Genomic DNA, 72,089 nt, shown 5'->3' on the forward strand with positions numbered 1-72,089 from the left:
TACTTTTTTTGTGCCAGTTATGTAGTTCTCCAACAGCATCTACCGGAAAACGCTCATGTCCACCGACTTCTGGCGTCCTTTCTGCACCAAAATCTCTTAGTTGTATCTTCAAATCTTTCCCACAAATTTCCGGAGGTGGACTGTCAAACACCCTCTTGTTCTTCGTAAACAAATTCCTACTCCTACGATATGGATGATCAGGTGGTAGGAATCTCCTGTGACAGTCAAACCAACACGTTTTCCTTCCGTGCTTTAGTTGGAAAGCATCAGTGTTATCTTGACAATATGGACATGATAGCCTTCCATGCGTTGTCCATCCAGACAACATACCATATGCTGGAAAATCACTTATTGTCCACATTAGTACTGCCCGCATTTGAAAGTTTTCTTTACACGAAACATCGTATGTTTCAGCACCTTGAGCCCATAGTTGTTGCAACTCATATATTAGTGGCTGAAGAAACACATCAAGTGATCTCTTAGGATGCTCTGGTCCGGGAACGAGAATCGAGAGAAACAAAAACTCTCGTCGCAAGCACAAGTTTGGGGGGAGGTTGTATGGTGTAAGAATGACGGGCCATAGAGAATACTGTCTTCCACTCTTGCCAAACGGACTGAAACCATCAGTACATAATCCAAGGTAGACATTTCTTCTCTCATACGCAAAGTCGGGATACTTTGATTGGAAATGCTTCCACGCTTTTGCATCTGAAGGATGTCTGATCTCACCATCTGTTGAGTGCTCCGCATGCCATCTCATTGGTTGCGCTGTGCGTTCAGACAGATACAACCTCTGCAACCTTTCCGTCAAAGGTAAATACCACATCCTTTTATATGGCACTGGAACTCTTCCAATTGTATCTTTATAACGAGGCTTTCCACAAAATTTGCATGTAACCCGCTGTTCATCCACCCTCCAATAAATCATGCAGTTGTCGCTGCATACATCTATTACCTGATACGATAAACCAAGACCAGCTACGAGTTTCTGAACCTCGTAGTATGAACCAGGAGCTACATTATCCTCGGGTAGAATACCTTTTACAAAATCAGCAATCGCATCCACACAGTCTTCAGCCAAATTATAATCTGTTTTAATGCCCATCAATCTTGTAGCAGATGATAAAGCTGAATGACCATCTCTGCAACCTTCGTACAATGGTTGCTTTCCAGCATCCAACATATCATAAAATCTCCTAGCTTCTGCATTGGGTAAATCTTCCCCTCTAAAATGATCATTTACCATCTGCTCAGTACCTACACCATAATCTACATCCGTTCTAATTGGTTCTTCTAATCTAACCGCTGGCTGAGGTTCACTAGTACTACCATGTTCATAATCAGTTTCCCCATGATGATACCAAATTTTGTAACTTCGTGTAAACCCACTCAAATATAGATGAGTCCAAACATCCCACTCTTTAATAACCTTTCTATTTTTACAATTAGAGCAAGGACATCTTAACATACCTGTTTTTGCTTCCGGTTGTCGGTGAACTAACCCCATGAATTCAGTTATACCTCGTTGGTATTCTTCCGTAAGCAATCTCGTGTTCGGATCCAAATGAGGTCGATCGATCCAAGAACGAAAATAATTTGAAGAAGACATATTTTTTATGAATCAAATTCGTGTGTAAATAGAGTAAGAGGGAGGATGAAGATATGAAGTGAATGAAGAGGAAGAGGAGTGCTTGTATTTATAGTTTAAATCCTGCCGACATACCGAGGAAATTCCGACGGAATTCCGACGGACAAAACTAGTTCGTCGGAATTTCCTCGGAATTTTGTAAAATCCCCCAACGGCTCTCCAACGGCTATAATATTTCCTCGGAATTCATCGGTTTTTTCCGAGGAACAGAGTTTTCCTCGGAATTTCCTCGGAATATTCCGACGGACTGTAGTTTCCTCGGAATCCCGTCGGTATATTCCGAGGAAATTCCGAGGAAACCCAATTTTGTGTTTCCTCGGAATTTCCTCGGAAATTCCTCGATATATTCCAAGGATTTCATTTTCCGTCGGAATGTCCGTCAGAATATCGCTGTTTTCTTGTAGTGGTAGGAGGAGGCTATGAAGAAAATGATCTCCCACTTGATGTACCAAAGGGACACTTTCCTATCTATGTAGGACAAAACAGGAGCAGATACATAGTTCCTATCTCCTTTTTGACCAACCTTGACTTCCAGTGTCTCCTCAGAAGAGCTGAGGAAGAGTTTGGTTTTGATCACGACATGGGTCTCACCATTCCTTGTGATGAACTCTTCTTTCAAGATCTGACGTCCATGATCCGATGAAATCTATATAGTCGTAACAAGAACCCAAAGAATAAGTAAGCTGAAGGAGATGGATATGGTTAAAGATGAAGTTACTTTTTCTACTTTTTGTAGCTTCTCTTTTCTTTTCTTTTTTAAACATCCTCTCTCTTTTCTTTAGTTTAATGACTCATGTCTTTCCTATATTTTCTCTGTTTTTGTCCTATTTTGATGCTCATCTTGGGTCTATCTAATGGGTCAAGATTTGACTCGTCTAACCAGAAAACCCCACGAGATGGACATTTTTGGTTTTGGATCTGTGAAGAAAGCTTGTAATATTTTCCTCACGAATGTTTTGTTTGTTATTAAATCTGTGATAGAGGTTAATTATTATCTTCTTTTTAATGACAAGGTTAATTATTATCTTCTGCATAATACATCCACTGAAAGCTAATCTATTTTTTTTATAGCAAATAGATCTTTAATGTCTGAGAGCATTTCTATTAAAAGTATCCAAGGAAAGGTTGCTATTATTAAAATAAAAAATAATAAAAAGAAGTGAGAAGAAGTTAGTGAGATTTTTTTTTAAAAATCATAAAAACCTTATGAAACAATTGTTAATTATATTATGATTTAACATATTTAAAAAAAACTAAAATTTAGTTTTTGTTAAAATATCAATTCCTTTTAGGAAATAGTTTGAGTTGATTCATATAAAATTAAAAATTCATTGCCATTCAGACATGAATTTTAAAAACTCATTTAAAATCTATTGTTTTGAACTTGACATTTCATAAATTACTATGAAATCTACTGTTATTAAAAATATTTTTAAGCTGTGAACTTTAAAAAATTTCAAATGATTTTAGAATATTTAGATAGGGTTTCTTCGTTAAAAAAATAAAAAATATAAATCTCATAGTTTTAGAAGAGATTCTACGGGTGTATGGGTGTACTAGAGTTTAAAGTGATTTGATTTTTAATGAATTTTAAAATAATATTACATGATTTGAGAGTTTAATGTGATTTCCATATACATGCTTTGGGACATTTCACATACGAATACCGAAATGCTTTACTGTGACAGCCAAAAAATCTAATTCCTAATGCCATTTGAATTTACCACCACCAGATTGATTATAAAGCGGACAATTTTCTTAAATAGTCAATTTTAAGTTTTTGTCACCAAAATAACCTTAAAAATGACTAAAATAGTTATTTTTAAAAATTTAAAATCATGCCTTCAAAATCTCACAAATTAACTCTAAACCTTTAGTCTAAATTAGTTAACCTTAGGGTATAAATATATATTTACCTTTTAATAAAATTTGTTTTGGTCATTTTTTTTAGGTGCTATTTTGTGAAAATAAATTAAAAAACTATTCCAGGGAATTTCTGTTATAAATTTACCACCCTTTTTAAAATTTTGCCAACTCACGGGCATGATAATAACTTTTAGCCAACTATGCATTTTTCAATTGGCACGGCATGTTTTCTAGTCCAAAACTCTTTCAAAATCCCATATGCCAGAACTCTTTTAGCACTAAACGCTGCTTAGCCATGTTCAGATTTATTTCATACTCATCACTCTTCAGCTTCCAAATCTCTTTATTATGATTCAGTAACCTTATAGCTTCAGCTTTAAACTATCGCGTCTTTATGCATTCATCCGTAGCACGCACCATTATCCAATTTGACAATGTGAATCCTACTTTGTGTTTGCATCTTGAACGGTAGTGTCTCAAATCAGAGCTAAATCACATAGCAAATCATAACCCGGCAAGACGATTGAAATGAGAAAAAACAACCATCATTGTTTTCAAGTCTCCTACCAACCAAAAGGTTTTAAAGCCATTATCTAATATACCCATCTAGCTATTAAGAACAACCACATTCACAACTCACGAACCAGGTCCCCCAACACTTAAGCACGTTCTCCTCTGATCCTGCGGGCGAGTTGAATGTCTTTAGGCATAATGGTGACACGTTTGGCATGAATGGCGCAGAGGTTAGTGTCCTCAAAGAGACCCACAAGATACGCTTCTGCAGCCTCCTGGAGTGCAAGAACAGCATGGCTCTGGAAACGCAGATCAGTCTACAACCACAGATAAATAAACACAAGGGTTAGATAATTATGAAAACACAAAGAGTGACATTGATACGAGCGTGAACAAGTTGAAATCCATCACAAAGTCTTGTCTTTTCAAGTACCTTGAAATCCTGGGCGATCTCACGAACAAGCCTCTGGAAAGGGAGCTTCCTGATGAGCAACTCGGTACTCTTCTGGTACTTACGGATCTCATTGTCCATCAAGAACAAGAACCAGAGTTTTGTCAAATCAATGATATATATATATATATGGGGTAAAGAAAAAGAGATGAGATACCGAAGAGCAACAGTTCCAGGACGGTAACGATGGGGCTTCTTGACTCCACCAGTGGTTGGAGCACACTTACGTGCAGCCTGAAATTGAAAATATGCGCTTATAACCAAAATCTAACGATACGTTAATCAGATCAAAACGTACCTTGGTAGCAAGCTGTTTCCTAGGGGCCTTTCCACGAGTAGACTTACGAGCAGTTTGCTTAGTACGAGCCATCTGAAGATCATATTATATAAGAAAACAAGATTTAGACCCTTGTGCTTTCAATTGCTCGTGAAACTAACGAGATTACATATAAATCCAAAGAAAATTCATCCAGCCGATGAGAACTATAAACCAGTTTCAGAATCAGCAGAATGATCCTAACCATAGACATAGAAACAATCTGATTCTTCCCATCTAACCTGAAACCCTAAATCCAGAAGACGAATCGGCCACAAGAACAACGAAGTCGAAAACTCATACCTTTTTCTCTGTCTTCCTCTCTCGCTTCTCTGAATACACAATCTATAGTATTATCCAAGAACCGAATTTGCTTATTTGTCATCGTCATGTTCTCTATGATTTTATGATTTTTGGCTTAGTCCTTAAACATTTTTAATTTTAATTTGACTAATTAAAATTTTAATATCTAACTAAATTTTGATCCGTGATTTGAAAACATGGGATATTTAATGATGAAATTTTTTATTAAACGTTATAAATGTTTGTAGATTTGTAAGAATTTTTTTCTATTTAAAATCAGCGCTTTTAAACCAGATCTAGACTCAAATGTAAACATGTAAATCCATATCTAATCCAATTTTGGTTTTAATAAATACTAAATCTCAATCCGCGCAACTGCGCGGATTTTTGTTCATTTATTTTTATATAAACATTTTATTTTTCAATTCTAAATTGGTATATATTATAATATATAAGTGTCTATCAATTTTTAAAACATAATAAGTTTACGGTATATTTTTTTTCATTGAATAGATTGTTTCAAACTTTCACATGTATTTGTATCTTCTTCTATATATATATATTTTTGGATTATTATTTTATTATTAAAATCGTAACTATATATATAAAGATTAGTAAAATATTATTTTATTGTCATATTTAAAATATTGTAACATTTCACAAATTTAGAAAGTTTTTAAAAAATTAAACTTTTCGCTTCATAGATTTATATTATCGAGTAAATAATTAAACATTTAGTTTTTGTTTCATTTTTAAAATAAACTATATAGTTTAAAATTTGTTTTCATTGGTTTAAGGCAGTAAAGATTAATCATTGTTAGATAATATGATTTTTGTTATTTAAAAAATGTTCTTTATAATTTTAAAAGTTAACATCGACAAATGATTAAATAATTAACATATAGAGGTATAGTATTTCAACACTAAATTATATCTATTTAATTTATTTTATATATAAATCTAATGGATCATCTATTGTTTAAATTCAATTATTGGTAACCCAATAAAAATTTCTGGTAGACCCAAAATTTAAATGATAAGATTAGAGATTAAATGTAACATGACTTTCTAATAATAGGTCCACTAGGTCCATTTAAAAAGAAATCACATATGAATTAATGTTGTGACTTCTATTTTAATATGTAAGATTCATTTTTTTTATAACCCTATAAAACTTGAAAATGATTGGCTTGAAGCCAACCAGTTGAACAGTGACCGAAGTGTAATCCAATTTGAATTAATTTTTTTACGGTATTTGATTTAAAATGTTATTTTAAAATTTTTAAAATTAGTTTCAATGTTTGCATAAATAATTAAATACTTATTAATTTTAATCTTATTGTATTTTTATTGTGTCGTAACTCCAACTTGTTATAAAATTGTTTAAATGATCTATTTATATTTTAAAAATATAAAGAAAATTGATTTACATTTTTTCTATATTTTTAGACATGATTTTTGTATTTAATATGATATATGTATTTATATATTAAAATGAAATAAATTATTCAATGGCTCACCCACGATCAGCACAATAACCCAATGACCAAAAATAGTGTTTAATGTATAGTTCGGGTTTTGAAAAAAAAATTGATTTAAACATATTTTACTTTTATATTTTCTTATAATATCATTTATTAAATTTTAGCAAAAATATATATGATTTATTTATTAATTCTTTGTATTGATCATATCCCAAAAGTTAATATATTTATTTGTTGCTTCTAATGAACATGGTATAACCGAGGATTAGGTATAAACAGACACTTATTTTCTTAAGTTTAACTAATCTAGATTTACTGCTTAGATTTGAGCGATGAAGTTTTGGAGCGAGACGGAATTTAAAATTTTAATAATAAATGAATATATATTTAAAATTCAAAATAAAAATTTTAAAATATTTTAAAAGGAATTTTCAAATTTCAGAATAAAATTTATCTATTTATTTTAAATAGTATAAGGTTGTAGTCAATTTTAGACACAAGTTGGATCCAATTTTTTTATTTATCATAATAATATTGATTTTGACACCCATTTCCCATTATGGAATTAATTTTTTGTCAAAAAAATTTAATTAAAAATTAAAATGTATACATACTTTATATATTTAGTTTTTTTTCAGTGTGCGTGCATTCTCTTGGCGACATATAAATACAAATGTATATAAATATTGACTTATTTATTATTATAATTGTTATAATAATAACATGTATTTTCTGAAAGTGAGATTAATTGTTGAATTTCAAATAACTTATATATTTTAAATTTTAAAATTAGTGTTTTTTCCGCCAACCCAAAAATAAGAAGACTTAAATTGTTGATTTTTTTTTTTAATTTAACGAAATCTTTTGTTTGTCTAAAAAATATGTAACCGTTTTGTATTGTAATTCAGTTCATACTATAGGGCCAATAAATTAAAGCTGGCCGATTGCGTATTTTGAGAGCAAATGTTTTGAAATATATTTTGTTTACTTATTGTTTGACGTTTGTTAACATATTGTGTAAATAGTAATAATGCTAAAAGTCTCGCCACACTAAAGAGATTCTAAATAATGTTGATTCGGCAATATGTTTGATCTGAGATGCAGTATTCTGTTTTAAATCTATAATAATAAAGTTGGCTTTAAAAACGAAGAAATCAGTTGCTTCGGTTTGCGCTGTTATTTACGTGTTGGGCTTTTACATTGTATTTCAATTTTGTTGCATTTTAGTTTCGTTTGGGCTTATACATAAATCTTAAGCCCATACAAATCAGGTTTCCTCCTCTTCTAGCCTTCTACCTTCTTAGTTTAGCAGCCGTAAATTCTTTAAAAATTTATCACCTTTCAGATCACTGTAACGTCTTTATCTTCCATTAATATGTACTTTACTCCAATCTTTAACGTAATTAACCCACTCTTCCCACTCTGAAGCTTTCAGTCCAACTCTTTGCATTCCAAAGTAACAGTTAAGCAACAACTATAAATATCTTATTCACTCTGCGATGAACAGCACAACTTCATTGACATCGAGAAAGAAAGTTTGTTCAGCTTATCGATTACGACAATGGTGAATTCTTTCACCCTCCTTGCCGATCTGAAAGCTCTGCTCCAACAATGAAGAGGTTCGTTTGCTGAGGTTTTGGGAGATATGCAACATTTATAGAGTTTAATCCTGGATCATTTTCTTGACCGACTATTCAACACGTGAGCTGGACCATCACTGAGTTTCCCTTCTCGGTGTGCGAAATATGCAAGAAAAGTATCAGGTTAGAGTTTAAGCTTGGATCCTTTTGATTAGTTCTCTCTGAATGATTGTTGCATGATCTGCAATGCTCGTGCAAGTATATGTATTCCTCTACACGCTTATCTTTGACCGGTTTTTGTTTTGGCTTTGTCTTTATGCAGGTAATGGAGTTTCAGCAAAGGAAATGTTGCGTTATATTAGAGCTTTCAAGCAATCTCTCAAGGGTTTTACAGTTTTGCACTTCTGCAATACCACAAGCATTTCTTGATGGGACGGACACAATTCCTTCCAGGCTCACTGAGGTGATTTTTTCATCTTGAAGCACATGACCTCGGCAGTAGATGAACAAACTATCCTTTGTTGAAACTGTTTGTCCTTTTTCTTAATATGAATTTGCTGAATTTTCTGCTACTTACAATATATAATCTGTGTGTTCGTTACCTTATTAATAGGAAGGTATAAATGTCCCTGAAGTTGTGGTACCAGGAAGAGATAAAAAAGATGGTAAAACTTGCAATGTTGGATAGAAGCCATCTACTTTTAATGCTTCCAGTGCCGGACGTTCTGCAATGACCAGAGAACAACTTGCTATTGCTTTATTATCTTTTCCGTTTTCGTTTAAATCTATTTCCTTTTTGTTTCAAAAATTAATGTTGTAGTTGTTGTTTCAATTATTAACAATGGCAAAAACTGCCTTATTCCTCTGAGATAGAACTTGACTTATCACTTCGGTTTTCTGTTTGTGTTTGACGACCTTAATGTACCTAATGGAATTGATTATTTGACCGCTCATGTTGAACCAGGTACTAAGTTGGATTTTTTCATGAGTTTTGCTTCCACTTTGTCTCACGAGACGAGACGGATAACTCTCTCATATGACTTTCTCTTTTTGGGAAAACCTTTGAAAACTTGATGTTCACATTGTTTGCTTTCTCTTTTTTTTTTTTTTTTGCTTTCTTTAGAATTCTAGATTATAGTACAACTCTATTATAACAACAATTTTTGTTTCACTTAGACTCATATAAATCATTTCCTGTTAGTTTTCCTTCTCTGTAGTTTGACAACATAAAAGTGTGCACTTGCAAGAACAATTACGGACTTATGACTCTAATTACTCACACTTCTTAAAAACACTCATGGTTGTGACTTTTATTACATACAGTCTATTTGTTTGTAGATAGCCTGCACTTTACGTATCAGCGAGTGTTGCTATAAACCGCAGACCTTTGTAGATTGAGACTCTAAGCTTCTCAAGGATTAGTCTGTTCAGTAAGATATATGAATCTTACATTTATTCAAGTTAACTTGCATTAGTACTTTTTACAGTTTTACCTAAACGCCATCAATTTGCGTTATTAAAACCATAAAGAAAATCAGCAAGATTACCTGGCCGACATTTAAAGAGAAAAATATTATAACAAAATCGTCGTAAATACTTGGTCTAAACTATGGTTTTATGAGTATTAATCAATTTTAATTGACATTGACAAAGTCTAAAGAAATATTAAAATGTGTTCTACTTATTATCAAAATTAAAACAGAACAAATATTAACAATAAGATGAAATACTTATATTTTCACACATTTTAGTGGTTAAACAAGTATATGATTTAAAAAACAATTAAATAAATAATAAAATGAAAATCATCAGTGAAAATAAAATATTTTTAATGAAAAAATAAATTGAATATACATAATTATATATATTATTTTGATTATTTGTAAAGTTTTTTTATTTTCTATTTCAAAATACCAAATAAATGCAATCCCTAAATAAACACTTTCTATTTACTATTCTTTTTTTTTAGAAAATAAAATAGAATCAGACCACGCAAAAATCACAACAAGTACAATTGTCTTACAAACAAATAGAGTTAGCAAAGTTTCAAAAAAAAAAAAACAAATAGAAGTTCAAATAATTATAATTCACCCCAAATGAACTTACGTAAGTAAAAACTAACCAATAAATACTTTTTTTGGTAAATGTTAAATAAATATTTCTAAAGTAAATATCAAAACTAACCAGTAAATACTTCTAAAGTAAACATCAAAACTAACCACCATTTCATCCCCATAAAATCTGAATACTTACTTCTAATTAGGATATCAACAAATATCAACAGTATCAACATATATCAAACATTTGGCTACAAAATTAACATACACCCCGCCACAATGGATTAAGAATTCACTTGCTGGATTTGGGATCCACGAAGTATTTAACCAATACAGCCACAATGAAGCTCCTAACAAATTGCCACATCTTTAAAATGGACAAAATATGCAAGAATTGTTACTATTTTAAGAGGATTAAACAATTTATTATCTTTTTCAAATAAGATAATCACAAAAACAAACACATGCATTTACATTATTCTTTTTCAAGCATCAACTTCACATTAAGTTTAAATTTCAACTAAATTTATTTTGTCACGACTATCATCTATTTATTCAACTTTAACTGAATCAATCAGTCACAACCACTTACGCTCTTCCTATTTGACCTAATCAACTTCAAAACAGAATAACACTATGGTAGCTAATCACTATCAAATGGATGGAAAAGTATATCATTATCTTTCAAAATATTTTCATTTTCATATTTTTTTGAAAATATTTTCATTACTAAAACCATAAAATAAATTGTAAATTTATTACAAAATAAAATATATGAACCCGGCGCTACGCGCCGGAATACCGCTAGTAGTTTTTATAAAATTTATTATATGGTGTTATTACATATACTGCGAGAATATTTGTTGAATAGTTTAACCAGATTTTTCTTTAGAGCATCTCCAACCCATTGCTATTTGAAATTGCTCCAACCCATTTCTATTTCTTCCTCTATAATAGAGATCTCTATTTTTTACTCTACGTTTAGAGATTGCTATTTTAGAAGAATACGAGCATATCTCACATCTATTATAGAGTTCTTCTATTTTAGAGGTGAAAATAGCAAAATACATTGGAGATGGTCTTAGTTTTAAATCGGAAAGCTTTCGCCTATATTCTACCAAATACTTAAATAGATACCAAGTAGAATACTGAATATTTATACGACAAATTTTCTATATATCCTCTATCATATATGTCGTGGAGTAATTGAGAAGTTTTCTTGGATATCAATACAATATCATAGAAGTGCTATTGGTTAAAATGTTATTATATGTTTGCTAATATGTCGTGGGGCAAAAGAGAGAGTCAATAAATGACCATATCAACCTCTTAAAATAACAGTTAGTGAAGATGTTAATAGGCTATATGTTAATAGTATCAATATGTCGTGGAGTGTAGATAATAATGTCATAGACGTTGTAAAAGTAATAGAAAATACTATTTTTATTTTCTTATATAGAAGATTACACCGTCATAGATAAATGGAAAGATTACAAATCATAATCTCTTGGTTATGAGACATCCACAATCTGGTTCATAACACTCCCCCTTGGATGCCATAACCATATAGAGCTTGTAATGTGCTTTAATGTTGTCTCATTAAAACCTTACCAGGAAAACCCAATTGGGACAAAACCAAGGTCAAAGAAAAAAAGTACAACACACATTACTTCCCCTGATTTGGACATTACTGAAGGTCCCTTGGACCTCTCCAATTTTCTGCAATCTGTGGGTGATGAAGATCTTGGGCATAATATATTTTGTCCTCGAACATGATAGTTGGTTCTTCTTTACCATCGGCCATGCCACAATCTGATCGAACATATTGAGTCATCGACCTCAAATACACACACACGAAATCTTGGATGATGTTGATGTGATATGCGTGTACCACCATTTGTAAAACATAACCTGTCTGAAAACAAATCAACAAAACCAAATAACTCCTCTTTGGGCTGGTTAGTATAAAATAAACCAAAATCAAAGGCTTCTTCATCGTCCTTCTTATGGACCAATCATATCAGTGTCTAAAACAAGACTTATGCATCGTCCATCTCAGGACTAAATGGACTTCTTTATCGTCCACCTTTGGACTGAATGGATCAGTGTCCAAAACAAGTGATCGCACGCCCATGTACTAGATAATGGGTGAGACTGGTCCATATTAAATCTCTTGAGTACCATTTTTTGTATATACTATTTGATGCACAAGGATTTCATTGTTAATGTACTCAAGCTGTAATCCCAAACAAAACTTTGTTTTCCAAGATCTTTCATCTCAAACTCTTTCTTGAGATATTCAACTGTTTGAAAAATTGTATCCAGAGGTTCCTAGGATATTCAGATCATATACTTTGATGATTATCAATATTGTTCTCGAGAACTTGTTGTACTTTCAGCTCAATACCCTCTAATACTTTCATTATCCAGTGGACCATATAAATATGCAGTCACTACATCAACTTGCTGCAAGTCTAATTTTCTCTCTTACATAGCCAGACTTATGAGAAATCTAAAAGTAGTTGCATCCACCACATGGGAGTATGTCTCCTCATAATCTATTACTGGTCTTTGTGAGAATCCTTGTGCAACATCAACTTTATATTTCACGATTTCTATTCCTCACAAGACCCATTTATATCCACTGGTTTTAACATCATATAGCGTCTTAATCATATAACCATATACGCCTTTCTTTCTTAAACTATTTAACCCCACGTTTCCATTCAATCCAATATGTTCTACGAGTGCGCACTCTTATATTGACGTGGGTTCATGATCCTCGCTTATATTCATAAATTCAAGTGCTACCTTGTATGAAAATAAATCATCTTATGTCGACATTCCTTATTGGTTTCATTATGTTCCAGACATGATATAATCGATTGAGATTCATTATTATCAGGACCTTTAATACTTTCCAGCTTGGCGTCCCAAGCTACATTGTTTGGTACCTGTACCTTAGAGCCGGCCGGCCTTATCTCCATGTCTGGGATGGTTTTCTTAGTAACCTCGGATTTGGATTTTGATTATCATTCTATGCACCTTTCTTTTGTTTCCGAGGATTCTTATCTTTTGGAACCTATTGGTCTACCACGTTTCATACGTTGTCTAGACTCTGTAGCAACTTGACTGTGTCTCTTCTTGGACATCAAATTCGTTGGTGCTTTACAAGCTGGTTTATATATGACTTAGTCATTCTTTTTCGGTTCAGCAAATGTGTCTGGAATTTGATTAGCTAGCTTTGTAAATGTATAATCTTTGGACGTCTATTTCACATTCTTTTGTCCGAGGATCTTGCCAAGACATTGATGGTTGATTCCATTCTATTTCTTTTACCATTCTTTTACCAGCTTTATTATTTTTTTCTCCTCCTGGTCCTAAAATAATCTTTGTACCTGGCCTCAAATATAATCACCCATAGTTGGCTCAAGGTACTTTATTATTGTGGGAGAATCATATCCAACATATATCCTCATCCTCCTTTTGAGGTTCCATCTTAGTTCTCTGTGGTGGAGCAATTAGTACATAGACAACACATCCAAATGTCTTATGATGGGGTATGTCTGGCTCTTGACCCGTTAATAATTGTGATAGGAGATATCTATGCTCACTAAATGGCCTGATGCGTATTAACTTAGGTGCATGTAAATTTCGTGTGGCCCAAGCTGTGAATGAGAGTTTTGACCTCATAAGTTATGATCTATCAGTCAGCTATTTGCGTTTTAAAAGATTTCGGCCAAGCCGTTCTTGGTATGGACATGTATCACAGAATTGTCCACACTTACCCCCATGGACATACCATAATCATTTAAACGCTTGGGACATGTATTCACCAGTATTATCTAGACATATAGTCTTTATTATGAAAAAGGGGCTCGTAGCCGTTTTACTGGTGATGGCCTAATGAGTTTCCCTTGTGTACATGCTACACACGTGAGATTCTTTGGGATAACTCTTCTTATCTTTTAATGTGTGCCTTTTGAATATCAATTTTCGCATCATGTTTGGACCAGGATGGCCAATCCGGTCGTGCCATAAACTATATATTTTCGCAGGCTTTTACCCTCTATCATACTGATCTATGCATAGTCTAGGTCAGTAGAGAATGCAGGTATAGTCTTTAGGACTTATTATGCCCTTGGGCGATTTTATACATATATATGAAGGAACTCTTTGTTTACTTCGCCCATTGTTTCAATATGGAAATCATTCGTTCTTATAACTTTAAAACTCAATATGCTGCTCTTGCTCTTAGAGCTGGGTGAATATAAGGCATCACTGATTTCTAGATGCATACCCTTAGGCAATAATATATTAGCCTAGCCATAGTCTTCTTTCAGACTGGCGATACCTGCTTTAGTACTTATATTGGCGTTTTTCAGTGTACTCATATAGAAAAATCATTCATTCATTTAATCTAAGCAGAAAATGTAATAGAAATAAATTCAAGTAGATAAAAATCAGAGAAAACATACAAGCAAAACAATCACACAAGTTTGATGTCAAAATCAGATTATCAACTTGATTCTTTTAGGCAATCATAAGTCTCATATTCCATAAGATCATCTTGATCATGTTCAAAATTATTTTCACCATCTTTATATACCAAGTGAGTTTCAGGATTCTTCCCTTTCAGACTCTCTTTGATAGAGGTCACAAAAATGTTTGGGAGTCCTTCATATCTTATCCCAATGGTTCCCCATTCCACATCTATGGCACACTGATTTGGTCGAGCTTTGTGGTTTAAAGGATATACCACGGCCACTGCCTTGACCATGGCTCAAATTGGGTTGATACCCACGGCCTCTGCCATAGTGATTCCCACGGCCAAATGTGTTATAGTGGCCATGGCCACGTCCTTTCCACCATCCACGGCTATGACCGTGTGGACTATCATTCTGGACGTGGTTACTTTTTTTTTCTGCGGCCTTATTGGTATCAGGTAATGGGGTTAATCCAGGAGGTCACAATTCACTGTTTCTCATCAGTAAGCCATTATTATTGCCTAGCTAGCAATAGACTCATCCACAGACTTATAGTCCTGGATTTTGGGATTCCTCCAATCAAATAGGGCATTTGGTAATAACACCGTTCTTTGGTGATTATATCTCGATTTTTTAACTTTGTCCAAAGGTCTAGAGAATTCTCTATAGTTAGATACTGATCTTTGAGACTCTTAATAAGATGATGGCTAATAATTAATATTGCCATGTATCAATCTTTCTCATTTGGCATTATCGCCTTTTGTGATTCATTCACCAAGTCTTTTTGACTTTAGGATAATCTTTGTATCCAATGCCCACCGTAAATAATTATCTCAGAGAAATTTATGGCAGCAAAATCCAGGTTGATTTTCGACATCTCAAATCATATATCATTCAATATTTAGCTATAATTTTCATTCGGCCTTACTCTTTAAAACAATCAATTCGGATTTCAATCTTGTGAGGACAATGAGACTATCAATCTTAAAGACATTTAATCAATCAGTCAATTTCTAGCAAGTCTAAGCAATACTATTTCTATGTACTCATAATATTATGGTTTATCAAGACTAGCAAAAACGGATTCAATTAATCATGCAATTAGGATTTAACAATCAATGGATTTTAGCAAGACTAGTAAAAAGATTTATTAATCACTCAATCAGTTTCAAGGCTGATTTTAGCAATACTAGAATATAGATTTCAAGCATGAATTTCAATGAATCAGTTTCAAGGCTGATTTTAGCAATACTAGAATATAAATTTCAAGCATGAATTTCAATGAATCAGTTTCAAGGCTGATTGGTATTTAGCATAAACCATGTATAAATAATTTATCTAGTATCCGAATTTATCAAACCTCAAAAACATGTAATCAGATCAATCAATTTAATAGAACTCATAAGCATAATGAATTTAGGGTTTCAAGTTTCAGATATGCAGATTAAGGTTAGGACTAGAATTAGGGTTTCATGATTTCTAATCAGATCAATCAATTTAATCGAACTTAGCATACAATCTTAAACCTCAAGACATTAGATTTTATCATGAATCTATCAACCTAGCATACGGATTCTCAATTCTCAAAGACATCCAAATCAGATCAATATAACCTATCATACGGATTATTTAGGGTTTCTATTTAAAACATATCAGATTACAAAACTATCAATCCTAGCAGATGATATTAAACCTCAAGAATCATGCAATCAGATCATTCAGATTTTAAACAAGTAAACCACAATCAATCTATCAACCTATCGGATTATATAAGCAAAGCAAGCTAGCAACCTATCGGATTCAATCAATGTTTTAACAGGCTGGTCGGTTTAAACAATTTTAAATTAGATGAACAATTAACCAAGCAGGATGAGAAAATAAATCTATCAATTTAACGGTCAAACAATTCTAGCAACATAGCATTGATTCAATCAGATTTAAAACCTCAATGATCAAAACCGAAAACAGTTTTGATTTCAAAATATTTGATTAGGGTTTTAATATGTGATTTGATAATTATAGTACAATTAATTCTGATACTTATATTATTTAGGGTTTATAGATATAGGGTTAGGGTTTATCGGATTTTAACTTGTAAAAACCGATTTGGGGTTTTAATCATGTAGGAACATGATTCAGGGTTTGGGGTATCGAACTTTTAGAGCTTCGATTTACTCAATTAGGATTTTTGATCTATTACCCTATGGTTTTGATTCATAAAGATTAGGGTTTTAGGGTTTCATTCTTTATCAATCAATCCATGTTCGATTATGGGTTCTTAGGTTTTGAATTACCTTTTAACCTTAGATGATTGTTGAATCGGACCACCAAAGGAGTTGAGCCGCGAGCTGGACACGAACGGGACGCGAACTGGAATGGATTGAGTCGCTTCTATTGGGTCGCAGACGTCCTTTGTTGCTTGATCGGGAACGCCTTGATCGTCGGACGCGAGCTGTCTGATGCTGTCGCGAACGAGGAAGAGGTCGCGTGCTGGAGCTGCTCTCGGGTCGTGAACGTCTGAGCTTGGATCAGGAACGCCTTGGGCTGAAGTTGATTGGGGGCGCGAGCTGGAACAGATGCGGGAACAAGAGACGCGATCGGGGTTTAGGGTTCGTCGGATCGCCGGCTAGGGTTAGGGTTTTAGGATTTTTCGATTTGGGTATTAACTTAGGGATTTAGAGTTTCGTGCTGATAACGTGTTGTAAAAGTAATAAAAAAGACTATCTTTATTCATAACATAGAGGTTCCTTATATAGGAAATTACACCGTCATAGATAAATGAAAAGATTACAAATCATAAAGATTACAAATCATAATCTTTCGGTTATGAACCATTCAGAATCTGGTTCATAACAATAGATTAAATTTACGTCAATTATTCTATATATATGTTTTCTCTGCCAAATCTCCAAGTCTGAAATTAAACAACCTGCAGCTGTTAGTAGCACATATAAAGCTACCTGATTTGATCAAGATATTCAGCGTTTGAAACATGATAAAGTTTATACGAAGGTAATAAATCAGTCCTAGTTCTAGAACATATTATATACATGAGTTGTTGGATTCCGTTTACCAAACATATAACCGGCTATCAAAACAAATATAACAATATGAGGAGTGAGTCTTTTAGATGGCGATATATAAAAGAATATTGAATCATCTCAACCTTGCACGAACAAATACAACATTAGCATTGTAGAAGATGGAAACGCAGAGAAGCTTTTTTTGAAATGGCCAAAACGATTACGTTGGCTCTGCTGTGTCCCATTTTGTATCCCACAATGTATAAGCGATGAATTAGCCACTTGCTAACACAACCCAGAGAAGAAAACAAAAGGACCAAATCATAAAAATAATATTGGAGGAAAGTGAGTAATAATAAATGTAGACTGACGAAAGGAGATACCTTTTGTTGTTGAAAATCTTCAGTACCTAACGGAAGTGTTAGAAAAGGCATCGAGTGTGGACATTGCATAATCACAGCTTTGTTGATAAAGATCATTGACACTGAAGCACTGAAATATGGAACAGGCGCGAGTAAATCGCATATCAACTAACAATACATTTATCAATAAAAGAGAAAATTGTACATAAATAAAGTCCAAGTTAGCAAGAACAATTATATTTATAAGCTGGAAATACATAAGCAGAGAAAGAGAGTTATGGAGAATAAAAGGTGCGAAAGGACCCTCCACAGAAGTGTTTTCCTCAGGGTCAGATAAACAGGCTGAAGCACCAATGTGATGGAAGCCTTTTCAGGTTATCAAGACTCAAATACGATTAAACTGAGCCAAATCCCACAAATACAGACAAAAGGGTTAATGATTGGCTTCCTTAAAAGATCTGAGTCAAATAAGGTATCCATTCAGTACTAGCGATTCATCAACATATCACTTTGGGAAGACAAAGAAACTATTTTATGTAAAGACATTGCGAAAACATAAAAAGCTTAAACTTTGAGCTCTTTAAAGATGGGTGAAGATAACAGCTCAATGAGAATAAAACAGAGTAATTGAAACGAAATCGGAATAAGTACAAAACGAACCCAATACGCAAGAAGAAACCAAGTGACTGGAATCAAGAACAAAACCATAAAATGAAAGAAATTGGGATCTTAGCAAAATTGAGTGCTAGGGTTTCCAAAAAAAAAACTCAATTCGGGCAAAGAAGTATATACCTAGTCGTTGGCTTTCTGAGTGACATCAATCTTCTCCTTCATCTCGATTGATTCACCCCCTCTCCTAGCCCGAGAATCAGCAGCGACCATGACACCTTAGAAGAAAAAAGCGAGTGTGGTTGTTCCTTCCGCAGGCTTCACCATCTGTACAGCTTCTTACTAAACTCATCAAACTGAAACCCAAACAAAAACTAAAATCAACAATCCACACTGCTTAGCGGATGAACACAAAATATTCTCATCAAAGAAATAAAACTCACATATATGTTGTTCGGGGGAGATCAGTGGAGGACAGAATAGAAAAATCATCAAGCATATTGTTGCCAATCGTAGGAATGGAAGTCTCGAAACCCTTTGTATCAAGCTTCGACAATCCACGGTAGTGATATAAAATCAAACAGAATAGATGTTGTTTAGTATTATTAGGGATTTAGGGTATATTCGCTTGCTTGCTGTTTGAATAAAAAGAATTACGAAAATACTGATTTAATTAAAAACATAGCTTAAAAATAACCTACTGGCAGAGAATTGTAACTACTGTTGAAACAGAATGGTACTTCAAAAAAAAAAACCTTCTGTTTTAATAGTATTGATAAATAAATTATATAATTCATTATTTAACTGGTTACAAATTAATATTATAAAAATATCTCAAAAATAAATGGAAAATATTTTTGAAAAAAGAAGGCGATAACTCCATGTATTTATTTTGTGTTTATCTACTTCTTTACTTTTTATTTATTTATTTTTATAATTATATACACATCATAATTAGATTTATCATTATACTAAAATATTATAAATAGTTTTATACAAAATAACAAAAATTGATTCATATTTGTTTGTAAACATAATATGTCATGGCATATTTTTAAAAATTATTAAATTTATTATAGTATTAAAATACTAAAGAGAAGTATATAAACAATAACAATAAATTTGATTTATATTTTTTTGTTAACATGATTTTCGTGACATTTTCATTTTTATTCTTATCATTCAGTTGCAAGAATAAGTTGTATTTGTTATTTAAGTTGAAAATTTAATATTTCTTTGTTTTTATTTTTACTAAATATTTATTGTTATCATCCAGTTGTAATAATAACTTTCAAAAAGAATATTTTCAAAATATGTTTTTTACAACAAGTACCTTATATTTATGAAAATTTAAAATTTACTTTATTTACTTTTAATTTTTCGAGAATTTTAAAGAATTATAACTTTGTTTAAATTAAAATTTCCTCAAATATATATTACATATTAATGTTTTGTTTGTCAACATAGTTGTTCTGCTCGAGTGTTTATATAATTATTATAGGAAGTATTTCACAATATAATTATACATACATCAATATTCTTATTTACTTTGACTAATATAATATGTAAACTTGTGTTTGATTTAACATTCTTGTGCTTTTGATTTATTTTGAGATTTTGTAGATTATGCTAATTCCTAGAATTTGGTTTAATAACATCACTTTATATTAACAATTATATATTTGTTTATTTTATTATTTTATTATTTATAAATTAATATAATAAAAAATTTGTTCAAGATAACAACGTACTTACAAAATACTAGTGTTGTTATCCAAAAATAATGTTCTTAAATCAATAAAAATTAAGAAATTAAGAAATTGAAAGATTCATTAAATAGTATAAATTTAATGTTTTATTTAATTTTTTTGATCTTTAAACTAATAATATATTTTATTAATAAATATTTATTAAATAACGCTATGCCTGCGTGTGCGGGCAAAACTCATAGTTTCAAAAATAAATTGGTTAGATTAGACTAAATGTGATATAAATTGGTTAGATTAGACTAAATGTGATAGAAATTGGTTAGATAGACTAAACTCATCGTTCCTTTAGTTTGCTCAAAAAAAAAGTTTCCTTCAGTATTTTTTTGTCATATGTTGGATTAATATTCAAACTTAAACGTGAATTACACCAAGCCGATAAGGTAAAGATCCCTTCTGGAACCAAGAGCTAGCGTAAAACAATACTACCCGGAGCCAAGTGATAATCTAGAAAGCAACTAACAATACAAGAACTAAGAAGAAACAATATCAATGGAAACTTAAGGAACTAGAACAAATATCAATAAAGTGAATCAAGTCAATAAGGGAAGTCGAAATGAAAGAGAAAGCCTTGATGATCGAATTATTGGGATGGTAGAAAAGTTCCAAGACATGACCCGACAAGGACCCTGAGCAAACGCCACTCAAGAACAAGCTTAAATTGATGAAAGCTACGAGAAAGCGGATCTCCACCTGAACAGCCGACACGGTTAACAATCAAACTACTCAATGACCAACACAATTGAACTAAGCTCCACATTCCTTTATTACCAAAAAATTTAGAGAAATCGGTTTAAAACCAAAAAACGGCACGTAGCCTTAGTTGACCACTGAGCTTCAATGGAGCCAGGACACACTCATGACCACCACACTGAAGCCGACGAATCCAACCTATATAACGATACTCCATCCAAGCAGCAACGAAAAAGACCCAATGAGATTGCACCAATGTTTTAGCTTATTTCATCATTTGAGAGACCGCCTACTTAGAGCATGTTTAATGGGGATTCTCAGGGTGGAGTTCTTAGCGGAATATAAGAATGCGTGTCTTAATTTTTAACTTAAAAAAACTAAGAACCGGTTCTTAAATAAAATATGTTTTTATGATGCTCTAGATAGCCGAGCCATCAAAATGTTTTTCGGAAAAACAATTAAATGAAATGCTAAACCGATAATAATTTTATTTTGACTAGGTGAACCGATAATAGTTTTATTTTTGACCGGTTAAACACATTAAAAATTGGAGCTCGAGGCTCGAGATTGTATTTCGAATTTCAAAAAACAAAATAAAACAAGAAAAACCCTAAAGGAATGGAAAAGATTCGGGATGTGGCAAAAACACAGTCAAAACCCTTCCCCCACTCGGCGGCTTCAATCACTCTCAGAATCAAAGACCAAACAACAAACAACAAACAAAAACCAACGGGACTCATTCTCGTCTCTCTTTCTCAATCATCCATGGCAGCCACCACCACCTTCTCCTCTTCACTCTCTCTAAGCCCCAAACCAAACAACCCTTCTACCACTAAACCCCTCTCTCTCCTCCCAAAACCCTTCCTTAAACCTTCCCCTCTCTCCCTCAGCTCCTCTTCTCCTCTCCTCGTCCATGGAGTCTCCCAGTATTTCTCCTCTGAGTCCTCCGGAGAACATTCTCTCCCCTCTTTTGATTACAACGAAGACGGCGACGAAAAGCCTCGAGAAGAGTGCGGAGTCGTCGGAATCTTCGGCGATCCGGAAGCTTCCCGTCTCTGTTACCTAGCCCTCCACGCGCTTCAGCATCGCGGCCAAGAAGGTGCGGGTATCGTAACCGTCAGCAACGAAAAGGTTCTCCAGACCATAACAGGTGTCGGCTTAGTCTCCGAGGTTTTCAACGAGTCCAAACTCGACCAGCTACCCGGCGAATTCGCGATCGGACACGTCCGCTACTCCACCGCCGGAGCCTCCATGCTCAAGAACGTCCAGCCTTTCGTCGCCGGCTATCGCTTCGGCTCCATCGGCGTTGCCCACAATGGTAACTTGGTGAACTACAAGCAGCTGAGGGCTATGCTCGAGGAGAACGGTTCCATCTTCAACACTAGCTCTGATACTGAGGTTGTGCTTCATTTGATTGCGATTTCTAAAGCTAGACCCTTTTTCATGAGGATCATTGATGCTTGTGAGAAGCTTCAAGGTGCTTACTCCATGGTGTTTGTCACTGAGGATAAGCTTGTCGCTGTTCGTGACCCGCACGGGTTTAGGCCTTTAGTGATGGGTAGGAGAAGTAACGGAGCTGTTGTGTTCGCTTCCGAGACTTGTGCTCTTGATTTGATTGAGGCTACTTATGAGAGAGAGGTTTATCCTGGTGAGGTTTTGGTTGTGGACAAAGACGGTGTGAAGTCGCAGTGTCTGATGCCTCATAACGAGCCCAAGCAGTGTATTTTCGAGCATATCTACTTCTCCTTGCCCAACTCTATTGTGTTCGGTCGGTCTGTGTACGAGTCTAGGCATGTCTTTGGGGAGATTTTGGCTACGGAGTCGCCTGTTGACTGCGATGTTGTGATCGCTGTGCCTGACTCTGGCGTTGTCGCTGCTCTGGGTTACGCTGCTAAGTCAGGTGTTGCGTTTCAGCAGGGGCTGATTAGGTCTCACTATGTTGGGAGGACGTTCATCGAGCCGTCGCAGAAGATCAGAGACTTTGGTGTGAAGCTGAAGCTGTCTCCTGTCCGTGGTGTTTTGGAAGGGAAGAGAGTTGTTGTGGTTGATGATTCGATTGTTAGAGGTACGACCTCGTCTAAGATTGTGCGTTTGCTGAGAGAAGCTGGTGCTAAAGAAGTTCATATGAGGATCGCGAGTCCTCCTATTGTAGCTTCTTGTTACTATGGAGTGGACACGCCTAGCTCCGAGGAGTTGATATCCAACAGAATGAGTGTTCAAGAGATTAGTGATTTCATCGGGAGTGACTCTCTTGCGTTTCTCTCGTTTGATACCTTGAAGAAACACTTAGGGGAAGACTCCAAGAGCTTCTGCTATGCGTGCTTCACCGGTGATTATCCTGTGAAGCCTGCAGAAGTCAAGGTGAAACGAGGAGGAGGAGATTTCATTGACGATGGTCTTGTTGGAAGCTTTGACAATATCGAAGCAGGTTGGGTTCGATAGACAGAGACCTCCGAAGAACTGTAGTCACGTTCTAGAGTCTATGCTTGTGTTTTTATCCGTGTGATCTTATGCTTCGAATCTTTTGGTTGCTAAACTAACGTTTCTACTTGGGGAATAAAACTTTTTCAACCTTTTTTCAAAAATGTTGTTCTAAGATTTTGAATAAAGTTTCATTTTGAATTTGGCTGGCAGTGGACTTGAAATATTGAATCATGCTTGTTAAATTAACGCTGTCTAGGAAAGGAATTGTGGAAACATGTTATTGATGAGGACTCACACGATCCAAAAGATTACCAAGTTCCCATCATGAAAAACCAACTAAATACCAGATCATGAACTAAAAACCTTAGAGAAGAATTCAAGTATTCAACAATCAAATGTTAGCTCGAACACATCATCAAACAATCACTTTGTTCGGGTTATTGATTATTGGTTTTTAGTTGTTTTGTTCTGAAGTAAAGAATTTTTTTTTTTTGATCAACCGAAATAAAGATATTTTAATCCATTTGGAAATACAAAAAAAAAAGAGTCATATGTTATTGGGTTTCCGATTTCTAAACCCAAGTTTGAAACCCGAGTTATTCACTCATATAAATTTACATATGAAATTTTGATCAAAAAAAAAAATGTACATATGAATTTAATTTCACCATGGATTTGAGTGATTTTTCTGTTGAATAAACCAATCAATTAAAATACAGTAATATAATTATATGTAAATTATATAATATAATTAATAATATATATATATATATATAAATTATTTTATTGATATAAAGAGATCTTTATACTTAAAATGTTGATTTTAGTAATTTAATATTTTACTTTAACTTTAAAATTTATTTTTGATTTTTATCAAATTAAACCAAACATAATTTTTACTTTTTTGTTAACAAATATGTGTACTAAAATTTAGTTATCTAACAATATTATGGATTACTAATTTTTCTTATTTTTATTCTATAAAAAATATTATTATTATTAACTTAATATGTTTACTAATTAGTTTAAATAGTAAAAAAATAGTCTATTTAAAAACTATTAAAGCCGATATCTAATTATATAAAGTAAAGTTCACAAAATATTATAAAAGATAAATATATTTATGATTTTTGGGTATAATTAAAACCGAATAAATAAAAAATCGACGATATATAAACTAAACCAAACCAAAGTATATATAATTTTAATATGGTAGCTATTTCTTATAAACATGACATAAGTCCCAGAGAAAATGGGCATTTATATAGATTTTCAAATAAAACTAAAACACATAACCAAATAACATCCTTTTAAGTAACTTGACAAACAATCAAGTGACCTCTAACTAAAACAAATCAAGGCCTCATACTATTTGTTATATCTCAAGTACAAGTGAACAATATCTAAAAACTCTCTCATATTCGACAAGAACACTTGCCATATTTTATTTGTAGGAACAATTTCATTAAATTTTGTGTTTAGTCCCATGATCAGTAGTTGGTTTACTTGGTGGATGCCTATGACATAATGGTTTTCTTAATCAAAGAGGAAGCTTGACATTCATCTATCAAACAAAACAACTAGTCGATGTCCTATTCCTCATACTTGATGCTCTGAGGAATACATACAGACAAACATTGTATACTGATTAGTCAGCTTTATTAACACAAAATTTGTTTACAACCAAACCAAGTCATGTGCAGTTAAAATCTAAGCGATCACTCTCCATTTTACATTGTAGCAAGTTTGATACATAAGGGAAATTTTATCTCCCATATATTGCAGTTTGTGTTAAATCATTCACAGACACTGGTACTGACACACCACTCTCTTGGTTTCGAACATGCAATGCAAACACTGGTTTCTTAGGTCTCGGTAGATCTACTGCAGTCGTGATCATAGATACTACTTTTGCAATGTTTGGTCTGTCAATAGCTTGTTGTTGGATGCAGAGCAGACCAATATGAACACATCTAGCAACTTCAGCTGGAGAACACGAGGCTGAAATGTCTTGATCTAATAGATCCACTCCACCATTCTTGCACCAAGAGTCCCATGCCTGACATATAGTTTAAAAATGACACCCATAAAAAAGTGTTTTTTTTTGGTGAAAGTATTATCTTTAAAGAAGTTTTCTGCATTATAAATATTGTTTTTGGAACACTAGGAGGTAAGAGAAAATGTCTTACGTATTCAACAAGGTTTTTGCCTTCCTCTCCACAGCTATAGCTTGAAATCTTCTTCCCGCTTATGATTTCTAACTGCAGAACTCCAAAAGCATAGATGTCGGACTTCTCTGAGAACGTCCCTGTCCATGCATACTCGGGAGACATGTATCCTCTGCTTCATATCACAAATAGTCTGCTAAGTTTATATATAAGTAAGACTTTTCTTGTGCAAGACCAAATGTATAGACACCGACATAGTTCCAACAACTCTTCGAGTGTTGACTTGATGTTGAGTTCCTTGAAACATCCGGGCCAATCCAAAATCTGATATTTTCGGGTTCATGTTTTCGTCCAAAAGAATGTTGCTGACCTTCATATCTCGATGTATGACCCTAAGGCATGAGTCACGATGGAGATAGAGAAGCCCACGTGCAACACCTTGAATGATGTTGAACCTCTTAGGCCAGTCAATCTGAAGCTTTAACCTCAAATCTAGCCAACAACAGAGCGCACATCATTAAGCGAGAAGAAAACAATCTTATAAAGATGGAAGTAAAAGGAAAAGGATAAGTTACAAATGTAGATGCAAGTGTAGCACAAGGAGCGTACCAAAGAGGAAAGTGTCGAGACTTTTGTTCACCAAAAACTCATAAACTAGTAACTTTTCTTCTCCATCAATGCAGCATCCCAAAAGCCGAACCAAGTTTCTGTGTTGTAGTTTTGAGATGAGTTGTATTTCATTCATGAACTCTTCTGTCCCCTGTCCAGAGCTGCTAGAAAGACGTTTAACAGCAATTTCCTTCATGTCTGATAGTTTTCCCTAGAAAAAAAAGTTGCAGACAGACATCCATCAGAGTCATGATAAGAGCAAAGGGAGACTATCTCTTACCTTATAAACTGGACCAAATCCTCCTTGACCGAGTTTGTTTGAGGCACTAAAGTTACCAGTAGCAGATCGTATGGTCTTCATCTCAAAGAATGTTAGACCTGAGACTTCTTGTGGTTCCAAATCATTTTTCCATGAATCTTGTGAACTGTTGAAGAATACCCGAGCTGGCCCAACAAATCACAAATTTCTTTGAGTTAGTATAAGATTTCAAGAAGTTTAGCAAGCTAAAGATCATAAGACAAGCTTCAAGTAAATGTATATTTGCAATACATAAACTTCCATAATCTCTATGGAAGTGTTGAGATGTAAAAGAAAAGCACAAGAAAAGAAAAATAACAACTATGTTTTCCGGTGTCTCACCATTTTGTTTTTCTCTGTATCTCCAGTGCTTATATGAGGCAAAGGCCAAAATTACAATGATGGAAAGGCAGATACCACTTGCAATAATCTTGGTTCTCATGCTTCCTGCTGAGACTTTTAAACATAGTAAAAAAAATATTAATAACTTAATATGTAATAGATGATGGTTCTTTAAAGGAAATTGCCTTTCAGCCCCACCTAGTTCTGAACGTGCAAGACGGATAGAAAGAAACTCTCCTCCAACAGAAAATTTAACTGCGTCCTTTAGCTCCTGATACCAAAGCAAGCATCCAATTCCAGAAATATAGGCAAAAGCAGTGCAAGAGCAATTGCTGAGGCAACCTTGTTTGCACTGATCTTCATCAGCAAATCTTGAATATTTGTAGAAATCTGGAGGCTTTACATTGGCCATACGATAGAATACGTCTGTGCCTTTTCCCTGTATCTTTGTAGATGAGTTTGTCTGACAAGAGAGCTTTGTGCGTCTCACACACCCAGAAGTCATGTTCCCCCGCTTCCACTCTTCCATAGATTTTGGTACAAACCCTTTTATACAGTTACACTTTGTGGGGTTGGACGTCACACACACTCCAAAAGGTCCACATGCACTATAAAGATCACATGGGTTTCCTGGAGACTCGTAGCCAAGACGCCATCCTGTCCCATTGTACTGAAAAAGCTTTGTTGATCCTTCCGATGTTATAACAACACGGGAAAATTCAGAATTTCTTTGTAAATAAGAGAAATTTATTGTTCCATTTTCTACATCCGGGGAAAGGCTGAATGGACTTGCATATGATTCATCCATCAGTGGTACACCAGCGAACTTTGTCTTAGCCCATGGACCGCTTCTTCCATAAGGCGTCGAGCCTCTCATAGTAAAGACTTGTGGCGGCACTTGCTGCATAATCTGAATCACAAAATCTCCAGGGGATGGATCAGACGTGCTTTTCCAAGAAGTTAATACTCGCTTCTCACCGGTGGCACGATTATACATTAGCGATGATTGAGGCAGCATAGTATCCCCAAGATTATCGAAACTTTGCCACAAAATAGATCCTGAAACATCATCGACGATGACAAGATTGCCGGTATCTAATAGCTTTGCATGGCACTTGTTAGATGTGGAAGGTGTTCTGGTTGACCAAACAACGTTTTGACTGCTGTCAAGCAAGATAAGGCTACCATTTATGCTGATAGTGAGGTTTGCTACAAGGTTTGTCACTGGTTTTTCCCTGTTAGCCACCCACACAATCACTCGTGGTGTAAGCTTCTTGAACCAGATCCCAAGATATTGATTCTGAGAGTTGTTAGGACTGAAGAAACCCAACTCATACGTCCCACCAGGGGAACTTAGAGTTTGTCCCAAAGATAAGGGACTTGCTCTAGTTATAGCTGCATAACCTTTGGTTAAGGATGTACTTAACAAGAGCAAGCAAGGAAAGAGAACAATACCCATCTCCCTCATGTGTAATCCAACGTGCCCAAAAGTGCTCGTTTTGAGATCTGTATCAGTGAACAAATATTATTTTGATAAAAGTGAAAGCACAAAGAACAGTATCTCCTCTAGATATAATTGCATAATGTTATACTGATACGATGTTCCGCAGTATTTTATATTTTGATGCCCTCAAGACGTTTTGCAGTCTCTTAATCTCTAAAGAGAAAGACAATGTAACCTGGACGTTGACCATCTCAAACAAAACTGTATTACTCTATATTAATTTGTGCAAGAATGTATTAATCATCAAAATATATTAGTGTCATCATATAGAATAAACTACTGTAGTTTGAATATCTCAACTGCACGATTTCACACTTTCCCTGTATTAGGTCAACGGAAGCAGGATCCAAAATGATGTAATGTAAGTTATCCGAATGCTACCGAACCATTTTGTTAATTTGCCTAGTCAGGATCATTCGATATATTAATTGAGAAGTACAATATTTTTGGTAGTCACACGTGTCATCACTAGGGTGATTTTTAGAATCTTTAGAGAAATAAGTTGGTCCATCTAAATATATAATAATTTTTATTAAACTAATCATAAATTCATTATTAATTTTCTTCATTATTTCTTTAAATAAAAATTACGGAATTACCTACATTTAATGATTTTGAATAATAAAGATTTGATAAAAATAAATATATCTTCTATCATATCCGTTTAATTTTAAACTGTTAAAATAAATTAAACAATCATATTAACCATATAATAGAAATCTAGATTTTTCTGTATATGTTATATTTTGAATTCTTTAAAACGACTATAAATTACTAAATCTGTCAAAAGTTCCACATTCAAATTTTGTGATCCATGGTTTAAATTTTTTTGTTATGACTATGATTACAAAATCATATAAGTAGAAAGTTTCATTTAATAAGTATTAAGATTAAAAGATATATCATTTTAAATTAAACTATATACCATATAAAATACATAAATATTTTAATTTAGAAATTTACTTTGAACAATGTTTTTGATAAAAGAGTTGAACAAATATTGACAAATTATTTTTAAAAATTTTAAAATTACTAAAACTATTAATCTCACAATAAAAATTTTGTTATCAGTAATTCGAAGTTTTTGCTATAAAATATACAAATGATCAAAAATCCATATTAGTAGAAGCATCATTTAATAGATATTAATATAAAATATACTATACATATGTTAATATCATTTATATTTAATTATATACCATATCAAATAGAAAAAAAATATTGTTTGGATTAATAAAATTTATTTATATGTTAGCACCAATTTAATTATATACATAATAGTTAGTGGCTTTTATTTATTCAATATATCTTCTATATATTAATTCTGGAGCATTGGTTAAATGATAACCTTAAAAAGCATAATTACATGTCAAGCTGAGAGAGCTCCTCACCTTTTTTTTTAAATTTCGACTGTACTAGGATAGCAAAGGCGGAACATTTAATAGATGACTAAAAACTATAATATATCAAACCTTATTCGAATATGTAAATAACTAACCTTATAAATCTTTCCTTACATGTTTTATGACTTTTAATATATTAAAAACCCCATGCTGATTATGTACTCAAACATGTGAAACTAATTGTGGAAATCAATAGTATATTTGTATTCGTATTGAAGGTGGTAATAACTTGGTGAAAGAGATTGCATATATTTGAATTTATTACATTGTATTTTTGACTTATAATACCTGCACAAATCTTTATAAATTAACATATATTACTTCGGTGAGAAGTTGGTTGAGCTTAATGTGGTCACATTAGATCTTATAAATTAACTATTCTTTGCAATTGCGTCCTTTGAACCAAAACCCCGACGTTCTTTAAAGATTTTTATGGTTATTTTTTAAGCTGGTCAATCTAACAAATTTTCAAAACTTTCACTTATGTTTATAGACTTCTGTGGATTGGTTCTTTCAGCCCATCGTTTTCTTTAAATGGGTCTAGAACAATTTTTAATAATTAACTAAATAGGCCGCGTACATAGTAGAATGTGTTTTGGTTTTAAAATTGTTACATACCCAAAATCAATATAACCACCATCACTTTCGTTTAAAACTTTGTTACAATCAAATATAGGGATGAGAAAAAAATATGAATCCGGAAAACTGAACCAAATCTGATCCAAAAAATTATTACTGAATCTGAATCTAATTTGTTTAGATATTCGGACGGATTCAAAGTTTTGATATCTAGAGAAGCGAAACCAAACCCGACCCAAACCAAAATATTTCAGGTATTCGAGTATATATGAATCAGATTTATATACTTAAATATATTAATTATTTTGAGATTTAATATCTAAATCCAAAATATACAAGATGTTTTAAAGTTGTTCAAAATACTTGGAAAAATATAAAAATACTTAAAATTACATGTCTAAAATAGCTAAATGATATTCAAAATACCAAAGTACTTGAAAATATCTATTGATTTCCTATCCAAATATTTAAGCTAAACCAAATTTTATGTTAAGTTAAATATTATGGCATACATTATTAAAATTTCTATGTTATATATTATTTTATTTTTATATTTTGAGAAATTTAAAGTATTTATAAAATTATAATTTTTTAAAAATAATTTAAACGGTTTATCCAAACCCGAACTGAACTTGCAAGAATCCAAACCAAACCCAAAACAAAATTTATAAATACAAGAATATGGCTAAAATGTTTAACCCCAAAAATCTAAAACCCGAATAGACAAACAGAAACCGAATGGTACCGAAATATCTACTCCTAATCAAATGTAAAAAGGGGTTATCGATAACAAAATATGTATTGTTTATAATAATAAAATGCAAAATAATAAAATACAAAACATTTTAGAAAAAACTCATCCCGCACAGGGCACAAACCATCACATAGTGTGTTATATACTTCTACAATACACGAAGTAATCAGTGAACTACGCGTAGATCGTATACCGTCATACTCAGAAACTTTTATTGCATTGTTTAATATTCAGACACCTCACTATTTGATTAAGAATTAGAATAAGTCAATAAACCAAGGTGATGAAAGTATGATCAGGTTTCTTTCTCAAAAACAGAATAAATACTAATCACACTAACTAAATATTGTTATGAAATAACTTATAATTTATAGTATCGAGAAATTTAAATAAGAGTAGAATTTAATACCCGTATGAAGTAAATAACACTAATATAAGGGAAATAGTTTATTATAAGGAGGAAGAAGAAGATGTAATGATTCTTTGATTATAAACTCTTGTTCTTGTTTATGGTGTACAAAAGAGTGAGATGAGTGATGGTATTTATAGTGAACAACAATACATAAAATAACAAAGATGGTGCTTAATTTGGTAAATGAGTGGGTGATCATAGTGCTTGATGAGTAGATGATCATAGTGCTTGAGTTGGTAAAAGAGTGGATGATCATAGTGCTTGAGTTTGGTAAAGAAGTGGATGATCATTTCAATGCTTATCTTATAACACTCCCCCTTGATCATCCATCTTGTATTACGTGGTGCCTCTTTAAAAACCTAGTCATGGAAAACCCAATGAGAAAAATCGTAGTAAAAGTAAAAAGAGTACAACTACGTAAGCTCCCCCTCGAATGAGTAGTCATAGAACCTTTAGAACAATGATAGATTTTCATCTCTCAAATTGTAACATTCTCTTTGGGTGTCTATCTTTTGTATGTTCTTTGTTGCCTCGTTAAAACCTTGTCATGGAAAAACCCAATGGGATAAAAAAAAACCATGATAAGGAAAAAGAGTACAACCACACTTACTATCATATTTCTTTCCCTGGAAACAATATTTTCAGGATATGCATTCCAATCAACTCTCTTCAGAGAATTAAGCTTAAGAGAATAAACTCTATTCATTTCTATTATGATATCTAGGGCCTTTAGACTTCTTGTCCATAATTCTCTTTTGACTTAGACAATAGTTTATTGGTCTATTTGGATTTCAAACCAAATTTCTTACATATAATCGTATAGAAATTCGTCTCGTACATACGAATTATTCATTTGTAACTATAGAAGTTACTATTATGATTTTCTTTCTTTTCATATGAAATTACATCTTTCAGTAATGAAAAAGATTAATAATTTTCTTAAATAACACTCTTACGTATGGTATTTCAGGACCAAACATATACGAGCGTCTTAAATAAAATACTTTAAGGATCTTTATGATAACATCTCAGTTTTAGATCTCCAGTTTAGAATACATAAAAACAATATAGTATTGTCAAGAGTTTTCTTCCAAAATATAATTTTTCTATAACTCTTCAGGAGTTTTGATTATATTCAAATCATGATTCTATTGATTTATAATCTCTTGATAAATACAAATGGATACATTTGTTAACCTTATAATATTTCATATATCCCATAAAATAGTTTGTTTCAATTCGATCGAATATGCAGAGTTCCCGGGAACATGATTTTGATATCATCAATCCTTCATGGATTATACTTTCAGGGATTAACATTTTTCAAGTGGATTGTTTTATTCAAGTTCTTCCTTTATTACCAGACTATAAGGAACTTGAAACTAGTTGCATCTACCATATGAAATTATGTCTCTTCACAATCAATTTCATATTGATCATTCTTTGTGTGCAACGGTTCATTTACATCTCACTTGTTTTACACCTTTTAGTGTATGGACTACTGGTCCAAATACTTCTCTATTTCACAAGAAGTTTATATCTTTGTCTATTGCATCTTTCTGATTTGGCCAATCATTTCTTTGTGTACACTTTTCAATAGACTTTCTTTCATGATCCTCTTTCTCATTTATTATATCAACTGCTACTTTGCATGTATAATATCATCGACGTCAATTTTCTTATCGGTTCCATTTTGTTTCATACATGACATAACTTATTGAGATCTCTTCATTTGTCTCAGGTACCTGAATTTTCGTCAGTCATGTTTAATTTCTCTTCTGGAGATCATACAAAACTATATTGCCTCGTTTTGACCATTATCAATATATGCTCCTTTTCATTTACGAGGATTTATCTTGGGAACCAATCTGTCTACCACGCTGCAGGCGTGACTAGCAGTTTGATATTGTTCTTGTAGAACATTTATTCTTATTGGAGCATTTACAGCTGGTATATGTGACTTGATCACTATATTTATATGGGTCGTGTCTGGCAACTGCTTTAGTAAGTTTTGAAATGAATTATCTTTTGGACTTCTATTTCACATTGTGTTTAGCCCGAGGATCAATGATAATTCATTTCAACTTATTTTCTTTTCCAGCTGTTTATTTTCTCCCCCTTATGTTGGAAGTACTAACTCACTTTTAGAATTCATGTATAGCCTTACTTATATTTTTCGGGATGGCTCTGGATTCTTAAGTGTCAATAGAGATTTATATCCAACATATATTTCCAACCTCATTTGAAAACACATCTTCATTTGAAGCTCTGTGGCGGAGCAACATCCAACATTCTTAGATGAAAATGATTGGTTTCTGATGCTATACCAATGATGGGGAGAACTAGTGAATATTTATTGGCTTGATGCGAACCAGTGTTGCTCAAAATGTTTAGCACTTATCTCAGTGAATGTGCTATAGTCGTTAAAGACTTTAAGAAGTGAATTCACCAATATTATAAAAATGCATAGTGGGTGATCAGTCCACTAACATCTTCGTTATTTATGCCAATATCTTATTTTGGCTGGTGAAAACCATATTACCCTTTTATCTTATGGGTAAGCAACATATGTCAAATCATTCGGAAGAATCTTCTGGTTCTTATATGACTATGCATATGACCTTTAAGTATATATTCGCATTATTAATGAACCAAAATGGTCTAACTGATTCATGCCAAATGTAAACTTCTAGTTTACTATACATTTATCTTCATTATACTAATCTTTGTGTAGTACAATATATAAGAGGCTGTAGATATTTTCTCTAAAATACTTATACTGCTTTGAGAATTATTTCTGATTGAAATGTATATATCATTTCGTTTGCTTATTGTCTCAACATAAGTGTCTCAAAATCTTACGGATTTACTTTGAGAAAAATTCATCAATCTTAGTTTTAGTGTAAACATAATCTTCTGGATGTTTGACTTATCATAAAAAGTGAGATTCTTTAACTCTTCCCCTCGAGATTATAATACTACAGGTTTATCAATCTCGAATGTATCTCATTTTCTTAATCAACAACATATCCTACATGGGTTATGTATTTTTCGTAGATCCTTTTAACTTTTGATACTTATAAAAATACAATACCTTAAGAACTTTAAATTGCATTCTTAAGAACTTTAAATTAAATTTTTATGTGCAGTAATACTATGTATACTTCTGGAGCATCATATATATCCTCTTTTTAAGCATTCTATAAGTTTTTACTACCTTGTATTGTACACACAATAAATTTTCTTTCATCTTCAGATGAATTCATAATTTCTTTTCTTTATTACCATGTTTATTTTCTCAACTTTAAGTGAGAGTATGAGTTCTATAAAGAAACTCTTTGGACCTTGACCTCATTTATGCTCACGTCTAAAACCACTATTTATGAGTTTTTTAAATGTCATATTCTCTTCAGGAGAATGAATCATAATCAACTAGACGTGATTTATCAATAGATATTTTTCAATATATATGCATCATAAAAAAATTTCTTGAAGAAATTTTACTTTTAAACTTAACATCCAACATAGTTGGCTTTATTTACAGACTTCAGGTCTTGTAATCTTTAAATGCAAAATGCAAAATACAAAATGAGCTTTAGGTAATCACTTCAGGTGATAATACATTTTTTATATATATTATTCTCCAAAACTTATGGATCTTTTAGAGTCAAGCTTTAAACTTAAAATCCTCAATATAAATGGTAATAAAATCAAAATATTTCAAATATATATAAATATGTATTAACAAAGGTGTCTTATTATATCAGAAAATAAATAAAACTTTCATAGTAATTATTATATAGACTATATTATTACTCTCATGCTTTTTAACAAAGTTTAACCTATCAATCCATTTAATGAACAAATTTATATCACTGCCAACTTCATGCAAATTGATTTATCTAATCAAGTTTGTTAAACTTGTATATAAAGCATAAAAATACTTATCTTATAAACAGAAGTATATCGGCGATGAAAGTTTCAGCTGTTCACGTTTCTGAATTGGCTGATAACTTGTACATATCTTTCCGAGAGAATACACAATCCTGAAAACTTTAAATTTTGCTCATATAAACATGGCCATTACATTAGTAAATATCAATATATAATCCAAATTCTTTTATGATATTAGACCAAAGACTAATCGACTACAAAACTAACCGATTATGATGTTAGACCATGAATCATAAAGTATGTTTCCTTAATACCATTAAACCATGAAGCATATTAAAGTATAATAAGCAAAATTTAATTCATCAAATAACTATTATTCTCACATATAGACAAGCGTTGATATATATATATATATATATATATATATATATATCATCGTCTAAAATGACTCTATATATATATATATTTTTTTTTTTTTTTAGAATTTCGCAATTTTAAAATGAACCATTTATTATGAACTTCATAATTTAAAAACCGTTTACATTAATCATACAAGCAATAACAAGTAAATATAATGTAAACAAACATAAGGCGATGTTAATGCCAAAATATTCATCAGTGGTTCCTCCAACAAAAATAAAATACATAGCCGAAAAAATATAAACCGCACATAAAATTAAAGCTAAGCGACTCATCTTCATTGCGATTGAAAAACCGAAATATGGCGATTTGAAAATTTTGAGAGGAGATGAAATGTTTTGGATGAGTGAATGAAGTGAAGAATGAGTTGTATTTATAGATGAAAATACTGTTCATAGCCGTTTGAAAAAGAGAAAAATTTTGAAAATTTTTCTTTGTGACCGTTGGGGTTAAATCGAGTGCACTAAAAATCAGTCTGAAAATATCGTATTAAACGATCAATCAAATCTATTAAATTTCATAAAATTTTGATAAAAATAAAAATTATGGTGAATAAATATTTTTTGTTATGATAATAAATTATGCGACGGCTCAGCCGGTCAATGCAGAATAATAAATAAATTATACGGCGGCTCGTCCGACCAATTAGCAATAAACAGAAAATAAAGGTGGCTCGGCCGTCCAGTTAACAACAAACAGAAAATAAAGGCGGATCGGCCGTCCAGTTAACAATAAATAGAATATAAGGCGGCTCGGCCGACCAATAAATTAATTAAAATATTAATAAATAATATAGGCGGTATTCCGGCCATTATAACATAATATAAATAATAGTACAAGCGGTATACCGACCATTATAGCAGAGTATATATGATACAATAAATTTTACCGAATTGCAGAACGATCGTGCTGATAACGTGTTATGAAATAACTTATAATTTATAGTATCGAGAAATTTAAATAAGAGTAGAATTTAATACCCGTAGGAAGTAAATAACACTAATATAAGGGAGAGAGTTTATTATAAGGAGGAAGAAGAAGATGTAATGATTCTTTGATTATAAACTCTTGTTCTTGTTTATGGTGTACAAAAGAGTGAGATGAGTGATGGTATTTATAGTGAACAACAATACATAAAATAACAAAGATGGTGCTTAATTTGGTAAATGAGTGGGTGATCATAGTGCTTGATGAGTAGATGATCATAGTGCTTGAGTTGGTAAAAGAGTGGATGATCATAGTGCTTGAGTTTGGTAAAGAAGTGGATGATCATTTCAATGCTTATCTTATAACAAATATGTATTAGATCTAGCCTGCCCAAAGGACTAAAGATTTAACTTTTTCTTCTCATGTTTTTTTTTCACTCAAAAAAATGTTTCCTTTTTTGGGACATAATGTATCTAAACCATCTACTGATGTCAAAGTTTGAGATCTAACATTTTTTGGTATATATAATTTACAAAATTATATTTTTTTAGGGTTGATTACTTTCGGTTTATCTTCGTTTTTTTTGAAGAAAAACTAGAGCTTGACCCTCACACCTGTGTGGGTGGTAATTTTTATTTTCTTATAAATTGTTTGATGATATTTCTGAACACATAAGTTATTTGGATATTTTTAGGTTTCTAAAAACTTATCCGGACCCGGAAAGATACGAGTCCAAACTCCTTCCGAAATTTTATATTATCCAAGGAAGTTTAATTTAAATAAAAAATCCAATACCAAATAAAAACGATTCATACCTGAACGGGTACCTGGATGCTCATGTCAAACTGATTTTGTAAGCAAATAAAAGAATTTATTATGGTTAACATGTAAAATAAATTTTATCGAATTATTATGGTAAATATAATTAATGAAGTAATTAGGAAGAGTGAAAAAAAATGTAAAAAATGTAATAAAACACTTAAAATATGTATGTTTTATTTTGTACTTCTAAAATAAATGTTGTCGAATTATTTGAAAAATACAATAAATGAAATGGTTAAAATTAATTTAAAAAAATGATGAAAATGTAAGAAATCACTTAAAATTAGGCAAGTAATATTTTTCACTCCAGTTTTAATAGAAAATATATAATTTTGAAAGTTAAAATTTAAAATGTGTTGATATTTTAATTAAGTTGATATATGTAATAACAATAGGTATATATTGTAATATTTTATTTTATAGAATATTCAATTGAATATAAGAGATTTTTAATTTTAAATGACTGCGGTTTTAATTTTATAGTAGAAAGAATGATGTCGAGAAGGAAACATGAGACATGACAATGTTTTTGTTATTTCCTTTTTCGTCCGCCGTCAATTTTCAAACTCTTTCATGTAAAATTTAAGGGAAATTTGTCAAAACGTAACAAAAAAACATCATGGTTGTCCTTTTGGTATAATACAATCCTTAAATTGTTTATTTAATATATTTTTTCATAATCCGTAAACTAACCTTTGATTAATCAAATTAAACACATTAAACATAATTTAAAAGTTTAATTGAGTTTTAAAAAGTTTAATAAAAGGAAAAAAACGTTTAAATTGAAAAGTTTAGTTATTTTATTAAAAAGTTTATAGAAGTTTTAAACTTAAAAAGAAAAAACTTTGTAAAACACTTTTTTATAAATTTTATCTAACGTTTTATTAAAAACTTTTTATAAAGTTTTATTTTTATTTTTATCAAGTTTAAAATTTTATTTTATTAAATTTTTATTGAAAACGTTATGCAAAGTTTTAATTTTTAATTTTTTACACACGTTTTCAAAATGTTAAAATTAAAATGTTTGATAAAAAGCAAAAAAAAAACGTTTTAAAAAAGATTTTAATAAAAAGAAAAAGTGCATACACTTTTTGCAGTGTTTTGAAACCCGACCCGGACCCGCGGTTAAACCGATAAACCCAGTGACCCACCTGGAACTCGATACCGGTTGAACCAATAAAGAAATTTTACTTCTTTTTTTAGTTTTTAATTATGTTTTCAAATTATATTTTATATTCTAAGTTTCCAATTAAGGAGTTAGGTGCTGACAAAAAAAAAGAAGTTATCTTTTCGCTTTTCAGTTTTATATTTGCGATTTTTAGATTTTAATGAAGTTATGCCATCTGAAGAAAATGAAGTGAACGATGGTAGAAAGAATCAAAATTAGTTGATGTAATTTGTTTTTAGTTTATTTCCGTTATTGGCAATTTATTACAACGATCTTTTACCTTTGGTTTATTTTGGATTTGAAATTTAATTTATTATTCACATTAGACCTTTAAATATTTATGAATTTTATGTCTTGATTTTTTAAGATGTCATAACTCTTCCCTTGTTCCAGAAAATTTTAAATAGTTTAAACTATTTTTTGATATTTTGCATGTTAAATGAAAATAAAAATATAAAACTAAAGTTAAGTATTTTCTAAATGTTTTTAAACATAAAATATATACATATCCAAACTATTATTTTATGTTTTAAAAAATATTTAGAAAATATTAAACTTTAGTTTCTATATTTTTATTTTTATAGCTAATATATTATTATATAATAAAATTAATTCATTTATTAATCCGCGGTTCACCCGCGGTCGATCCAGGGACTCAGGGACCCGGTAAGTCGTCTGGTTCAGTGTCCGGATCGGGTTTAAAAACATTGCGTTTTAGGGAAGTTAGAATATTACAAATATATTTTTTTGATATTTTTGACAAGGTAAATCGACCAATACACGTTTTAGGACGTTAAAATATTACAAATATTTTTAGAATTTTTTTCTTAACTGAAACTTCCATAATTTCGCCAAAATCAAGTTTTCTTATCCGTAGAATGCACTTTCTACACTGCGTAGAACCAAGACAAAAATTCCATAAGCAGATTCTACCTCACGTAGACGTATGAGTATTGTCTAGAATTTGCATTCCGAGAATCTCATAATAACTCATAAAAGTAGAAACTGCATTCTGAGAAAAAGTAGCTAACTTTACAATTAGTAGAATTGACATTCCATATATTTAGAAGTTTAATTAATAGTAGATTGTTCGTTCTAAAAAAATAGATGAATTTGTTTAATCTGGAATTCAATTTCTACTGACTCATTTTCCGTAGAAGACGAAATCTACTTTTAGTAGAACGTAAATTTAAATTTTAATTTATAAGTTTTTGAACAAAAAAATATTAGTTTGTGCATATTAGTGTTTTATCAATTGTTACTATTTTTTATAGTTTTTTTGATTCATAAAACTATTTATTTCATTAATTAATAAAAAAGAAAAAGGTAAAAGAGAGAAAAAATGGACAAATATCTTTTTATATCAAAAGAACAACCATGCTGTTTTTTGTTCTGTTTTGGCAATTTTTCCTAGTTTTTAAGCGCTTCCCAACAACATCATGTTGGAACATCATGTTGGTAATATGCTGAAATGGATCGGTCCGTGGTTGATTCAGCTTATACTATACTAAACAATGTCGTTTGTATTCGAAAAAACATATCGAGATAATTATGATAATACAATCAAAGACTCGTATAGTTAGAATATCATTTCTCTCCCAGACACGAAAGTCGAGTAAAGTTATAATCCCTCGGTTATTTCCCTGATTTCTTATCTCTTCGGTGAAAGTGATGTGCCGCAGTTCACGGATCAGTACATGGAACCAGCTCAGCATACCGGACAGACTGACCGTGCACTGTACTGGACCGTCCCGCATACGTCCGTATTGAAGCTCAGTCTGGAACCACGACCTAGAGATGGATTTGATCGACCCACTTCACTTCTTTTCCAGCCAATTCAACATTCTAAGACTGATAGTCAAGCCAGATTCAACTTGGGACGAGAAGAATCTGAAGATGTTCACAGATTTTCTCTTATGGCCCTTTTGGTGCGTCCTGCGTGTCCCGAAGACTGTTATGACGTCCTTGCTTCAGTGCCCGACCCATTGATGGATTTTTCTCTTTTATATTTCACTAAGGCATTGAAACTTATCTGTCCAAGACTTGTCTCACGACAGTACACATCTTGGACAAGCGGATCATCCGAAAGTTCAGTCCGTTCGTGTGGAACGTCCGGCGGGTGTGTGGATCATCCCGCGTGTGTCCTTATCCTTCCCACCATAGATCAGCATGACCATTTGAACCTGGACAGTAGCCTAAGGGTTATCTTGACTGGTCTTTATCAGTTTCCGTGCCTTTGACTCTCTTTAATATTTTATAGTCTTTGTTTTCATTTTCTAGGTGTGATTTTCCACAAAAACTATTAAGTCTCTCTTTGACTCATTGTAGTATAAATATGTAATCACAAGCCACGAAATAAAGAGATTGTTTTCCCCTTTGTTTTGAGTTGAAACTCTTTGTTCTTTGTAGAACTTTTCTTTGTTTCTTGGTGAGTCATATCCAAGTAAACATTCCTCAAAATCGTTGGACTTGTGAGTCATATCAAGCAACGACTAGAGACCCTTCTTTTGGTGGACTTGTGATTCATATCAAGCACCAACTGAAGTCGGGAATATCGGAGGCCTTCCGCAACCTTCGTGCGACCCTTCAATCCACCAGTTCTCCTTCTGGAGTTCATATCCAAACCTGATCCACTCGAGTGAGCCGATCTTAGGGTCCTTCAAGTGGTATCAGAGCCACTCGTCTGGTATCTTCTGAATCATTCCATCTTCTCATCTTCCATTTCTTCATAAACACTTCTTCTTCTATCTATCTTGAATCCGGACCCCTCATTACCATCCATTTTATAAAAAAAAAAAGAGATCTACGAAATTAAAAAAAAAAAGTTTCAAGTTTGATTTGTGGATTGGTGGTGGAAGAGAAAGTCTGCTGGCTGAGGAGAAATCCAGCCTTTGAGGTGGTTAAAACGGATTCCAAAACCAAAATCTCTTATCTTTCTATCTTGAGAAAATTCCCTTGTGTTTGCTTCGATTTGCCCATTGGGATTCTTTGATTTGTTCTCTTAGAACATTGAGTAGAAACTTGTGTGTGATCACCAAAAATCTGAGAGAAACACTTGTGTGGGTGAGGATCAAACACTTGAGAGAGTGAGAATTTTTATCTGCTAATCTTTTGCGTTGAGAATTTTCAGGATAAGATGTTTGGCCTTCTCAAGGAGAGTAGCCAAGAGAAATACCAACGACATGCTAATTTTCATTCTTCATCTCAAAACTTGTTGAATGTTTTTGATGAGTTTGTTACTGTGCAGGAAAGGCCAACCCTTAGAAAACCATATAAGGTGCCAGACCGGAGGTACAAAGAGCAGTCCAAGTCGTCCAAAGGTGAAGCTGATCCCAAGAGGCGATTGCTTCAATTTGATGTCCAAGAGTTTTGTGATAACTTTGAGAAGGGAATGATGAAAGCCCTCAAAGACATCAGCAAGAGCCATAAGAAGAGCACATCCATATGTGCACCTGTAGCTGAACCATCGTTGTTCATCAGTGAAAAACCTAAAGGTAAATCTGAAACCCATGTTGAAGAGTTTAAAGATTTTTCAGATTCTTTACCCATCTTTGATGAATCTGATGAAGAGCCAATCGAAAGCTTGATGACTTGTGAGAATAAATGTGATCTTCCTTCTCTTGAACCTGAGTTTGTAACTGATATTGAACAAGCTATTGTAGAACTAACCATTTTGCAACCAGAGCATCCGAGTAGTCTTGTTTTGTCTTCACAGGTTTTTGAGGAAGAGCCACTAGATTTACCACATCAAGGACCACGTCTTGACACTAGGATATCTTTTGACAAAGATCTAGATCCTATCTTTGGAGGAGGACGAACCTGGTCTAGTCTTTGATGAAGGAGCAACAAACATCACATCCATCGCTATGGAGAGCCATCTTTGCTTTGATCTCGGCACAACTCATGCCCCTTTGTCTTTTGAACTTCAAGAGCACTGTGAGCAATCTGATTTTCTTAATTCTCAGCCTGATATGTTTGTTAATATCAGTTCTCTTGATGTGATTCGTTTTGGTCTTGAAAAGGTGAAAGATTTTTGTCTTTCAAAATCTGTTTTTGAAAGCATGATTAATTCTTTTAAAATCTTTAAACCTGATGAACTTCTTGATCAACCACATTTTCAAAAAGACAATGGCATCAATTCTGGAATAATCTTGAGTTTTGATCAGTTCTTAAGTGATATCTTGCATATTTCCATTGTTTTATCCATTCACCCATGTGCATTTTGATCATATAAGACTAGGATTTAGCCATGTTTAGGTTGCATTTTGCATACATGAGTCTTTATCAGGTATTGGAGTACCACATAGAGTTCTCTGAGACATTTGGGTGTATTTGGAGCTCGAAAGAGGTGTAAAGATGATCATTGGACAAGCAGAGCGTTGGGAGCGACTTCCCGGAGCGACACCGTCAAGTCGCTCTGACCTGCCTTATCAGAGCGACCTTACCAGAACGATGCGGAGAAGTCGCTCGCCATTTCATCCCGGTGGAAGCCGAAAACTGACCCGGAGCAACCTATCAGAGCAACCACTCCAGGTCGCTCCCGAAGCCAAGAGCGACTTGGCCAGAGTGACACCCCGAGGTCGCTCGCGTTTCTATTGCGTGACGACAACACAATGGAGCCGGAGCGACCTCTCAGAGCGACCCACTGAGGTCGCTCCCGAAGCCTGGAGCGACCTTACCAGAGCGACGTGGAGAAGTCGCTCGCGTTTTCATCGCTCGGAGACACGAAAACGGGCCCGGAGCGACGTCTCACAGCGACCCCTCCAGGTCGCTCCCGAAGCCTGGAGCGACCTCTCGGAGCGAATACTGGAGGTCGCTGCGCGCCTATTGTTTGTTCGAATTCATGTTTACTCAAGGGCCTTTTGGTCATTTCATTAGGCACGTTTTTTACTTTCTAAACCTATGTTTAAGTATCTTTGGTAAGCCATCAGAGGCTGATTATCTTTGTTCTGAAGAAAACCACCAAAAACCTTGAAAAAGGGGATCTCTTTGATTCATTGATCATATGTTATCTTGTTGATTTCTAATCTATTATCTGTATTTCTCTACATGATTAATCTGAAATCCAATATGGGTTTAAGAGGATTCATGAAGAGTAGTGAGTAATCCACTCTTGAATTCATGGGTTAGGGAGATTAAGGGTGATTAGGCTAGATCTAGGATGTTATAGTGTAGATCCTTCTTATTCCTTGCTAGTAGAGTATTCATAATGCATCTTCTGAGTTGGCCTCTCAAAAGTTGATCTTTAGGCATTTCCCACCCACAAGGTGTTTGATGAAATGCCTGAGACAACTCTCCTAAGCTTTTAACATACTTTACCAAAGACATTTGTTGTTAAAGGTGTTAAGATAGCCAATAGACTTGTTAGTAATGATTGCTTTCATATTATTCAACCAAAGACATTTGATGTTTGAAATATGTTAGTAAATGAACATTCATCTAGACATAGAGTTTGTTTAAGATTGTGTCTAAGCTTAAGGTTGATAGTTTGATTGATCATTTGCCATCCTTAGTTCGAAACTTGATCACCCAAGGTCTAATTCCCATACCCATGAGTTCTCTTTTATCATAACCAAAGAAAGTCACTTCTTTTATTGTTTTATTGTTCTGTTATTGCATTCTATTATTAGTAGTAGTTTAAAACCATCCAAATTATCGGTTGCACTTAGATTAAGCACGTACTTGCATTCTCGGTGCTTTGAAATCCCTTAGAATTGGTTTGACAATCTTTTATACTACATCATTTGTCTTAGGAGCCTTGAAAACTCCTAATATCAAATTGGCGCCGTTGCCAAATTCTGAGTAGATTGAAACATTGAGATTTAGTCACTTGCTTGAGACTAAGTCATTTTAAATTTTGTTTTGTTACTGATTCTTCTTCTTCACCTACCTTTTTCTTTCAGGTGTATGAACTTGAGGAGCAGGGGTCAATCAAACCTAGTTCCAATAGTAGCAGACATCAGAGCTTTAGAGAGAGAGTGTGCTAGAGCTAGAAGAGAAGAAGAGCAACAAGCCCACTTGCAGGAATTGGACATTGATATGGCAGATCCACAACAAGGGGCATAACACCAACCGCGGGCAGCTCGATCCATTGGTACTTATGACCGGCCCAACATTCATGGTCATAGACTGGGAATCCGAGCACCGGCTGTGGCAACCAACAACTTTGAGGTCAAGTCAGGACTCCTCAACGTGATCGAGAACAACAAGTATCATGGCTTGGTTCTAGAGGACCCATATGATCACTTGGACAGGTTCGACAGCTACTGTGGGTTGTCAAAAACCAATGGTGTGTCAGAGGACGCCTTAAAGCTCAAGTTATTCCCTTTCTCTTTGGGGGATAAGGTGCGTTAGTGGGAGAAGTCCCTACCCAGCGACTCTATCACCACTTGGGATGACTGCAAGAAAGCATTCTTGGAGAAGTTCTTCTCTACTTCAAGAACTGCTAAGCTGAGAAATGAGATCTCCAGCTTTCAACAGAAGGGCTTGAAAGGATTCAGTGAAGCCTGGGAGAGATTCAAGGGCTACCAAGCTCAATGCCCTCACCATGGTTTCTCTAAAGAAAGCTTGCTGAGCACATTCTACCGTGGTGCTCTTCCTAAGTACAGAGCCAGACTGGATACAACTAGCAATGGGTTCTTCTTGGGGAGAACTGAGGAAGATGCATAAGAGCTGGTTGACAACATGGTAAAGAGTGATGCAGTCTACAGTGGAGATTACGACAGAGGCAGTAGAACAGATGAAAAGCAGATGAGGAAGGAGTTGAAGGCTCTACAGGATAAGATAGACATCCTCATTGCAGATAAACCATCCAAGAGCAGCTGCACTTTGTTGGTAACCCAAACCAAGAAGCAACACCTGTTGTCCATGAAGTTGAGGGTTTGGAAGGGAAAGAAGAGTTGTGTTTCATCAACAACAATGGTAGCTGGTACAAAAAAGAGCCCAACTTTCAGTACAACAACTACCAACAGAAATCATATTCCAACAACCAGCAGAATGGTTATCAGCCTCGGAACAACCAGCAAGGCAGCTATCAGCTTCAGCAAAACCCTCCTCCTGGTTTCTCCAACAAAGGGAACCAGTCTTCTCAACAAAAAGCTAATATTTCTACCTCTACTCCTCAGGAAAGCAACACTGATGTTCTACTGAAACAGATCTTGGAGTCTCAGACTAGAAGTGAAAAGCAGGTTGGATATGAGTTGAAGAACCTTCACTCCAAGATTGATGGAAGTTACAATGAGCTCAACAACAAGTTCAGGAATTTGGAAAACCAGTTTGCTTCCATGACCACTCACCAGAATCGCCAGCAAGGGTCTCTACCTGAAAAATCTGAGCAAAAACCCAAGGAGTATTGCAATGTTGTCCTCTCTACCACTTCTTCATGGATTGAATTGAGTAACCACAAGAAAGAGGTAGATGAAATCGAAAGATTGGTGTTTGGAACTGAGATTGAACAGGTTGAGCATCTGATTGTAGCAACAGCTGAAGCAAAGATTGTGGAGGACGCTGACAAAATGGTTGAAGCAAAGATTTTGAAGGGAGATGAACCCATGCCTGAGAAACCAATTGCGAAGAGAGCTAACCAGAAGTTGAAAGAGGTCAAGCTGGAGGAAACCACTGAGGTTGAGCAGTCACCCTATGACAAGCTCCCATTTCCACAAAGGGTCCTCACCAAAGCTCAAAAGAAGGTGATTTCCAAGTTCAGAAAAGACCTAAGTGATATTGGAGTTAAGCTTCCAGAGATCTCGGGTATGCGTGAGGCTCATGTCCAAATGATGCTCATCAAGGACATTGTACACCACCAAGCAGAAGTAGCAGAGCTTCTCAACATTTCAACTTTGAAACTTGATCCAGCCATCACACCAAAGTCTCTCCCTAAAGTAGAATCCCAAGGGAAGTTCACCTTGTCTCGCTCCCTTGGTAAGCTCACCTTTGATGATGCTCTTGTTGATTCTGGTGCAAGTGTGAATGTGATCTCAATGGAGATGGTGAAGAGTCTTGAGATTGAACACATGGAGCCAGATACTTCCTCTCTCACGTTTGGGGATTCTTCTTCTACTACCCCTATTGGTCTCATCAAGGATTTCCCTTTGAAGATTGGATCTTGCACCATCCCTATAGACCTCACTGTCTTGAAGATGGCAACTGAGAAGAGAGTTCCATTGATCTTGGGCACACCATTCCTTACTACTGTGGGTGCTTGCATCGATTTTGCCAACAAGAAGGTCACACTCCTCAATGTTAACAAAGCTGTCTCTTACCCAATTCAGTCTCCACTGGATGTTGAGTATTGTGGAACCATCACTTGTGGAGACCTCTCCATTGAGAAGATCAAGGATGCAGTGGTTGTTAGTGAGAAAGAAAGTCTTGATGGAGAGTCCTCTAAAGAGATGTGTGATGAGCACTTGGAAAGTGCTAAAAAGGAGGAGGTGAGTAGAGCCACAAAGGCTGCTCATGACAAGAAGGCCACAAGGACTCATCAGCTCCAAGATGATCCAATCAAGCTTCAAGAGCTTCTCTCTCAGGTCCTCACCATCACTCTTGAAGGTGGGAAGGATCCTCCTTCTCCACTTTCCACTTGAGGTACCACTCCACCACCATTCCATTGTATATACCATTTCTTTTCTGTATTTTAGCTTCATCTTTGGGTATCTCTCCTACACTTGACAACACAGAGACTGTGTGACTTAAGTCTAGGGGAGATACCAAGTATTTGATCATGTTTGCTTTGATGTTTTTTCATTGAGTCATGCATTGCATACCTATTTGCATATAAAAAAAAATCATTTAGTTTGCATCATTTGCATTTCTAGGAGAGTCTAGAGCATATAGGTTGCATTCACTTGCATTGGGAGCAATGATTTTAAATGCCTTGTAAAGAACACTACTTTGCACCTGAGTAGCTTATGCACCTCTCAAAAATACTTGTATGCTTCGAGCCTTGAAAGCTCTTCCTGAAACTTGTTGATTGCTGAAACTCAGTCTTTGAAGCCAACTACAACCTTATTTGAACTGAACGAACTTAATGCATCTTTCTCATGGTCCCTTGTGTACTGAATCATGAATATACACACTTGAGTTGTCACATCCTTTATGCCAATCTTTTTGACAACCTCTAGTGGTAGACCTCTCCCCAAAATCCATTCCTCCTTTTAAGCCTTCATTGATTGATGAGTGAGGCCTTTTTCGGAAAGTCTTGGATGCACATAATGTTGAGAGTATCGGGAACGACAATGCTTGATCTTCATTCTTGCTAGATTAGGCACATTATTGTCTAGCCATAGGATGGGGGTGAGTGTTGTAAAGTTTGATTTGGGAGTATGAGAAAGTTGAAGGAAAAGAGTGAACTCTTGCGCTCAATTGACTAGTCTTTATGGGATAAGTAGAGAAACTTCTAGCTCAATTGGTGAAAAGTCTTGGCCCCCAAACATAAAAAAAAAAAGAATAAAGAAAGGGGGCTAGCAAAATTAGTATGAGCTAAGAGGTGTTCAAAAAGTGTAAGAAATCCCTTGTAAAAAAAAAGAGTTTTATGTTGGGAAATGCATTTGAAGTTCTTGGGTGAGATATGTGAGTTGGGTTTGGAATGGGGAAATAAATGTGTATCATATATGTTTGGGAAAAGGGTAGAACAATGGAGATTGAGCATTGTATGCATGAGTTGATCCCTTTCTTAGATATATTATGTGCAATGTCAAGGCTACTTGTCTTGAGAGTATACCACCTTAAATATCATATATCTTGAACCCCTTGACTCACTTGATTAAAAAGCCTCCCCTTACCCAAATGATTTGGACCAACTGACCATTTGCAAGAATTCACTTGATGTTTTATGATTAATGAATGTGAGAGTTGGTTGATTTGAATGTGTGGATGCTTGATGATGAGTATAAGGGCAAAAGGAGTTGAGATAGGCCTAGAGAAGCTAGAGTGTGATAAGAGAGTGTGCTCATGTTGGATTAGATGTTGAATTGAGTGCTAGCTGTGTTTCTTTTGGCTATGAGCTCCCACCTTCAAACCTCTCTCCCTATGAGTTCTAGAAAGTTCACTTGTGGACAAGTAAAAGAACAAGTTTGGGGGAGTTGATATCTTGCATATTTCCATTGTTTTATCCATTCACCCATGTGCATTTTGATCATATAAGACTAGGATTTAGCCATGTTTAGGTTGCATTTTGCATACATGAGTCTTTATCAGGTATTAGAGTACCACATGGAGTTCTCGGAGACATTTGAGTGTATTTGGAGCTCGAAAGAGGTGTAAGGATGATCATTGGACGAGCAGAGCGTTGGGAGCGACTTCCCGGAGCGACACCGTCAAGTCGCTCTGACCTGCCTTATCAGAGCGACCTTACCAGAACGATGCGGAGAAGTCGCTCGCCATTTCATCCCGGTGGAAGCCGAAAACTGACCCGGAGCGACCTATCAGAGCGACCACTCCAGGTTGCTCCCGAAGCCCAGAGCGACTTGGCCAGAGTGACACTCCGAGGTCGCTCGCGTTTCTATTGCGTGACGACAACACAATGGAGCCGGAGCGACCTCTCAGAGCGACCCACTGAGGTCGCTCCCGAAGCCTGGAGCGACCTTACCAGAGCGACGTGGAGAAGTCGCTCGCGTTTTCATCGCTCGGAGACATGAAAACGGGCCCGGAGCGACGTCTCGCAGCGACCCCTCCAGGTCGCTCCCAAAGCCAGGAGCGACCTCTCGGAGCGACTACTGGAGGTCGCTGCGCGCCTATTGTTTGCTCGAATTCATGTTTACTCAAGGGCCTTTTGGTCATTTCATTAGGCACGTATTTTTGGTAAGCCATCAGAGGCTGATTATCTTTGTTCTGAAGAAAACCACCAAAAACCTTGAAAAAGGGGATCTCTTTGATTCATTGATCATATGTTATCCTGTTGATTTCTAATCTATTATCTGTATTTCTCTACATGATTAATCTGAAATCCAATATGGGTTTAAGAGGATTCATGAAGAGTAGTGAGTAATCCACTCTTGAATTCATGGGTTAGGGAGATTAAGGGTGATTATGCTAGATCTAGGATGTTATAGTGTAGATCCTTCTTATTCCTTGCTAGTAGAGTATTCATAATGCATCTTCTGAGTTGCCTTCTCAAAAGTTGATCTTTAGGCATTTCCCACCCACAAGGTGTTTGATGAAATGCCTGAGACAACTCTCCTAAGCTTTTAACATACTTTACCAAAGACATTTGTTGTTAAAGGTGTTAAGATAGCCAATAGACTTGTTAGTAATGATTGCTTTCATATTATTCAACCAAAGACATTTGATGTTTGAAATATGTTAGTAAATGAACATTCATCTAGACATAGAGTTTGTTTAAGATTGTGTCTAAGCTTAAGGTTGATAGTTTGATTGATCATTTGCCATCCTTAGTTCGAAACTTGATCACCCAAGGTCTAATTCCAATACCCATGAGTTCTCTTTTATCATAACCAAAGAAAGTCACTTCTTTTATTGTTTTATTGTTCTGTTATTGCATTCTATTATTAGTAGTAGTTTAAAACCATCCAAATTATCGGTTTCACTTAGATTAAGCACGTACTTGCATTCTCGGTGCTTTGAAATCCCTTAGAATTGGTTCGACAATCTTTTATACTACATCATTTGTCTTAGGAGCCTTGAAAACTCCTAATATCATTAAGGCATAGCAAAGACTTTGATCGTTTTGAAAAATTTCTTGAGCTTGATTTGAAACAAACTGATTTTTGTGCTAGAAAATCTTTTGATTTGTTTGTTTTTAAAGAGAATGGCTTTGATCTGAGTTCTTCTAAACATGCATTGATCACTGATGATTTGTTTCCATCCTCTTGTGCATTGGACGATTTCTTGATTAAAAAGATGCTGAAACAAAAATCACTTGAAACTGAAACTGATTTTTGTGATCTTGATTTTTGTGATTCTGTTTTGCAGCCTGATCTCTTGTGTTCTGAAACTGATAAAACATGGCATTTTCTGAGATCAATTCTTGATAATTGTGTTGATTTGAGTCTGGATGATATTATGGTTTACAACACTTTCTTTGAAAAACATCTTGAGTCTTTAATAGTTGATTCTCAATCTGAACTTAAGCTTGTGTGTTCAGATGTAGAGCAGGAAATGCACGTCTTGAAAATGAATACTATTGTTGCATATCTTGATAAAATTCTGGTCTGTAATGTCTACTTTGATGTGCATCTTGACAAGCTGAAATGTGTGCTACTTGTTCTTGGAAAAGATATCTTGATTTTTGGTTTGAACAACTATTTGTCTTGCACGTTTGATCCTGGTCTTTTAGTGTTTGTTTTGAGTATCCAGGAAAGAGAAGTTCAGCTTCTGAGAAATGAAAGCATTGATCGTGCCCAACAGCCTGAGATTTGGAGAAGCTTTGTGGTCCAAACCGGCTACCTCGGAGATGCCAGCACAGGGGTTCAGTCCAAAACAGATATCTCAACATTCAGAAGGTCTTTTGTCATGAATCTAATTTCCCTGGAAATCCAACTCACCAAGGTTTTACTGAGGCTTGGAATCACTTGAAAAGCTTCACGGAGGAAGGAGTTATGAATTTTCCAAACCGGAGGTTCTCCAGCCTGTTTATCCGCAACTACCAGACTTCTAATGGAGATTCAGGCCCAAGAAAGAAGCGGTCTGAGCCAAAACCAATCCTCCATGAACCAAAGGTGTTGCCTCAGTCAACCTCATGTCCAAACCAAAAGCACTGTAAGGATCATGAGTTGATTGTCTCTGCTCATCATGAAAACGCTTTGAATCCGAGAATTTCCAAAAGAAAACACATCTTTACTTGGTTGAAAAACGTTTTGTTTAAACCTTTTCATGAATTGTTTTACTTAAGCTGTGCTTTGAAACAGATCTTGGAGTCTCATACTAGAAGTGAAAAGCAGGTTGGATATGAGTTGAAGAACCTTCACTCCAAGATTGATGGAAGTTACAATGAGCTCAACAACAAGTTCAGGGCTTTGGAAAACCAGTTTGCTTCCATGACCACTCACCAGAATCGCCAGCAAGGGTCTCTACCTGAAAAATCTGAGCAAAAACCCAAGGAGTATTGCAATGTTGTCCTCTCTACCACTTCTTCATGGATTGAATTGAGTAACCACAAGAAAGAGGTAGATGAAATCGAAAGATTGGTGTTTGGAACTGAGATTGAACAGGTTGAGCATCTGATTGTAGCAACAGCTGAAGCAAAGATTGTGGAGGACGCTGACAAAATGGTTGAAGCAAAGATTTTGAAGGGAGATGAACCCATGGCTGAGAAACCAATTGCGAAGAGAGCTAACCAGAAGCTGAAAGAGGTCAAGCTGGAGCAAACCACTGAGGTTGAGCAGTCACCCTATGACAAGCTCCCATTTCCACAAAGGGTCCTCACCAAAGCTCAAAAGAAGGTGATTTCCAAGTTCAGAAAAGACCTAAGTGATATTGGAGTTAAGCTTCCAGAGATCTCGGGTATGCGTGAGGCTCATGTCCAAATGATGCTCATCAAGGACATTGTACACCACCAAGCAGAAGTAGCAGAGCTTCTCAACATTTCAACTTTGAAACTTGATCCAGCCATCACACCAAAGTCTCTCCCTAAAGTAGAATCCCAAGGGAAGTTCACCTTGTCTCGCTCCCTTGGTAAGCTCACCTTTGATGATGCTCTTGTTGATTCTGGTGCAAGTGTGAATGTGATCTCAATGGAGATGGTGAAGAGTCTTGAGATTGAACACATGGAGCCAGATACTTCCTCTCTCACGTTTGGGGATTCTTCTTCTACTACCCCTATTGGTCTCATCAAGGATTTCCCTTTGAAGATTGGATCTTGCACCATCCCTATAGACCTCACTGTCTTGAAGATGGCAACTGAGAAGAGAGTTCCATTGATCTTGGGCACACCATTCCTTACTACTGTGGGTGCTTGCATCGATTTTGCCAACAAGAAGGTCACACTCCTCAATGTGAACAAAGCTGTCTCTTACCCAATTCAGTCTCCACTGGATGTTGAGTATTGTGGAACCATCACTTGTGGAGACCTCTACATTGAGAAGATCAAGGATGCAGTGGTTGTTAGTGAGAAAGAAAGTCTTGATGGAGAGTCCTCTAAAGAGATGTGTGATGAGCACTTGGAAAGTGCTAAAAAGGAGGAGGTGAGTAGAGCCACAAAGGCTGCTCATGACAAGAAGGCCACAAGGACTCATCAGCTCCAAGATGATCCAATCAAGCTTCAAGAGCTTCTCTCTCAGGTCCTCACCATCACTCTTGAAGGTGGGAAGGATCCTCCTTCTCCACTTTCCACTTAGAGGTACCACTCCACCACCATTCCATTGTATATACCATTTCTTTTTTGTATTTTAGCTTCATCTTTGGGTATCTCTCCTACACTTGACAACACAGAGACTGTGTGACTTAAGTCTAGGGGAGGTACCAAGTATTTGATCATGTTTGCTTTGATGTTTTTTCATTGAGTCATGCATTGCATACCTATTTGCATATAAAAAAAATCATTTAGTTTGCATCATTTGCATTTCTAGGAGAGTCTAGAGCATATAGGTTGCATTCACTTGCATTGGGAGCAATGATTTTAAATGCCTTGTAAAGAACACTACTTTGCACCTGAGTAGCTTATGCACCTCTCAAAAAGACTTGTATGCTTCGAGCCTTGAAAGCTCTTCCTGAAACTTGTTGATTGCTGAAACTCAGTCTTTGAAGCCAACTACAACCTTATTTGAACTGAACGAACTTAATGCATCTTGCTCATGGTCCCTTGTGTACTGAATCATGGATATACACACTTGAGTTGTCACATCCTTTATGCCAATCTTTTTGACAACCTCTAGTGGTAGACCTCTCCCCAAAATCTATTCCTCCTTTTAAGCCTTCATTGATTGATGAGTGAGGCCTTTTTCGGAAAGTCTTGCATGCACATAATGTTGAGAGTATCGGGAACGACAATGCTTGATCTTCATTCTTGCTAGATTAGGCACATTATTGTCTAGCCATAGGATGGGGGTGAGTGTTGTAAAGTTTGATTTGGGAGTATGAGAAAGTTGAAGGAAAAGAGTGAACTCTTGCGCTCAATTGACTAGTCTTTATGGGATAAGTAGAGAAACTTCTAGCTCAATTTGTGAAAAGTCTTGGCCCTAAACGTAAAAAAAAAAAAAAGAATAAAGAAAGGGGGCTAGCAAAATTAGTATGAGCTAAGAGGTGTTCAAAAAGTGTAAGAAATCCCTTGTAAAAAAAAAAAAGAGTTTTATGTTGGGAAATGCTTTTGAAGTTCTTGGGTGAGAGATGTGAGTTGGGTTTGGAATGGGGAAATAAATGTTTATCATATATGTTTGGGAAAAGGGTAGAACAATGGAGATTGAGCATTGTATGCATGAGTTGATCACTTTCTTAGATATATTATGTGCAATGTCAAGGCTACTTGTCTTGAGAGTATACCACCTTAAATATCATATATCTTGAACCCCTTGACTCACTTGATTAAAAAGCCTCCCCTTACCCAAATGATTTGGACCAACTGACCATTTGCAAGAATTCACTTGATGTTTTATGATTAATGAATGTGAGAGTTGGTTGATTTGAATGTGTGGATGCTTGATGATGAGTATAAGGGCAAAAGGAGTTGAGATAGGCCTAGAGAAGCTAGAGTGTGATAAGAGAGTGTGCTCATGTTGGATTAGATGTTGAATTGAGTGCTAGTTGTGTTTCTTTTGGCTATGAGCTCCCACCTTCAAACCTCTCTCCCTATGAGTTCTAGAAAGTTCACTTGTGGACAAGTAAAAGAACAAGTTTGGGGGAGTTGATATCTTGCATATTTCCATTGTTTTATCCATTCACCCATGTGCATTTTGATCATATAAGACTAGGATTTAGCCATGTTTAGGTTGCATTTTGCATACATGAGTCTTTATCAGGTATTAGAGTACCACATGGAGTTCTCGGAGACATTTGAGTGTATTTGGAGCTCGAAAGAGGTGTAAGGATGATCATTGGACGAGCAGAGCGTTGGGAGCGACTTCCCGGAGCGACACCGTCAAGTCGCTCTGACCTGCCTTATCAGAGCGACCTTACCAGAACGATGCGGAGAAGTCGCTCGCCATTTCATCCCGGTGGAAGCCGAAAACTGACCCGGAGCGACCTATCAGAGCGACCACTCCAGGTCGCTCCCGAAGCCCAGAGCGACTTGGCCAGAGTGACACTCCGAGGTCGCTCGCGTTTCTATTGCGTGACGACAACACAATGGAGCCGGAGCGACCTCTCAGAGCGACCCACTGAGGTCGCTCCCGAAGCCTGGAGCGACCTTACCAGAGCGACATGGAGAAGTCGCTCGCGTTTTCATCGCTCGGAGACACGAAAACGGGCCCGGAGCGACGTCTCGCAGCGACCCCTACAGGTCGCTCCCGAAGCCTGGAGCGACCTCTCGGAGCGACTACTGGAGGTCGCTGCGCGCCTATTGTTTGTTCGAATTCATGTTTACTCAAGGGCCTTTTGGTCATTTCATTAGGCACGTTTTTTACTTTCTAAACCTATGTTTAAGTATCTTTGGTAAGCCATCAGAGGCTGATTATCTTTGTTCTGAAGAAAACCACCAAAAACCTTGAAAAAGGGGATCTCTTTGATTCATTGATCATATGTTATCCTGTTGATTTCTAATCTATTATCTGTATTTCTCTACATGATTAATCTGAAATCCAATATGGGTTTAAGAGGATTCATGAAGAGTAGTGAGTAATCCACTCTTGAATTCATGGGTTAGGGAGATTAAGGGTGATTATGCTAGATCTAGGATGTTATAGTGTAGATCCTTCTTATTCCTTGCTAGTAGAGTATTCATAATGCATCTTCTGAGTTGCCTTCTCAAAAGTTGATCTTTAGGCATTTCCCACCCACAAGGTGTTTGATGAAATGCCTGAGACAACTCTCCTAAGCTTTTAACATACTTTACCAAAGACATTTGTTGTTAAAGGTGTTAAGATAGCCAATAGACTTGTTAGTAATGATTGCTTTCATATTATTCAACCAAAGACATTTGATGTTTGAAATATGTTAGTAAATGAACATTCATCTAGACATAGAGTTTGTTTAAGATTGTGTCTAAGCTTAAGGTTGATAGTTTGATTGATCATTTGCCATCCTTAGTTCGAAACTTGATCACCCAAGGTCTAATTCCAATACCCATGAGTTCTCTTTTATCATAACCAAAGAAAGTCACTTCTTTTATTGTTTTATTGTTCTGTTATTGCATTCTATTATTAGTAGTAGTTTAAAACCATCCAAATTATCGGTTTCACTTAGATTAAGCACGTACTTGCATTCTCGGTGCTTTGAAATCCCTTAGAATTGGTTCGACAATCTTTTATACTACATCATTTGTCTTAGGAGCCTTGAAAACTCCTAATATCATTAAGGCATAGCAAAGACTTTGATCGTTTTGAAAAATTTCTTGAGCTTGATTTGAAACAAACTGATTTTTGTGCTAGAAAATCTTTTGATTTGTTTGTTTTTAAAGAGAATGGCTTTGATCTGAGTTCTTCTAAACATGCATTGATCACTGATGATTTGTTTCCATCCTCTTGTGCATTGGACGATTTCTTGATTAAAAAGATGCTGAAACAAAAATCACTTGAAACTGAAACTGATTTTTGTGATCTTGATTTTTGTGATTCTGTTTTGCAGCCTGATCTCTTGTGTTCTGAAACTGATAAAACATGGCATTTTCTGAGATCAATTCTTGATAATTGTGTTGATTTGAGCCTGGATGATATTATGGTTTACAACACTTTCTTTGAAAAACATCTTGAGTCTTTAATAGTTGATTCTCAATCTGAACTTAAGCTTGTGTGTTCAGATGTAGAGCAGGAAATGCACGTCTTGAAAATGAATACTATTGTTGCATATCTTGATAAAATTCTGGTCTGTAATGTCTACTTTGATGTGCATCTTGACAAGCTGAAATGTGTGCTACTTGTTCTTGGAAAAGATATCTTGATTTTTGGTTTGAACAAGTATTTGTCTTGCACGTTTGATCCTGGTCTTTTAGTGTTTGTTTTGAGTATCCAGGAAAGAGAAGTTCAGCTTCTGAGAAATGAAAGCATTGATCGTGCCCAACAGCCTGAGATTTGGAGAAGCTTTGTGGTCCAAACCGGCTACCTCGGAGATGCCAGCACAGGGGTTCAGTCCAAAACAGATATCTCAACATTCAGAAGGTCTTTTGTCATGAATCTAATTTCCCTGGAAATCCAACTCACCAAGGTTTTACTGAGGCTTGGAATCACTTGAAAAGCTTCACGGAGGAAGGAGTTATGAATTTTCCAAACCGGAGGTTCTCCAGCCTGTTTATCCGCAACTACCAGACTTCTAATGGAGATTCAGGCCCAAGAAAGAAGCGGTCTGAGCCAAAACCAATCCTCCATGAACCAAAGGTGTTGCCTCAGTCAACCTCATGTCCAAACCAAAAGCACTGTAAGGATCATGAGTTGATTGTCTCTGCTCATCATGAAAACGTTTTGAATCCGAGAATTTCCAAAAGAAAACACATCTTTACTTGGTTGAAAAACGTTTTGTTTAAACCTTTTCATGAATTGTTTTACTTAAGCTGTGCTTTGAAACAGATCTTGGAGTCTCAGACTAGAAGTGAAAAGCAGGTTGGATATGAGTTGAAGAACCTTCACTCCAAGATTGATGGAAGTTACAATGAGCTCAACAACAAGTTCAGGGCTTTGGAAAACCAGTTTGCTTCCATGACCACTCACCAGAATCGCCAGCAAGGGTCTCTACCTGAAAAATCTGAGCAAAAACCCAAGGAGTATTGCAATGTTGTCCTCTCTACCACTTCTTCATGGATTGAATTGAGTAACCACAAGAAAGAGGTAGATGAAATCGAAAGATTGGTGTTTGGAACTGAGATTGAACAGGTTGAGCATCTGATTGTAGCAACAGCTGAAGCAAAGATTGTGGAGGACGCTGACAAAATGGTTGAAGCAAAGATTTTGAAGGGAGATGAACCCATGCCTGAGAAACCAATTGCGAAGAGAGCTAACCAGAAGCTGAAAGAGGTCAAGCTGGAGGAAACCACTGAGGTTGAGCAGTCACCCTATGACAAGCTCCCATTTCCACAAAGGGTCCTCACCAAAGCTCAAAAGAAGGTGATTTCCAAGTTCAGAAAAGACCTAAGTGATATTGGAGTTAAGCTTCCAGAGATCTCGGGTATGCGTGAGGCTCATGTCCAAATGATGCTCATCAAGGACATTGTAGACCACCAAGCAGAAGTAGCAGAGCTTCTCAACATTTCAACTTTGAAACTTGATCCAGCCATCACACCAAAGTCTCTCCCTAAAGTAGAATCCCAAGGGAAGTTCACCTTGTCTCGCTCCCTTGGTAAGCTCACCTTTGATGATGCTCTTGTTGATTCTGGTGCAAGTGTGAATGTGATCTCAATGGAGATGGTGAAGAGTCTTGAGATTGAACACATGGAGCCAGATACTTCCTCTCTCACGTTTGGGGATTCTTCTTCTACTACCCCTATTGGTCTCATCAAGGATTTCCCTTTGAAGATTGGATCTTGCACCATCCCTATAGACCTCACTGTCTTGAAGATGGCAACTGAGAAGAGAGTTCCATTGATCTTGGGCACACCATTCCTTACTACTGTGGGTGCTTGCATCGATTTTGCCAACAAGAAGGTCACACTCCTCAATGTGAACAAAGCTGTCTCTTACCCAATTCAGTCTCCACTGGATGTTGAGTATTGTGGAACCATCACTTGTGGAGACCTCTACATTGAGAAGATCAAGGATGCAGTGGTTGTTAGTGAGAAAGAAAGTCTTGATGGAGAGTCCTCTAAAGAGATGTGTGATGAGCACTTGGAAAGTGCTAAAAAGGAGGAGGTGAGTAGAGCCACAAAGGCTGCTCATGACAAGAAGGCCACAAGGACTCATCAGCTCCAAGATGATCCAATCAAGCTTCAAGAGCTTCTCTCTCAGGTCCTCACCATCACTCTTGAAGGTGGGAAGGATCCTCCTTCTCCACTTTCCACTTGAGGTACCACTCCACCACCATTCCATTGTATATACCATTTCTTTTCTGTATTTTAGCTTCATCTTTGGGTATCTCTCCTACACTTGACAACACAGAGACTGTGTGACTTAAGTCTAGGGGAGGTACCAAGTATTTGATCATGTTTGCTTTGATGTTTTTTCATTGAGTCATGCATTGCATACCTATTTGCATATAAAAAAAATCATTTAGTTTGCATCATTTGCATTTCTAGGAGAGTCTAGAGCATATAGGTTGCATTCACTTGCATTGGGAGCAATGATTTTAAATGCCTTGTAAAGAACACTACTTTGCACCTGAGTAGCTTATGCACCTCTCAAAAAGACTTGTATGCTTCGAGCCTTGAAAGCTCTTCCTGAAACTTGTTGATTGCTGAAACTCAGTCTTTGAAGCCAACTACAACCTTATTTGAACTGAACGAACTTAATGCATCTTGCTCATGGTCCCTTGTGTACTGAATCATGGATATACACACTTGAGTTGTCACATCCTTTATGCCAATCTTTTTGACAACCTCTAGTGGTAGACCTCTCCCCCAAATCCATTCCTCCTTTTAAGCCTTCATTGATTGATGAGTGAGGCCTTTTTCAGAAAGTCTTGCATGCACATAATGTTGAGAGTATCGGGAACGACAATGCTTGATCTTCATTCTTGCTAGATTAGGCACATTATTGTCTAGCCATAGGATGGGGGTGAGTGTTGTAAAGTTTGATTTGGGAGTATGAGAAAGTTGAAGGAAAAGAGTGAACTCTTGCGCTCAATTGACTAGTCTTTATGGGATAAGTAGAGAAACTTCTAGCTCAATTTGTGAAAAGTCTTGGCCCCCAAACATAAAAAAAAAAAAAAAGAATAAAGAAAGGGGGCTAGCAAAATTAGTATGAGCTAAGAGGTGTTCAAAAAGTGTAAGAAATCCCTTGTAAAAAAAAAAAGAGTTTTATGTTGGGAAATGCTTTTGAAGTTCTTGGGTGAGAGATGTGAGTTGGGTTTGGAATGGGGAAATAAATGTTTATCATATATGTTTGGGAAAATGGTAGAACAATGGAGATTGAGCATTGTATGCATGAGTTGATCACTTTCTTAGATATATTATGTGCAATGTCAAGGCTACTTGTCTTGAGAGTATACCACCTTAAATATCATATATCTTGAACCCCTTGACTCACTTGATTAAAAAGCCTCCCCTTACCCAAATGATTTGGACCAACTGACCATTTGCAAGAATTCACTTGATGTTTTATGATTAATGAATGTGAGAGTTGGTTGATTTGAATGTGTTGATGCTTGATGATGAGTATAAGGGCAAAAGGAGTTGAGATAGGCCTAGAGAAGCTAGAGTGTGATAAGAGAGTGTGCTCATGTTGGATTAGATGTTGAATTGAGTGCTAGTTGTGTTTCTTTTGGCTATGAGCTCCCACCTTCAAACCTCTCTCCCTATGAGTTCTAGAAAGTTCACTTGTGGACAAGTAAAAGAACAAGTTTGGGGGAGTTGATATCTTGCATATTTCCATTGTTTTATCCATTCACCCATGTGCATTTTGATCATATAAGACTAGGATTTAGCCATGTTTAGGTTGCATTTTGCATACATGAGTCTTTATCAGGTATTAGAGTACCACATGGAGTTCTCGGAGACATTTGAGTGTATTTGGAGCTCGAAAGAGGTGTAAGGATGATCATTGGACGAGCAGAGCGTTGGGAGCGACTTCCCGGAGCGACACCGTCAAGTCGCTCTGACCTGCCTTATCAGAGCGACCTTACCAGAACGATGCGGAGAAGTCGCTCGCCATTTCATCCCGGTGGAAGCCGAAAACTGACCCGGAGCGACCTATCAGAGCGACCACTCCAGGTCGCTCCCGAAGCCCAGAGCGACTTGGCCAGAGTGACACTCCGAGGTCGCTCGCGTTTCTATTGCGTGACGACAACACAATGGAGCCGGAGCGACCTCTCAGAGCGACCCACTGAGGTCGCTCCCGAAGCCTGGAGCGACCTTACCAGAGCGACGTGGAGAAGTCGCTCGCGTTTTCATCGCTCGGAGACACGAAAACTGGCCCGGAGCGACGTCTCGCAGCGACCCCTCCAGGTCGCTCCCGAAGCCTGGAGCGACCTCTCGGAGCGACTACTGGAGGTCGCTGCGCGCCTATTGTTTGCTCGAATTCATGTTTACTCAAGGGCCTTTTGGTCATTTCATTAGGCACGTTTTTTACTTTCTAAACCTATGTTTAAGTATCTTTGGTAAGCCATCAGAGGCTGATTATCTTTGTTCTGAAGAAAACCACCAAAAACCTTGAAAAAGGGGATCTCTTTGATTCATTGATCATATGTTATCATGTTGATTTCGAATCTATTATCTGTATTTCTCTACATGATTAATCTGAAATCCAATATGGGTTTAAGAGGATTCATGAAGAGTAGTGAGTAATCCACTCTTGAATTCATGGGTTAGGGAGATTAAGGGTGATTATGCTAGATCTAGGATGTTATAGTGTAGATCCTTCTTATTCCTTGCTAGTAGAGTATTCATAATGCATCTTCTGAGTTGCCTTCTCAAAAGTTGATCTTTAGGCATTTCCCACCCACAAGGTGTTTGATGAAATGCCTGAGACAACTCTCCTAAGCTTTTAACATACTTTACCAAAGACATTTGTTGTTAAAGGTGTTAAGATAGCCAATAGACTTGTTAGTAATGATTGCTTTCATATTATTCAACCAAAGACATTTGATGTTTGAAATATGTTAGTAAATGAACATTCATCTAGACATAGAGTTTGTTTAAGATTGTGTCTAAGCTTAAGGTTGATAGTTTGATTGATCATTTGCCATCCTTAGTTCGAAACTTGATCACCCAAGGTCTAATTCCAATACCCATGAGTTCTCTTTTATCATAACCAAAGAAAGTCACTTCTTTTATTGTTTTATTGTTCTGTTATTGCATTCTATTATTAGTAGTAGTTTAAAACCATCCAAATTATCGGTTTCACTTAGATTAAGCACGTACTTGCATTCTCGGTGCTTTGAAATCCCTTAGAATTGGTTCGACAATCTTTTATACTACATCATTTGTCTTAGGAGCCTTGAAAACTCCTAATATCATTAAGGCATAGCAAAGACTTTGATCGTTTTGAAAAATTTCTTGAGCTTGATTTGAAACAAACTGATTTTTGTGCTAGAAAATCTTTTGATTTGTTTGTTTTTAAAGAGAATGGCTTTGATCTGAGTTCTTCTAAACATGCATTGATCACTGATGATTTGTTTCCATCCTCTTGTGCATTGGACGATTTCTTGATTAAAAAGATGCTGAAACAAAAATCACTTGAAACTGAAACTGATTTTTGTGATCTTGATTTTTGTGATTCTGTTTTGCAGCCTGATCTCTTGTGTTCTGAAACTGATAAAACATGGCATTTTCTGAGATCAATTCTTGATAATTGTGTTGATTTGAGCCTGGATGATATTATGGTTTACAACACTTTCTTTGAAAAACATCTTGAGTCTTTAATAGTTGATTCTCAATCTGAACTTAAGCTTGTGTGTTCAGATGTAGAGCAGGAAATGCACGTCTTGAAAATGAATACTATTGTTGCATATCTTGATAAAATTCTGGTCTGTAATGTCTACTTTGATGTGCATCTTGACAAGCTGAAATGTGTGCTACTTGTTCTTGGAAAAGATATCTTGATTTTTGGTTTGAACAAGTATTTGTCTTGCACGTTTGATCCTGGTCTTTTAGTGTTTGTTTTGAGTATCCAGGAAAGAGAAGTTCAGCTTCTGAGAAATGAAAGCATTGATCGTGCCCAACAGCCTGAGATTTGGAGAAGCTTTGTGGTCCAAACCGGCTACCTCGGAGATGCCAGCACAGGGGTTCAGTCCAAAACAGATATCTCAACATTCAGAAGGTCTTTTGTCATGAATCTAATTTCCCTGGAAATCCAACTCACCAAGGTTTTACTGAGGCTTGGAATCACTTGAAAAGCTTCACGGAGGAAGGAGTTATGAATTTTCCAAACCGGAGGTTCTCCAGCCTGTTTATCCGCAACTACCAGACTTCTAATGGAGATTCAGGCCCAAGAAAGAAGCGGTCTGAGCCAAAACCAATCCTCCATGAACCAAAGGTGTTGCCTCAGTCAACCTCATGTCCAAACCAAAAGCACTGTAAGGATCATGAGTTGATTGTCTCTGCTCATCATGAAAACGTTTTGAATCCGAGAATTTCCAAAAGAAAACACATCTTTACTTGGTTGAAAAACGTTTTGTTTAAACCTTTTCATGAATTGTTTTACTTAAGCTGTGCTTTGAAACAGATCTTGGAGTCTCAGACTAGAAGTGAAAAGCAGGTTGGATATGAGTTGAAGAACCTTCACTCCAAGATTGATGGAAGTTACAATGAGCTCAACAACAAGTTCAGGGCTTTGGAAAACCAGTTTGCTTCCATGACCACTCACCAGAATCGCCAGCAAGGGTCTCTACCTGAAAAATCTGAGCAAAAACCCAAGGAGTATTGCAATGTTGTCCTCTCTACCACTTCTTCATGGATTGAATTGAGTAACCACAAGAAATAGGTAGATGAAATCGAAAGATTGGTGTTTGGAACTGAGATTGAACAGGTTGAGCATCTGATTGTAGCAACAGCTGAAGCAAAGATTGTGGAGGACGCTGACAAAATGGTTGAAGCAAAGATTTTGAAGGGAGATGAACCCATGCCTGAGAAACCAATTGCGAAGAGAGCTAACCAGAAGCTGAAAGAGGTCAAGCTGGAGGAAACCACTGAGGTTGAGCAGTCACCCTATGACAAGCTCCCATTTCCACAAAGGGTCCTCACCAAAGCTCAAAAGAAGGTGATTTCCAAGTTCAGAAAAGACCTAAGTGATATTGGAGTTAAGCTTCCAGAGATCTCGGGTATGCGTGAGGCTCATGTCCAAATGATGCTCATCAAGGACATTGTAGACCACCAAGCAGAAGTAGCAGAGCTTCTCAACATTTCAACTTTGAAACTTGATCCAGCCATCACACCAAAGTCTCTCCCTAAAGTAGAATCCCAAGGGAAGTTCACCTTGTCTCGCTCCCTTGGTAAGCTCACCTTTGATGATGCTCTTGTTGATTCTGGTGCAAGTGTGAATGTGATCTCAATGGAGATGGTGAAGAGTCTTGAGATTGAACACATGGAGCCAGATACTTCCTCTCTCACGTTTGGGGATTCTTCTTCTACTACCCCTATTGGTCTCATCAAGGATTTCCCTTTGAAGATTGGATCTTGCACCATCCCTATAGACCTCACTGTCTTGAAGATGGCAACTGAGAAGAGAGTTCCATTGATCTTGGGCACACCATTCCTTACTACTGTGGGTGCTTGCATCGATTTTGCCAACAAGAAGGTCACACTCCTCAATGTGAACAAAGCTGTCTCTTACCCAATTCAGTCTCCACTGGATGTTGAGTATTGTGGAACCATCACTTGTGGAGACCTCTACATTGAGAAGATCAAGGATGCAGTGGTTGTTAGTGAGAAAGAAAGTCTTGATGGAGAGTCCTCTAAAGAGATGTGTGATGAGCACTTGGAAAGTGCTAAAAAGGAGGAGGTGAGTAGAGCCACAAAGGCTGCTCATGACAAGAAGGCCACAAGGACTCATCAGCTCCAAGATGATCCAATCAAGCTTCAAGAGCTTCTCTCTCAGGTCCTCACCATCACTCTTGAAGGTGGGAAGGATCCTCCTTCTCCACTTTCCACTTGAGGTACCACTCCACCACCATTCCATTGTATATACCATTTCTTTTCTGTATTTTAGCTTCATCTTTGGGTATCTCTCCTACACTTGACAACACAGAGACTGTGTGACTTAAGTCTAGGGGAGGTACCAAGTATTTGATCATGTTTGCTTTGATGTTTTTTCATTGAGTCATGCATTGCATACCTATTTGCATATAAAAAAAATCATTTAGTTTGCATCATTTGCATTTCTAGGAGAGTCTAGAGCATATAGGTTGCATTCACTTGCATTGGGAGCAATGATTTTAAATGCCTTGTAAAGAACACTACTTTGCACCTGAGTAGCTTATGCACCTCTCAAAAAGACTTGTATGCTTCGAGCCTTGAAAGCTCTTCCTGAAACTTGTTGATTGCTGAAACTCAGTCTTTGAAGCCAACTACAACCTTATTTGAACTGAACGAACTTAATGCATCTTGCTCATGGTCCCTTGTGTACTGAATCATGGATATACACACTTGAGTTGTCACATCCTTTATGCCAATCTTTTTGACAACCTCTAGTGGTAGACCTCTCCCCCAAATCCATTCCTCCTTTTAAGCCTTCATTGATTGATGAGTGAGGCCTTTTTCAGAAAGTCTTGCATGCACATAATGTTGAGAGTATCGGGAACGACAATGCTTGATCTTCATTCTTGCTAGATTAGGCACATTATTGTCTAGCCATAGGATGGGGGTGAGTGTTGTAAAGTTTGATTTGGGAGTATGAGAAAGTTGAAGGAAAAGAGTGAACTCTTGCGCTCAATTGACTAGTCTTTATGGGATAAGTAGAGAAACTTCTAGCTCAATTTGTGAAAAGTCTTGGCCCCCAAACATAAAAAAAAAAAAAAAGAATAAAGAAAGGGGGCTAGCAAAATTAGTATGAGCTAAGAGGTGTTCAAAAAGTGTAAGAAATCCCTTGTAAAAAAAAAAGAGTTTTATGTTGGGAAATGCTTTTGAAGTTCTTGGGTGAGAGATGTGAGTTGGGTTTGGAATGGGGAAATAAATGTTTATCATATATGTTTGGGAAAATGGTAGAACAATGGAGATTGAGCATTGTATGCATGAGTTGATCACTTTCTTAGATATATTATGTGCAATGTCAAGGCTACTTGTCTTGAGAGTATACCACCTTAAATATCATATATCTTGAACCCCTTGACTCACTTGATTAAAAAGCCTCCCCTTACCCAAATGATTTGGACCAACTGACCATTTGCAAGAATTCACTTGATGTTTTATGATTAATGAATGTGAGAGTTGGTTGATTTGAATGTGTTGATGCTTGATGATGAGTATAAGGGCAAAAGGAGTTGAGATAGGCCTAGAGAAGCTAGAGTGTGATAAGAGAGTGTGCTCATGTTGGATTAGATGTTGAATTGAGTGCTAGTTGTGTTTCTTTTGGCTATGAGCTCCCACCTTCAAACCTCTCTCCCTATGAGTTCTAGAAAGTTCACTTGTGGACAAGTAAAAGAACAAGTTTGGGGGAGTTGATATCTTGCATATTTCCATTGTTTTATCCATTCACCCATGTGCATTTTGATCATATAAGACTAGGATTTAGCCATGTTTAGGTTGCATTTTGCATACATGAGTCTTTATCAGGTATTAGAGTACCACATGGAGTTCTCGGAGACATTTGAGTGTATTTGGAGCTCGAAAGAGGTGTAAGGATGATCATTGGACGAGCAGAGCGTTGGGAGCGACTTCCCGGAGCGACACCGTCAAGTCGCTCTGACCTGCCTTATCAGAGCGACCTTACCAGAACGATGCGGAGAAGTCGCTCGCCATTTCATCCCGGTGGAAGCCGAAAACTGACCCGGAGCGACCTATCAGAGCGACCACTCCAGGTCGCTCCCGAAGCCCAGAGCGACTTGGCCAGAGTGACACTCCGAGGTCGCTCGCGTTTCTATTGCGTGACGACAACACAATGGAGCCGGAGCGACCTCTCAGAGCGACCCACTGAGGTCGCTCCCGAAGCCTGGAGCGACCTTACCAGAGCGACGTGGAGAAGTCGCTCGCGTTTTCATCGCTCGGAGACACGAAAACTGGCCCGGAGCGACGTCTCGCAGCGACCCCTCCAGGTCGCTCCCGAAGCCTGGAGCGACCTCTCGGAGCGACTACTGGAGGTCGCTGCGCGCCTATTGTTTGCTCGAATTCATGTTTACTCAAGGGCCTTTTGGTCATTTCATTAGGCACGTTTTTTACTTTCTAAACCTATGTTTAAGTATCTTTGGTAAGCCATCAGAGGCTGATTATCTTTGTTCTGAAGAAAACCACCAAAAACCTTGAAAAAGGGGATCTCTTTGATTCATTGATCATATGTTATCATGTTGATTTCGAATCTATTATCTGTATTTCTCTACATGATTAATCTGAAATCCAATATGGGTTTAAGAGGATTCATGAAGAGTAGTGAGTAATCCACTCTTGAATTCATGGGTTAGGGAGATTAAGGGTGATTATGCTAGATCTAGGATGTTATAGTGTAGATCCTTCTTATTCCTTGCTAGTAGAGTATTCATAATGCATCTTCTGAGTTGCCTTCTCAAAAGTTGATCTTTAGGCATTTCCCACCCACAAGGTGTTTGATGAAATGCCTGAGACAACTCTCCTAAGCTTTTAACATACTTTACCAAAGACATTTGTTGTTAAAGGTGTTAAGATAGCCAATAGACTTGTTAGTAATGATTGCTTTCATATTATTCAACCAAAGACATTTGATGTTTGAAATATGTTAGTAAATGAACATTCATCTAGACATAGAGTTTGTTTAAGATTGTGTCTAAGCTTAAGGTTGATAGTTTGATTGATCATTTGCCATCCTTAGTTCGAAACTTGATCACCCAAGGTCTAATTCCAATACCCATGAGTTCTCTTTTATCATAACCAAAGAAAGTCACTTCTTTTATTGTTTTATTGTTCTGTTATTGCATTCTATTATTAGTAGTAGTTTAAAACCATCCAAATTATCGGTTTAACTTAGATTAAGCACATACTTGCATTCTCGGTGCTTTGAAATCCCTTAGAATTGGTTCGACAATCTTTTATACTACATCATTTGTCTTAGGAGCCTTGAAAACTCCTAATATCATTAAGGCATAGCAAAGACTTTGATCGTTTTGAAAAATTTCTTGAGCTTGATTTGAAACAAACTGATTTTTGTGCTAGAAAATCTTTTGATTTGTTTGTTTTTAAAGAGAATGGCTTTGATCTGAGTTCTTCTAAACATGCATTGATCACTGATGATTTGTTTCCATCCTCTTGTGCATTGGACGATTTCTTGATTAAAAAGATGCTGAAACAAAAATCACTTGAAACTGAAACTGATTTTTGTGATCTTGATTTTTGTGATTCAGTTTTGCAGCCTGATCTCTTGTGTTCTGAAACTGATAAAACATGGCATTTTCTGAGATCAATTCTTGATAATTGTGTTGATTTGAGCCTGGATGATATTATGGTTTACAACACTTTCTTTGAAAAACATCTTGAGTCTTTAATAGTTGATTCTCAATCTGAACTTAAGCTTGTGTGTTCAGATGTAGAGCAGGAAATGCACGTCTTGAAAATGAATACTATTGTTGCATATCTTGATAAAATTCTGGTCTGTAATGTCTACTTTGATGTGCATCTTGACAAGCTGAAATGTGTGCTACTTGTTCTTGGAAAAGATATCTTGATTTTTGGTTTGAACAAGTATTTGTCTTGCACGTTTGATCCTGGTCTTTTAGTGTTTGTTTTGAGTATCCAGGAAAGAGAAGTTCAGCTTCTGAGAAATGAAAGCATTGATCGTGCCCAACAGCCTGAGATTTGGAGAAGCTTTGTGGTCCAAACCGGCTACCTCGGAGATGCCAGCACAGGGGTTCAGTCCAAAACAGATATCTCAACATTCAGAAGGTCTTTTGTCATGAATCTAATTTCCCTGGAAATCCAACTCACCAAGGTTTTACTGAGGCTTGGAATCACTTGAAAAGCTTCACGGAGGAAGGAGTTATGAATTTTCCAAACCGGAGGTTCTCCAGCCTGTTTATCCGCAACTACCAGACTTCTAATGGAGATTCAGGCCCAAGAAAGAAGCGGTCTGAGCCAAAACCAATCCTCCATGAACCAAAGGTGTTGCCTCAGTCAACCTCATGTCCAAACCAAAAGCACTGTAAGGATCATGAGTTGATTGTCTCTGCTCATCATGAAAACGTTTTGAATCCGAGAATTTCCAAAAGAAAACACATCTTTACTTGGTTGAAAAACGTTTTGTTTAAACCTTTTCATGAATTGTTTTACTTAAGCTGTGCTTTGAAACAGATCTTGGAGTCTCAGACTAGAAGTGAAAAGCAGGTTGGATATGAGTTGAAGAACCTTCACTCCAAGATTGATGGAAGTTACAATGAGCTCAACAACAAGTTCAGGGCTTTGGAAAACCAGTTTGCTTCCATGACCACTCACCAGAATCGCCAGCAAGGGTCTCTACCTGAAAAATCTGAGCAAAAACCCAAGGAGTATTGCAATGTTGTCCTCTCTACCACTTCTTCATGGATTGAATTGAGTAACCACAAGAAATAGGTAGATGAAATCGAAAGATTGGTGTTTGGAACTGAGATTGAACAGGTTGAGCATCTGATTGTAGCAACAGCTGAAGCAAAGATTGTGGAGGACGCTGACAAAATGGTTGAAGCAAAGATTTTGAAGGGAGATGAACCCATGCCTGAGAAACCAATTGCGAAGAGAGCTAACCAGAAGCTGAAAGAGGTCAAGCTGGAGGAAACCACTGAGGTTGAGCAGTCACCCTATGACAAGCTCCCATTTCCACAAAGGGTCCTCACCAAAGCTCAAAAGAAGGTGATTTCCAAGTTCAGAAAAGACCTAAGTGATATTGGAGTTAAGCTTCCAGAGATCTCGGGTATGCGTGAGGCTCATGTCCAAATGATGCTCATCAAGGACATTGTAGACCACCAAGCAGAAGTAGCAGAGCTTCTCAACATTTCAACTTTGAAACTTGATCCAGCCATCACACCAAAGTCTCTCCCTAAAGTAGAATCCCAAGGGAAGTTCACCTTGTCTCGCTCCCTTGGTAAGCTCACCTTTGATGATGCTCTTGTTGATTCTGGTGCAAGTGTGAATGTGATCTCAATGGAGATGGTGAAGAGTCTTGAGATTGAACACATGGAGCCAGATACTTCCTCTCTCACGTTTGGGGATTCTTCTTCTACTACCCCTATTGGTCTCATCAAGGATTTCCCTTTGAAGATTGGATCTTGCACCATCCCTATAGACCTCACTGTCTTGAAGATGGCAACTGAGAAGAGAGTTCCATTGATCTTGGGCACACCATTCCTTACTACTGTGGGTGCTTGCATCGATTTTGCCAACAAGAAGGTCACACTCCTCAATGTGAACAAAGCTGTCTCTTACCCAATTCAGTCTCCACTGGATGTTGAGTATTGTGGAACCATCACTTGTGGAGACCTCTACATTGAGAAGATCAAGGATGCAGTGGTTGTTAGTGAGAAAGAAAGTCTTGATGGAGAGTCCTCTAAAGAGATGTGTGATGAGCACTTGGAAAGTGCTAAAAAGGAGGAGGTGAGTAGAGCCACAAAGGCTGCTCATGACAAGAAGGCCACAAGGACTCATCAGCTCCAAGATGATCCAATCAAGCTTCAAGAGCTTCTCTCTCAGGTCCTCACCATCACTCTTGAAGGTGGGAAGGATCCTCCTTCTCCACTTTCCACTTGAGGTACCACTCCACCACCATTCCATTGTATATACCATTTCTTTTCTGTATTTTAGCTTCATCTTTGGGTATCTCTCCTACACTTGACAACACAGAGACTGTGTGACTTAAGTCTAGGGGAGGTACCAAGTATTTGATCATGTTTGCTTTGATGTTTTTTCATTGAGTCATGCATTGCATACCTATTTGCATATAAAAAAAATCATTTAGTTTGCATCATTTGCATTTCTAGGAGAGTCTAGAGCATATAGGTTGCATTCACTTGCATTGGGAGCAATGATTTTAAATGCCTTGTAAAGAACACTACTTTGCACCTGAGTAGCTTATGCACCTCTCAAAAAGACTTGTATGCTTCGAGCCTTGAAAGCTCTTCCTGAAACTTGTTGATTGCTGAAACTCAGTCTTTGAAGCCAACTACAACCTTATTTGAACTGAACGAACTTAATGCATCTTGCTCATGGTCCCTTGTGTACTGAATCATGGATATACACACTTGAGTTGTCACATCCTTTATGCCAATCTTTTTGACAACCTCTAGTGGTAGACCTCTCCCCAAAATCCATTCCTCCTTTTAAGCCTTCATTGATTGATGAGTGAGGCCTTTTTCGGAAAGTCTTGCATGCACATAATGTTGAGAGTATCGGGAACGACAATGCTTGATCTTCATTCTTGCTATATTAGGCACATTATTGTCTAGCCATAGGATGGGGGTGAGTGTTGTAAAGTTTGATTTGGGAGTATGAAAAAGTTGAAGGAAAAGAGTGAACTCTTGCGCTCAATTGACTAGTCTTTATGGGATAAGTAGAGAAACTTCTAGCTCAATTTGTGAAAAGTCTTGGCCCCCAAACATAAAAAAAAAAAAAAAGAATAAAGAAAGGGGGCTAGCAAAATTAGTATGAGCTAAGAGGTGTTCAAAAAGTGTAAGAAATCTCTTGTAAAAAAAAAAAGAGTTTTATGTTGGGAAATGCTTTTGAAGTTCTTGGGTGAGAGATGTGAGTTGGGTTTGGAATGGGGAAATAAATGTTTATCATATATGTTTGGGAAAAGGGTAGAACAATGGAGATTGAGCATTGTATGCATGAGTTGATCACTTTCTTAGATATATTATGTGCAATGTCAAGGCTACTTGTCTTGAGAGTATACCACCTTAAATATCATATATCTTGAACCCCTTGACTCACTTGATTAAAAAGCCTCCCCTTACCCAAATGATTTGGACCAACTGACCATTTGCAAGAATTCACTTGATGTTTTATGATTAATGAATGTGAGAGTTGGTTGATTTGAATGTGTGGATGCTTGATGATGAGTATAAGGGCAAAAGGAGTTGAGATAGGCCTAGAGAAGCTAGAGTGTGATAAGAGAGTGTGCTCATGTTGGATTAGATGTTGAATTGAGTGCTAGTTGTGTTTCTTTTGGCTATGAGCTCCCACCTTCAAACCTCTCTCCCTATGAGTTCTAGAAAGTTCACTTGTGGACAAGTAAAAGAACAAGTTTGGGGAGTTGATATCTTGCATATTTCCATTGTTTTATCCATTCACCCATGTGCATTTTGATCATATAAGACTAGGATTTAGCCATGTTTAGGTTGCATTTTGCATACATGAGTCTTTATCAGGTATTAGAGTACCACATGGAGTTCTCGGAGACATTTGAGTGTATTTGGAGCTCGAAAGAGGTGTAAGGATGATCA

At 36.0% G+C, this 72,089-nt stretch overlaps 4 protein-coding genes and 1 non-coding gene across 8 annotated transcripts; 1 reads left to right on the forward strand and 4 right to left on the reverse strand.

Moving 5' to 3' along the window:
- Nucleotides 1–4,011: 4,011 nt before the first annotated feature.
- LOC111213075 (histone H3) lies at nucleotides 4,012–5,286 on the reverse strand. Of its 4 annotated transcripts, none has more exons than XM_048762821.1 (5): nucleotides 5,098–5,284; nucleotides 4,777–4,848; nucleotides 4,636–4,712; nucleotides 4,461–4,547; nucleotides 4,012–4,344 (listed from the first exon to the last, which is right to left on the reverse strand). In XM_048762821.1, exons 2-5 carry the CDS (start codon nucleotides 4,846–4,848, stop codon nucleotides 4,128–4,130), a joined length of 453 nt encoding a protein of 150 aa, XP_048618778.1. In that variant the 5' UTR covers nucleotides 5,098–5,284; the 3' UTR covers nucleotides 4,012–4,127. The 4 variants fall into 4 exon arrangements, with proteins under 4 accessions (XP_048618778.1, XP_048618779.1, XP_048618777.1 ...); XM_048762822.1 differs by having other exon boundaries at nucleotides 5,037–5,158; XM_048762820.1 differs by having other exon boundaries at nucleotides 4,461–4,712; nucleotides 5,098–5,286.
- A 16,448-nt stretch (nucleotides 5,287–21,734) lies between these two features.
- LOC111213077 (amidophosphoribosyltransferase 1, chloroplastic-like) lies at nucleotides 21,735–23,780 on the forward strand. The gene has a single exon (XM_022714735.2). It carries the CDS (start codon nucleotides 21,777–21,779, stop codon nucleotides 23,598–23,600), a length of 1,824 nt encoding a protein of 607 aa, XP_022570456.1. The 5' UTR covers nucleotides 21,735–21,776; the 3' UTR covers nucleotides 23,601–23,780.
- Nucleotides 23,781–25,209: 1,429 nt separating this feature from the next.
- On the reverse strand, nucleotides 25,210–29,001 carry LOC125590010 (G-type lectin S-receptor-like serine/threonine-protein kinase At1g11280). The gene is made up of 2 exons (XM_048762823.1): nucleotides 27,000–29,001; nucleotides 25,210–26,803 (listed from the first exon to the last, which is right to left on the reverse strand). Exons 1-2 carry the CDS (start codon nucleotides 28,465–28,467, stop codon nucleotides 26,607–26,609), a joined length of 1,665 nt encoding a protein of 554 aa, XP_048618780.1. The 5' UTR covers nucleotides 28,468–29,001; the 3' UTR covers nucleotides 25,210–26,606.
- On the reverse strand, nucleotides 25,348–26,555 carry LOC125590396 (G-type lectin S-receptor-like serine/threonine-protein kinase At1g11280). The gene is made up of 4 exons (XM_048763955.1): nucleotides 26,360–26,555; nucleotides 26,005–26,242; nucleotides 25,772–25,922; nucleotides 25,348–25,641 (listed from the first exon to the last, which is right to left on the reverse strand). Exons 1-4 carry the CDS (start codon nucleotides 26,553–26,555, stop codon nucleotides 25,348–25,350), a joined length of 879 nt encoding a protein of 292 aa, XP_048619912.1.
- A 16,328-nt stretch (nucleotides 29,002–45,329) lies between the features above and the next one.
- On the reverse strand, nucleotides 45,330–45,436 carry LOC125590827. The gene has a single exon (XR_007326829.1). It is a non-coding gene; the product is annotated as a small nucleolar RNA R71 (small nucleolar RNA).
- Between the last annotated feature and the right edge of the window lie 26,653 nt (nucleotides 45,437–72,089).

The sequence above is a fragment of the Brassica napus genome, chromosome C7 (assembly GCF_020379485.1).
Source record: "Brassica napus cultivar Da-Ae chromosome C7, Da-Ae, whole genome shotgun sequence".
NCBI lineage: Eukaryota > Viridiplantae > Streptophyta > Magnoliopsida > Brassicales > Brassicaceae > Brassica > Brassica napus.

Coding starts and splice junctions, on each gene's coding strand:
- LOC111213075 (XM_048762820.1), bottom strand. CDS start 4,848: ATGGCTCGTACTAAGCAAACTGCTCGTAAGTCTACTCGTGGAAAGGCC. Junction 4,713..4,776: donor GGAAACAGCTTGCTACCAAG/GTACGTTTTGAT, acceptor TTTCAATTTCAG/GCTGCACGTAAGTGTGCTCC. Junction 4,345..4,460: donor AGATCGCCCAGGATTTCAAG/GTACTTGAAAAG, acceptor CTGTGGTTGTAG/ACTGATCTGCGTTTCCAGAG.
- LOC111213077 (XM_022714735.2), top strand. CDS start 21,777: ATGGAAAAGATTCGGGATGTGGCAAAAACACAGTCAAAACCCTTCCCC.
- LOC125590396 (XM_048763955.1), bottom strand. CDS start 26,555: ATGAAGGAAATTGCTGTTAAACGTCTTTCTAGCAGCTCTGGACAGGGG. Junction 26,243..26,359: donor TCTCGACACTTTCCTCTTTG/GTACGCTCCTTG, acceptor GTTGTTGGCTAG/ATTTGAGGTTAAAGCTTCAG. Junction 25,923..26,004: donor CGAAGAGTTGTTGGAACTAT/GTCGGTGTCTAT, acceptor GATATGAAGCAG/AGGATACATGTCTCCCGAGT.
- LOC125590010 (XM_048762823.1), bottom strand. CDS start 28,467: ATGAGGGAGATGGGTATTGTTCTCTTTCCTTGCTTGCTCTTGTTAAGT. Junction 26,804..26,999: donor ATACAGAGAAAAACAAAATG/GTGAGACACCGG, acceptor TTGTTGGGCCAG/CTCGGGTATTCTTCAACAGT.